This window comes from Cyprinus carpio, chromosome A2 (genome assembly GCF_018340385.1).
Source record: "Cyprinus carpio isolate SPL01 chromosome A2, ASM1834038v1, whole genome shotgun sequence".
Classification (NCBI taxonomy): domain Eukaryota; kingdom Metazoa; phylum Chordata; class Actinopteri; order Cypriniformes; family Cyprinidae; genus Cyprinus; species Cyprinus carpio.
The window spans coordinates 23942089-24014177 of NC_056573.1; the positions used below are offsets into that span (position 1 = coordinate 23942089).

Sequence of the window (72089 nt, forward strand, 5' to 3'; positions counted from 1 at the left end):
AGAGACAACAGCCTCCATTGCCCAGAACCACCCAAAAGATCATTAGAAATCCTCCAACCTTTTTTTTCTTGAGTAGTATGGTGCTTCACGTTGTGTGTGGTGCTCTCTGGACTTGCTGTTGAAGCGATCGCTCTGCTGGTGCTTCCATTAACCCTTTGAGATTCAGTGACAGAATGGTCTCTGCTGCTCTCAGTCGTACCATTTAAATCATTTGGCAGATTTTTCCCTAAGCCAGATTCTAACGTGCTCGAGCCATTCCCGGCTGTTACGGATTTAGCTGTCGTCACAGTAGTGTTAGAGTCGGATATCGTTGATATTGCATTAGTGGGGATCCCTGAAGGAGATGGTGATGGTGTGGAGAACATCCCATAATCACACAAGAGAAGAGCAGCTGAAAATATAATAAAACAGAACAAAGCATTAATTACAAAAGAAACAGCATGCATGCATGTTACTAGCATATTGTCTCTACTTATAGAGAACATATTAATGCCTTATTCTGCATAAGCATATAAACCTACTCAATACCTCAACTTAACAACTACCCTTTAAATATTAATAAGCAGCCAATTTGGAGTTTATTGAGGCAGAAGTCATAGTTAATAGTGAGAACTGGAACTTAAAATAAAGTGTGCCTATATGTGTATTAAATTCAGCATTTATGACATTTCAACAATCATTAGGAAAAATAAAAACAGATACAAATGATAGACAAATAAGATTTTAGAGCTTTAAAATGAATGTGAATATCATTCGATCAAATTTGATGAGAAATCGTTCATACTGAATTCATATCTCAAATATCTGCCTCCAGATTTCAAATGTGAGCACGTTGTCGAGATCTAGAAGAGATGTGAGAAACACACGAGCAGCATTTGCTCTTTATTTAATCTCATTGCTATCAAGGGCAAACAATTGATATTAAAGAGATCTCAGTTTTTGGGTAAAGACAGTCACAGTATGGACAGGAAGATATTTTTCAATTTTTGAATGCACAAAGCCAATAAATACAACAAACAAAAACAAATGTTATTGTATTTTTCTATTTAACAGATTTAAAGTTTTAACAGACGCTGTTTTTTGTTTGTTTTTCCAGATTTGAATTTTCAGACAGGATAAATGGATGTTTAATATTATTTCACACAAGCCTTGCTCATAAGCTACTCAAAAAAAAAAAACAAAAAAAACAAAACAAACAAAACCAAAACAAAAATAAAACATCTGGTACAAGAATGTAAAGTAGCTCACCAAAAAAGTGTGGAAGTACACAGTAAGTGCGCATCTTTCAGTCCGGTCTAGTTTGGTTGACAGTAACAGTCCAGCTCCACCTAAACTGAGTTTTCTGTTCTCTGACACTTCGTCATCATCGCCTTTGAATCACGCAAACCACAGCGAGGCCTGAACAGGATGCCAGCAGCACAGACACACACATGCAAACATGCACCTTTCTAATCATTCAGAGGAAGTTCAAATGGAACTACAAGCACGAAATGCGAGGAGTGACATCATATTAGATTATAAATACTATACCTCTGAGCCAAATTTGTTATTCCATTAATAATGATAATAACAACAGATCTCTATTCCTTACCTGAAAAACAGTCTTTTGTTTAATTTATGTGCTAGCATGTGTCTCAAACTGAATTTTTGAATGCATGTTTACATGGGGTCTGCAACAAACAGGCTGTAGTTTGTTTCTATATTTTTTAAATGTTGGGGTGCCAATATAGTTGCATAACGAGCATGATCAGATTTATAATTACATCACTGATACAAAGAAACAAGACACTTGTCACAAGATTTGACCTGTGTTTCATTTACATGGATTATTTTGCAAAAGCTCAAATCAGTGAAATGCATGCTGAGATCCAAAAAGGCTACTAGCTTTTTTTTTTTTTTTTTTTTAACCTGTAGTAGTGAACATTAATCTTGATAAATAGCAACCCCTGGTGGACAACTGTGTACTGATCAGGGCCGTATTCACAAAACATTTTATCTTACCACAAAGAGGTCCCTTAAATAGCAGTAAAAGTTTTAATCTAAGAGTTAAAATCGATTCACAAATCTGCGGACACAAACTTGTACTAAGGAATAGAATGACATCTTAAGCTAAGAGTAAGGGGGCGGGGTTAACCTCGATGATGTCAGAATGCTTATTAACTATGCACACAGTGATTGGCTGATAGGGAGGGGTCTCTGTCAGAGATTTATACACAGAAATATTGTAGATATTGTATCCAAGTTTGAATATGAAGTTTGCAATTACTCAAAAGACTGGCTGACTGACAAGTAAAGCCCAACTAAAAAAAAAAAAAAAAAAAAAACAACAACTGGTGACAACTAAAGGCAATGAAACAATGCAAAAAAAAATAAAAAATAAAATAAAATGCAGCAAAGTTGTAGATAATTAAAAAATGACACAGCATGTGTACAACAAACAGATTGAAGATACAAATCTCAAACAAAGCTGAATTTTGTGCTTGTCTAACTAAACTTTAGAATGCATGTCTGGATGTTTAAATGTGAACTACAAGTACTAAATACAAGAAGTGCATTATAAATCCTACACTTTTAGTCAAACATATTATTCGTCATCGTTATTCATTATGTTAATAATGATAATGAAAGCAGATCACTATTTCCAATCTGATAACTTGTCTAAATATGCTTATATATTATACTTGCCAATATTTACATGCTAATAAGTGTCTCAAACTACACTTTTTCATGCATTTTTGAATGTTAAAATGTGAGCTACAAGTACTACATCTTACATTATAAATCCTTGACTTTTAACCCAAAAGTGTTATTCCATTAATAACGATAGTAAGACTAGATATCCATTTCTTACCGGCTTGAACTGTTTGAATGTTTACATGTGAACTACAAGTAGTACATCTTACATTATAACTCCTACACTTTGAACCCAACAATGGTATTCAATTACTAATCATAATAAAAGGAGATCTTTATTCCTTACCTAATACAGTCTTTATATGCTTGTCGATATTTATGCACTACTAAAGGTCTCAAACTGAACTTCTGAATGCATATTTGAATGTTCTGAATGCAAGAAGTGCCATATTAAGCATCATAACTGAGCATCATAGAATCAAATCATGAAATTTGTCAAAACCCAGCCCTACGTCTAGTTATAAATTCTACACTTTTAACCCAAAGTATTATTTTATTAATAACGATAATAAAACTACATCTCTATGCCTAACCTAATAGATTAGCTTGAATGTTTAAATGTGAACTACAAGTACTACATCTTAACATTATAAATCTTACACTTTGAACCCCAAAAATGTTATTCAGTTAATAAGGATAATAAATGCAGATGGATGTTCTTACCTGACGGATCATCTAAATATGCATGTTGATATTTACATGCTAATAATTGTCAAACTAAACTTTTGAATGTTTAAATGTGAACTACAAGCGCTAAATGCAAGACTTGACATATTGTACATTATAAATCCTACATTTTTAACCTAAATGTTATAATAATGATAATAAAAGCAGATCTCTAATTCTTACCTGGTTGAATATGTTTGGATGTTTAAATAAAAATATTTATGTCTGTATGGCATTATGCTCACAAACTTGTTATTCCTCAAAAGGGCTCCTTGTAGCAACCTGTCCATGTTTCCGCAAAGTTGTGTAGAAGAGCATGCAATTGAGCGATTTGCCATAACAATTGAATAAAGTAAGCTAAACCGATCCATCCTGCTGTAATACAGCATCAAGAGATAAACGATTTCTTCGTTTAAAAAAAAAAACATTTATTTCCTGCAGATTTGCATTTACATAAACTGAACTTTGAACTGTTCTTTTTACAAAAACACATTTAAAAACATCCGAAACCATTTAATTCTAGAACAGTCTTTAACGAGAAGGAGGCAAAAATAAAAGCTCGGGTCATCTGATGGTGCGGTACATCATGAAGTCTACAGTGGTGCATCGTGGGAATTTGCCGATGGAGCTCTCCTCCACAGGTGTGTAGACTTTGATCTGCCGCATGTGCGTGTCCCGTCCGTTCTGGTGGTTGGCCAACACGGCGATCTGGATCATGAAGGTCCTGATGGGATTGTTCACCAGATCCAACAGAGGGATGTGAATCCAACCACTCGGCTCCACCATCTCCAACTGCTGCTGACACACACACACACACACACACACACACACACACACACACACACACACACACACACACACACACACACACACATATACACACACACACACATCAAGCCATCAACCTGCAGAAACTTCATCAGTCCGAATCAAGCCAACACACACAGACAACATATACACACAGACAGACACACACACAGACACACACAGACACAGACAGACACACACAGACACACACAGACACAGACACACACACACACACACACACACACACACACACACACACAACAGTCACACACATTATATATATATATAATATATACACACACACACACACAGACAGACACTCACACACACAGACAGACACACACACACACACACAGACACAGACACACACACACACACAGACACAGACACACACACACAGACACACACCACACACAACACACACACACACACACAGACAGACACACACACACACACACACAGACACAGAAACACACACACACACACACACACACACACACACACACACAGACAGACACACACACAGACACAGACACAGACACACACAGACACAGACACAGACACACAAACAATGCTTAAGTCACAATGAAAGGATTTATTTTGTGAAAAGGCATATTATTCTGCTTATTTTAAGATTTCTTAACAAATAAATCAATAAATGGACATGGAATGTTAGCAACAACATTTTAAAAATATATTTCATAAACACAAACTAAACAATTTAATCAGTTAAATATATAAGTGTACTATAAAAACTATAAATATATTCAAAAAATAAACCATGATTTTTCCTCAAACTTTTAATAGTTTTCCACTTTTCTAGGACTTTAAATTTTAATTAAGTTAATAATATATCATATATAGATATATGAATTAATATATATATATATATATATATATATATATATATATATATATATTACACCACACACACACACACACACACACACACAATAGAATAAGAAAGTAAAATTTTTAACTATTTGTTGATATGTGCTAATTTCAGTTTCTATAAGTTTTGTTTTTTTTAAATGTCTATAATTTTAATAATTTTATTTCAACTATAATTTTAGGACAATTTAAATACAATTAAACGAGAAAAGTTTACGTTTGAATATATTTTTTATTTATTTCAGTTAATGTTTTATTTTATTTTAATATATATTTTATGGTTCTTAGATATTAAAATATATACAAAATATTTTATTTAAAAAAAAAAAAAAAAAAAAATATATATATATATATAAAATAAATAATGGACCATGGAATGTCACAAACGACCAATCACAATCAGTATTTGAGTTCATAGGTTCTGACTGTGATCTGTGTCTCTTACCCGGATCTCCTGCAGGTTGTGGAAGTTGTTTCCCACTCTGACCGAGATCTTGCTGGGAGTGTAGCTCTCATCAGATTTATAATCGGCATAAATACACAGCATTTTCACCGTTGTTTTCCTCCTAACAGGACACGACAGAGAGGAAACATTCTCTGATTCAAATACATTTACATTTAGTCATTTAGCAGATGCTTTTATCCAAAGCGACTTACACATGAGGAGAACAATAAAAGCAATCAGACCAACGATAGAGCAACAGTAAAATAGTGCTGTTAGTCTCAGTTAGTCTAGCACAGTACACATAGCAAGGGTTTTTTATAGAATAGATCAGAATAGAATAAAATAGTTAAGTGCTAGTTTTAGTTTGTCAGGTGCTGGTGATATGCTTATTATATGGTTATTATTACATTATATTATTATATGGTTATAACCAAGTCTACTAATAATCAGTGAGAGGTACATGAAAACAACCTGTGTTCAACCACGTACTTTAGTAAAGTACTCAAAAATATATATCCATTAATCAGTGCATTTTCATGGCCTTTAGAGTTAATTTATTACTGAATAAGGATTTAAAAAAATATATTTCAGACACAGAAACTAAATAATTTAATCAGTTAAATATTTTAGTGTTCTACAAATACTATAAATATATTCAAAAAAAATAAACCTACGTGATTTTTCCTTGAACTTATAATAATTTTCCACTTTTCTATGACTTTAAATTTAAATTAAGTTAATAAAAACCATTACCAAGTACCAAAAAACCAAAATTAAGATTCAAACATAAGAAAATTATAAAAAAATACATAATAATTATTAGAAATGTTTCATATTAGAATGATTTCTGAAGATCATGTGACACTGAAGACTGGAGTAATGATGCTGAAAATACAGCTGCACATCACAGAAATAAATTACTGTTTAACAGAGATTCACATAGAAAACAGTTATTTTAAATAGTAATAATATTTTGCAATTTTAAAGCATTTTTCTGTATTTTTAATCAAATAAATGCAGCCTTGGTGAGCACGAGAGACTTCTTTCAAAAACATAAAAAATGCATCTACTACAATAATATAAATAAAATGTGACCCTGGACCACAAAACCAATCATAAGGGTCAATTTCAGAAATTGAGATTTATACATCATCTGAAAGCTGAATAAATAATCTTTCCATTAATGTATGGTTTGTTAGGAGGACAGTATTTGGCCGAGATACAACTATTTGAAAATCTGGAATCTGAGGGTGCAAAACAAACAAAATATTGAGAAAATCGCCTTTAAAGTTGTCCATTGAAATTCTAAGCAAGGCATACTACTAATCAAAAATAGAGTTTTGCTATATTTACAGTAGCAAATTTACAAAATATCTTCATAGAACATAGTACATAGTAGATCTTTACTTAATATCCTAATGATTTTTGGCATAAAAGAAAAATCTATAATTCTGACCCATACAATGTATTGTTGCCTATTGCTACAAATATACCCCAGAGACTTAAGACTGCTTTTGTGCTCCAGGGTCACACATGTATAGATATATGAATTAATATACTATATATATTTTGTAACATTATGAAAATGTCTGAATGCTGTCAGATCAATTGACCCCTGACCAGTATATGACTGTATTAGTGCTTTGGGTCAGTCGGTTAACGGCGTCTCTACCTGAACTGAATGTTCACTAGATGTGGCTGAGAGCCATCGGACTGCCAGTACGTCTCCAGATTATCGTCCCTCAGCTGGTCGACTCCAAACCCCACACAGAAACAGAATGAATGAATGAATAAACAGAGGAAGACTACAGATGCATTAATCGGGTGTGCAGTCATCAAACACACACACACACCTGGCTTGCACGAGGACAGCGACCACACGGCTTGAGATCCGATCTCTCGGACCGTACCTGTGCGCTCCAGCTGCTTGGGATCCGCACCCGGGGGGGTCTTGGTGGCCGTCGCCATGGTTACTGAGGAGTGAAAATGAAGAAGGGATGGGATTAAACAACACCCGCAGACAGTATAACAGACACTGAAATGATGCACCTGGTTTACAGACACATTTTACACCTATGTGGAATTTTCACTTGGAAAAAAACATGAAAGCAAAACACTAAAATATTCAAAATGATATTCAAAACACTACAAAATTAAACTGTATGGCGTACTGATACACATATATCACACTGGCACGACACATATATCTTACCACTTAATAAACACGTTTTAAAATGTAAAAAGGACTAGAAGATTTAACTTTACAATAGCAGAAGGTAGTTTAATCAAAAACAGCTAACCTTACCATTTATCTTTATAGCAAAACAAAACCTGCACTCGCGCGACAGTGTCTTCTTACTTCTGTTTCCACAACTAACAGAAATGTAGCATCATTTTCTCAAAAAGGGTAAAATATGACGGTGAACACCCAAACGCTGGTCGCATTTGCCCGGCATTGGCGCGCTCTGAACACGTCATGCTTTTCGAACGCGTCGCGTGCCTTTTGCGTCACGCGTTCTGGCGCCATCTTTGCCTACCGGTGCGCGCCGGAGCAGCACGCGCTGTTCGTCTCTTCACGCAGAAAGAAGACACTCTCCGCTTATTAACGCGTTATACAGCGCTGTTACCATCGGCGGGAGGTGAGCGGTGTTTTATTGGTGTTTTATAACACTTAAACAGACGCTGAGAGGTATTCTGACAGACAGAAAGCGCATCGTCGTCGCCTTACGCGCGAGGCCTTCTCTGTTTCCATTTAAATGCCCCGGGTTTCCACTAAAATCAAACGAACGTCATTCTAAACGAGGCGTTTTATAACCAACAGATGTTTTAAAGATCGAGTGAAATAATGTTTTGGTTTCGGAGTGAAATTTAGATGGGAAAGTCTCTGAGGTAAATTCTTGCGTCATCGTTATTCCCACAGGCGCGCGCGTTTGAGTCACACTCACGACGTGCGCGCGCACGGGCTCCACGTGTTCGATATGATTAAATCTTTCATTCTGAAATGATTTATAACAGTTGCTAATATTCGCTGACAGTGTCGTCTATTAGGGAGTGCTCTGATCCAGTTGTTTCTGAATCTGTGGTTTATTGATTGTTAATGTGGTCTGGCAACTGAAAGGTTGCAGGTTCGAATCTCATTTAAAGGTTTGTGCAATATTACTATTTCTTGAGCGCTTGATTAAGGCAGTTAAACTCCGGATACTCCAGCAGGACTGTAACAGATGATGAGCTGTCTCAGGAAACCAGACCAGGTTTTGAGATGGTTTTGCTCTCCAGACTTGTTCAGATAACAGCTGGTTTCCATTATATCTGGTCGTTTGATCGAGTCCATGTCTGTAAACGAGTGATAAACCGATCTTAATGGACGTTGTGGGTGTTGCTAGGTTGCTCAGAGTAGTTGCTAGGTGGTTTCTTACCGGCTCAAGTGGGAAAAGTCCACCCTTTTTGAGACTGCATGAAATGCACTCATTAACTCAATAATATTAAAAACATACAATAACTTGTTAAATAATGCAAAATATGATACAATAATGCGTTAAGTGTGTAAAATTATTTTTAAATGCTGAAATGCATTTATTGAAATGTTTATATTTTGCTATATGTAGATAATGTCATTATCTCATGCAAGTCTGTTAGGTTGAGGGAAGTGTTATTTTATCATTAATCTTTATTTCTCATGATTAGTAGGGCTGTATGATATTGAAGAAATATGCAATGTGTTAATGCTATACAATAATGCTTAAAATTTAAATGTAATTAAAAACTTAATGATATAACCTTCATACATTTGTGTTTTTTTGGGGAGTAAATCATGGACAGCGTGACTTAAAACTCTGACTTTTCATATGTATTAAAATCCATTTAATTGATTTAAACTATTAATCTGTTAAACGTGTTAATATTATTCAGTTAGTGCAAGCAGTTGTGATATGCATATTGCAGTTTGTGCATTTGCTAGATTTGAGTATATCATGCAATCCTAATTATTAGCTTGTTTTAGGGGCCGTTCATATGTGGCGCCTAAAAACACTTGCCGCCTTCGCCTTCTTTCCAACAAAGCACTCGGTCGATTGCGCTCCGGAGGCGTCTGTCATCCGCAGTCTCCGTACAACAAGGACATTTCAGCAATGGATTTCCTTCACCGAGAAACCCTTTGCTGTAACTCTGCTACAAGACTCACTTACGAAGAAAAGAATAACACGAAGAAAAGAACGAACACCACTCAGTTCTCCAATCCACTCCGTTCTTCAAAAACACACAAAAAACAGCTGGGGATTTCAGCAGCTGATACAGGAGCTCCGTCTGGACAATGGAAGGTTCAAACCCTAATTCACAATGGAAGAGGACCAGTTTGATTATATTTTAAGAAAAGTTGGTCCAAGCATCAGCAAACAGAGCTTCTGCCCTGAAACCATCTCTCCTGCGCAACATCTCTGCATTGAGGTAATTAGACGGTTATAACCGAACACATAATAAATAAATAAATATTTATAAACAATGTACTTGTAACTAGTACAGAAATATAAAAAAAATAATAAAATAGCTCATACACTAAAAATATAAATATACAATAAATAATGACTTTACATATAAATAATTTAATAATAGCGGTCTTTTATGCAAACTTTACACACACTAAATATATAAATGTGCATTTGTTACAGGTATCTTGCGACTGGGGATTCGTTTAAGACCATCGCATCCCCTTATCTCATCGGCCACTACAACTACAGTTCAACACAAAATAAAAGATTTAAGCCAAACCACACATCCACATCAAAGAATAAAAAACAAACACCACCATCCAACAGGGAATGCTGGAGAGAAACCACAGCCGATTTCAAGCAGATTTAACTGTGTTGGGCATTAGATGGCAAGCACATAGTGATCCAGGCCCCTGCCTCCAGCGGTTCCCTTTACTTTAACTACAAAGGCTCCTTCTCAATTGTTCTCCTTGCTGTGGTTGATGCTCGGTACAGAAGAGTGCTAGGAGTGACCTCAGAAATGGCAGAGAAAGCCAGAGAAAGGCCACCTGCATCCTCCACAGCCTTCTGAGGGTAGATCAGGCAGAGGACCATCCAAAAGCACCGTCATCAGAGCCTGACTCCAGTGCGAGGGCAATGGGAAACCTCCACAGGATGAGCAGCAACAACTCCTCTCGAGAAGCTATCACCGCTATCATCTACTGAGGGTGCAGTGCCATGGCAGGAGAGCATTATTTGACGTTACATTATATGAATAACCAAATAATAAACTAATCTTTAATACACTACTTAATAAACAACATTTGAATACAACTTGCCTCATTGCCTTATTTTCGAATTATAATTTATTGATCGGTCCAGTTGTTTTAAAAACATTAACACGTATTAGTCAACATTATAAAAATACACTTAAAAAAATATATATATATCACAGTAATAATTAGACTACGGGTATGAGCTAGACTTGGGGGATCGTGAGATGACGGTGGGGGGTACGTGAACAAAATTCTGAGTTTTGGCATTTATTTAATTCTACCCCAACTTAAAGTGACATTAAAACCGAACATGTATTCCTGACAAGCAAAATGCCAATTCTAATGTAAAAACAGAAAAATGGGAGGGCCATTATCGGTCAAATACATGATATCCAATCAGCTTACCTCATCTTTTGTGGTCAAAACTGACTGCATCCACACAAGCAGCATGCATGAGATAGGATGCCCGCTGAACGTGCAGCTTTAGCGAATCCTGTTACTGTTCATCATATCTTTGAAGCAGATCTTTACTTAATAGCATGAAGAACAAATATTAACACGGACTGAGATCGAATTAAACTCTCTTCGATACTGTTACACACTGTGCGTGTTATTGTTTTCATGTTTATAAAGATAACGAGCAAGAATGCAAATTTCCCTGAATATCCAAACGATGGCAAATGTGCCATTCATTTTAACAACAGTTCAACAAAAAAAAGGTAATATTAAGTGAACATTCTACATTTTAAATGTAGCCTACAGTACATTTTAAACAGAACATTGTCATGTTTGTTCTATTTTGCAACGAAATAATAATCTGGTGTGCATCTCCAAGCAACATACAGTGGTGTTTCATTAGTGAACGAATCTGAGTCAGTGATTAAATAACCCATTCATAACTAGGCCTGCAGCATTTTGCTTCATTACTGAATGAATGAATGAATGAATGAATGAATGAATGACGAGACGCCTGGCTCATTAAGACAGTGACTTGCCGCCACCTATTGGTGGTTTTATTAAGTATCACTTCAATTCGCCATCATTTATTGCTTGATTTATTATATTAATAATACACCTAATGGAATGTTAAGGATATGACACAAAACATGACACACAATTAATAAGGATATGTTCCAACGAGACTCATGAAATAGAGTTCATCATAGTCTTGAGGTTCACTCCGGTTACTTAGAATGCTCTTCTGGAATTCAGAGAGGTCTGGCTCTGTACTTCTCCTCCTCTTTCCCCTCGAGGGTCATCTAGAGACCGGGGAGACACTGACAGGTGTAGGCTGGATGTTTGCTGGCTGGCGGCTGCTGCTGGTCGATGCCAGGGGCTCTGGCTCTACAGGAAGTAGGGTCAAGGTAATGAGGCCCTCACTTTGACTAAAAGTGAGAATAAAATAAAGTTTATTTCAGCAGAAAAATAAATCATGACTTAAGATCTGCCCTCATCCTCTGAATAAACATAAAGATTAATGTTCAGAGGACAGCTACATGTAACATTAGGCTACATGTTTGCAAGCAATTGTCAGTGAATGAAATTAAATGTCAGTGAATGAAACAGTATCATGTTTACCAGTTATTCCAAGCCTATGCGTCTCAATGCATTGCTCTTATTTGAGTCAAAATAATAAGGGCATTGACAAGTCATAAATATCAGGAAATCCCTGGAACGCAGTGATGAGTTGCTCATATGTGAATGGCCCCTTATTCTTATCTCCCTCTGATTCTAGTGAGGTCTAGACCTCTGTTCCTGTAGATCTGCGTCGCCGCTGTGCGACATCAAACCAGCCAAATGGCCGACAAGAACACCAGAATTGCCATCGTGAACCACGACAAGTGCAAGCCCAAGAAATGTCGTCAGGAGTGCAAGAAGAGCTGTCCGGTGGTGCGCATGGGTAAGGGTCGTACTCTTAATTTGCCTGATTTCAGTTTCGGTGCAGGTTTTGTGTGTCATTCATGTGTGTTCTCAGGTAAGCTGTGTATCGAGGTCACACCTCAGAGTAAAATCGTCTGGATTTCAGAGTCTCTCTGCATTGGATGTGGAATCTGTATCAAGGTAATTGAATGACCCTTCGTCCTGATTCTGTCTGTTCGGTGCATGTTTATATTCATGTATGTATTCAACAAAAAGAAAAATGCGAATGTTTGTTTTGCACAAACACTACTGTAGTACACTAAAGATTTGATCGCGAAATGCAGTGATAGACATTGTATTTCTCTCTCTGTCTTCAATCAGTGGCACTTTCTCCTTGAAAAGCTAGTAATTTAACACTATACAGTATCATATGTGATGCACAGATTTGTAAGGTCTCTAAATGCTCAACATGATCAAAACTTTGCTGAAAAACAAAATGCACACAAAAACTCCATGCCTTCCGTCGTCTGATTGATAGTTTAGAGGTTTTTATCCGGTCAGAGCTCTTTTAGTGTAATCAGCTTCAGCTGCTGCTTCTGGTGTCAGATCTTGAGTGATTTTGATCAAGTAAAGGTCAGAATAACTGCAGTAATATCTCCAGATGAACTTCTTACTGGACTGAAGCCATCTCAGCTTTACTTGATTCTCCATCAATCATGGAGTCTCAAATCTGAGCATCAGGATCTTTTGAGGAGCGTCTGTTTCCAGAAGCTTTACTTTCACTGTTCCTCAGCGGAGGAATGATCTTCACAAGCCTCCAGAACATCTCACATCTTCTGAGGAGCCTTTATTTCTTCATCTCTCAATCACTGCATTATATGTTTGGATCATTTACATCTCATCTTACTGAGACACATTACTGGAGATATAGAGCGATCGCTGATATTTAGATCAGTTTATGTCATTATCTGCTGCATTGTTATAAAGATCTCACTGATTTACATTATAAGCATCAGAATTGTATCTTACTTTTTGGCGACTGCACCAAATTGCATATTTCTGCTCAGTTTGGTTCATCTTAATAAAACTGATCTCTAAACTTACTCAATATCATAACCAAAACAATCCAAAAAATCATCACGCATTAAATAAAACACACTCAATAAAAAATTCCCGATAAGAGCTCTATCAATAGAGAAAGAAATGCCCGTTTGGCGCTCTGTCGATCGTGAACCTGCCGAGCAACCTGGAGAAGGAAACCACACACAGATACTGTGCCAATTCCTTCAAACTGCACCGGTACGAGCGTCATCAGTACAGTAGTTATGCTTCAGTGTGTTGTGCATTTAATCTGAGTGTTTGTGTTCGTCAGGTTGCCCATCCCTCGTCCAGGTGACTAACTGAATCTCGAAGGTACTAACGGAATCGGGAAATCCACTGCCCTCAAAATCCTGGCGGGAAAACAGAAACCAAACCTGGGGAGATTCGATGTGAGTTTCTCTCATCCGCACAAACACACACTTCAAATCTAATTCTGATTAATCTGAGAATGCCTTGGAAAAATAGCCTTGATGCTGGCATGGCGTTAAAAAGTGGATTAATTAATGCATGTTTTTCTAGGCTCCTCCTGACTGGCAGGAGATCCTGGCGTATTTCCGTGGCTCCGAGCTGCAGAACTACTTCACCAAGATCCTGGAAGACGACCTGAAGGCCATCGTAAAGCCGCAGTATGTCGATCAGATCCCAAAAACCGTCAAGGTCAAGTATGAACTGCAGCTGATTGAAATTTGAAGTCATATTTGCTTGATTGCATGTGTTGTAACTCTCCGTTTGTCCTGCAGGGGTCAGTCGGCTCCATCCTGAGCAGGAAGGACGACACCAAGACAGAGGAGCTGGTGTGTGAACAGCTGGGTAAGTACACTTGCGCTTCTTTTTGTGCAGGATCATGTATGTGTTTAGAAATGTGATGTATAATGTCGGTGGTGTTGTTGTGTCATGTCTGATTGTTCTGCGCTGTGATTGGTCAGATCTGTTGCACCTGCGTGAGCGTAATGTTGAGGATCTGTCAGGAGGAGAGCTGCAGAGATTCGCCTGCGCGGTCGTCTGCATTCAGAGAGCTGATATGTGAGTCTTTCAGTATCTGTGTTCGTGCCGTGATGAAGCCCTGGAGCTTTCAGTGATATTTTTATATCATTTATTGTTTTGAATCAGCTTTCGGATTTTAGTTTTTGTGCTTTTTATTCAGTTTTAGTGCTTCAGTTTAAATGTATTTTCTTTCAATAGTGTTATTTTAGTATTATTTATTTAATGTTGATATTTTGAGCTTGTTTTTTGTTTTGTTTTTGCAATTATCAAATTAATTTTAGTGTTAGTAATTTATTTGCATTCTTTTTTTGTCGTTTTTATTTGTTTTTGTTTTTTTTAAACATGTTTAGCTTTAATTTTTATTTCAGTTTTAAGTAATTTTACTATATAAACTTATTTTACTTCATTGTAATGATGAAGTGTTGTTTTTCAGTGTTATTTACATACTGTTGCAGTATTAATATTTTTAGGTTGTATTTTCATATTTTCAGCTTTGGTTTCAGTAATGTTGTGTCTGTCTTTTTTATTTTTTTATATTTATATTTAGCATCAATTTTTTTTTTCTGTTTTAATTTTACTAATTTTAGTACTTAAGCTCAAACTCAATTTATTTCAGTGTAATTATCTAATGTCCTGCAGTGTTTTTTTAGAATTATTTGTATATTATTATAATATTTAATTTTTTGAGCTTTAATTTTTTTTAAATATATTTTCCATTTTCATTTAACTAATTTAATGTGCTTTTGTCATTTATATTAGTTTGATGTTTAATATTTATTTAGCTTACATTTTTTTAATGTCAGTTTTAGTAATTTTAATCTAAAATCCTGTAGTGTTTATATAATTCATATACTATTATAATATTTCATAATATTTTGATCTTTTGTTTGTATATATCCCACTTTAAGAAATTTCTTGTGCTTTTGTCATTTTTGTTTTTAAAAAATATTTATTTATCTTTATTTTAAAAATCTTCCATCAATTAGCTAAGAAGGCAGCAACACCATTTCTATTTTTCATTGCAGGTTTTTCATCAGATGTTTATGTGTTTGTTATTTTAGCTTTAATCCGATGAATGAACACTGGTTAATTGCTGGACACTGATAGCACTGCGGTTCTTCTCTCTAGTTTCATGTTCGACGAGCCGTCCAGTTATCTCGATGTGAAACAGAGGCTGAGAGCTGCCATCACCATCCGCTCCCTCATCTCTCCAGACAGGTCTGAAGCTCCTCCGATGCTCTCTTAGAGTCGCTAGCTACTCCTCCTCACACCTCGTATTCCTCTGTGCAGGTACATCATTGTGGTGGAGCACGACTTGAGTGTGTTGGATTACCTGTCAGACTTCATCTGCTGTCTGTACGGCGTACCCAGCGCTTACGGTGTGGTGACCATGCCCTTCAGCGTCCGGGAAGGTACGGCCCTCTCCAAAACCCTAAGCTCCCTGAAACTAAATCAATAGCACTCTCAGTTAAAGCTGTATTAATGGCTTTAGATTTAGCAAACCAATCACTAATTTAAGAAGCAACCCCAGAAGATTTAGCAAACTATCCAGTGTGTTATGGTTTGCGCTCTCGAGATCAGTTTCTGTTTCATTGTGTTTTTGCAGCGTTGAGAAAAGTAGCCAATCACTAATTTAAGAAGCACCCTCAGTGGTGTGATTCTGGAGCTGGGCCTGCACAGAAAAAGTTATGTTTTTACAATAACATTCTCTTGTTTCCTTCAGGAATCAACATTTTCCTGGACGGCTACGTGCCGACAGAGAACCTGCGCTTCAGGGAGACGTCTCTGGTGTTTAAAGTGGCGGAGACGGCCGCTGAGGAGGAAGTGAAGAAAATGTGCCGCTATCAGTACCCCAACATGAAGAAGAGCATGGGCGAGTTCACGCTCGGCATCACGGAGGGAGAGTTCACCGACTCTGAGATCATGGTCATGCTGGGAGAGAACGGTGAGACGAGGGAGACGCTGCTCCATGTTAAAGCAAGCGGTGGTGATTGTGACTGGATTTATTGTCCACTAAACCAGGTTTCTTCTTTCAGGAACTGGGAAAACCACCTTCATCAGAATGCTTGCAGGAGGCCTCAAACCAGACGGAGGAGGTACAAATCAGCTCAAACCAGTCCAATAGTTAACATTCCAGTAAAATTATTCATTTTAATCACAAAAATTTTCATTCTTTTTTATTGGATTGTAATATTCTTTTTTGAGAACATTTTAAAGATTGTTCTTTTGGTATCCCTGAATTGATTTTCAATCAAATTAATACAAATTAAGTTCAAGAATTTAAGAAAATATGGTTCTTGAATTTTTATTTTTAAAGTTTAAATTAGTTTAGTTAATTAATTAATTTAAATTAGTTAAAAAAAAAATAATTTTAAGAAGTTGGCATGGTATTAAAAATATTTTTCTTTATTATTAATTTCCAAAAAAGTAATTATTATGAGTCTTAAGTCTAATTGTAGGTAAAATACACATTTAAAATAAATAATAAAAATAAAAGCTAAATAGAAATAAAATAACACGATGAATTAATCTAGGATTGATCTATTATTAATGCAAAGAATAATTACTACTAATAATAGTTATGATTCATTTCTCTTCTAAGAAGTCAAAATACAGTTTGGGACATTTTAAGACATTTATCTCACAAGGATAGTAAATTTACTCAATCTGTGTGGTAACCGAGTGTGTGTTGTGTTTCTCAGGTGAGGTGCCCATCCTGAACGTGAGCTACAAACCACAGAAGATCAGCCCCAAGTTTAAAGTGAGTTTGAGCTCTGTTAGTGAGCGCTGATGCACACGTTAATCATCAGTCTGCGGGAGTCATGATGTTCGGTGTGTTTTCAGGGCAGCGTTCGAGCCCTGCTGCACGAGAAGATCAGAGACGCGTACACACACCCTCAGTTCGTCACTGATGTAATGAAGCCCATGCAGATCGAAAGCATCATCGACCAGGACGTGAGTACTCCAGTCTTATTCTGGTGTTATTTACTATTTAGGAGTGTAATGAGTCGCTCGTTTTCATGATGCATCACGTTCAGCTCTTAATTATTTATCACCACATTGCAATGTAATATTCCAAGGAGGCATGTATTTAATGTTTACTTTCAAGTTGCTTGGTATGATAAACAGTCTAAAAGAGCTTGTCTTAGCCAAGATGCATCTAGGAAAAGCCTTTACATCAAAATACCGAAATGAATTGAATCTCATTGATTGAATTATTCATATAATTCAAAACATTTTCCAAAACAATTACCTCAATTATTAATTTTTATCTTTATAATTATATTAATTGCAATTTTAGTAATTATAGCAGTTCAACTAAAACTACAACTTTAACTTATATGTGAGTGTGTGTGTGTGTGTGTGTGTGTATATAAATATATAATTTCACTTTAATTTATTATTTCAGTTATAGTTATTCTGGAATTTCAATTAAAACTTTCAGTTAGTTGACAAGGCAACATTGCTCTATTTGAACTAAATAAATCTAAATTTTGAAATTGAATGCTATTATTATCTCTATTTGAAATTGAATGCTATTATTATTTAACTGTTTTTGGTTAGTATTACACCTTTAAAACAGTTGGAGAATTTAATATTTTGGAAATGTGTATATTTTAAATCTTCATTCTAAATTTAAATTTTAATAATTATAAATTCTATTTTCATTTAACAATTTAATAGTTTTTTATTTTTATATTTCTGTTTAGCTTTTTTTTTTTAATTCAGTTTTTTAATTTTATAACTTCCACACCCTTAGTTACTATTATAGCATTTATCAGTATTTTGAATTAGATTTTATTATTATATTTTCAGTTTTAGTAGTTTTATGTACTTTTTGTCTTTTTTTATACGTTTTTATTTAACATTAGATTTTTTTTCGTAATTTTAGAACTTCAGAACCTTATAGTATTATCAATATTTTGGATTAGGTTTCTTTTTTTTCATCATTTTCTTTTAGTAATTTTCTGTTCTTGTCATTTTTGTAATTTTTCTGTTTAATATTTCTATTTAAAATTTTTTTTTTCTAATTTTAGAACTTTAACTTTTTCTCATTTGAAAAATAAGTTTGTGGGTTTTTTTTAATATAGTTTTTGTTAATAATAGCATCACTTAAGTACATTACACAGTCAAAAAAAAACCATAGGTGCTTGTTCAAACACACTGATTGTGTCTCTGCAGGTCCAGAATCTGTCTGGTGGTGAGCTGCAGCGTGTGGCTTTGGCTCTGTGTTTAGGAAAACCTGCGGATGTGTATCTGATCGACGAGCCTTCAGCGTATCTGGACTCTGAGCAGCGTCTGATGGCTGCCAGGGTCATCAAACGGTAACATCTGCAACACTTTCATGGCTGTTTTTATTGGTTTGATGCACTCAGTGCTTATTTCACAGATTCCTTCCTTTATTTGCCACGCAGATTCATCCTTCACGCCAAGAAGACGGCATTCGTGGTGGAGCACGACTTCATCATGGCCACTTATCTGGCGGACCGAGTCATCGTCTTCGACGGAATTCCATCCAGAAACACTAACGCCAATGCGTACGTACTTCATTTGCTCTGATAACGTGTCTGTATTAATAGTTCCCTTGCAGAAGTTTCCTTAAATGTATAAATGAAAAATGTTCAGTCATAACTCAGTGTTAATGCTGAACTGTGTTCTCATCAGTCCACAGAACCTGCTGGCTGGCATGAATAAGTTTAAATAACAAACCCAAATACCACTAACGTAAACATTCATATTGAAATGACTCTTTACAAATTACATGGGCAGATCATTTTCTTCGGATATCATTTATTATTATTATTACGATAAAACGACAAGGTATCCTGTCTAAATAACATTTTTAGGCCTCATAATAAGGTTTCATGCTTCTGTGAACTTCCAAAAATATGCTGTCTTAATAGTCTGTTGACTTGATGGGCTTGATGTTATTACGATAAAACGACAAACTAGTTTTATTTTTATATTGTGCAGATCATTTTCTTCGGATATCATTTATTATTATTATTACGATAAAACGACAAACTAGTTTTATTTTTATATTGTGTTTTTATTTAAAGTTTTTAGTGTTTTAGTAGTTTGTTGTGTTTTTGGCATTGATATTGTTTTTTATGTAAACATAGTTTTTATTAATTTAAATCAGTTAAACTAATTGAAAATGAGACATTATGCCTTGGCAACTAGCTGAAATCAAGTATGTTTAAAGTTTATTTATCTTTTATTTCATTTTTTTATGATTTTAGTTTTAGTTAACTACACTAACTCTGCATTTAACCCTAAATTAATTCACTTTTAAACTGAACTGACATTACAGATTGTTTTAAAGCAGCTTCACAGTATTATTTTTACAAACACCAGTAATGTAATTATTCGGCTCGATTCAGTTTACGTTGTCATTTAGCAGACACTTTTATCTAAAGCGACTTACAAATAGAAATCAACAAAAGAGCAATGATATGCAAGTGCTATAACAAGTCTCAGTTAGCTTAACATCGCAAATTCAGTGTTTGGATTGCAACCATCTCAAAACTGAAGCTTCCTATCTAGATAACATTTTTAGGCCTCATAATAAGGTTTCATGCTTCTATGACTTCCAAAAATGCTGTCTTAGTAGGCTGTTGACTTGATGGGCTTGATGTTGCATCAAAGTGTGGCCAGTAGCTTTGTGCCTATTTATTAAAAAACTGTTATCTGCTTTTGCCTTTAAGGATGTGGAACAAAAGAAGAGTGGAAACTACTTCTTCCTGGATGACTGAAGATCCCATTTCACAGAATTCCAGAAATTTAGCCGCTCAATATGACATCAGACCAGCAAGCGCTGGCACTGCGGACTTACATGTTTGACTGAATGACCATAACCACTTCAAACATACAGCTCTGCTCCTCTCCTCTCAGCCATTGGTGCGATTCAACAAAGAGACCAGATGCATTCTCTGACATAAAGCCAAACTTGTGAGGAGAGGACGTTATTTGAAAATAAAACCTGGAGAGATGTATGTGTCTGCGTGAATTATCGTTAACATTAACAACTTAAGTTCTTTCTCGTCACAAAGTGGTGCGAAACCAATTTACACACGCCAAACATGCAACTGTATATTTTGAATAAAATATTTTAATCATGTTACACGATGTTACATTATATTAAATAACCTGATTATTGCATTCTGCAATTAGAAGCGGTTCAATATTAAAACGCACTACCAGCGACACAAAACCTGTGGTGTCAATGATATTGGGTGACGCGTCTGTGCAGTGAGAGTGTTTTGGAATAAACTGACTTTAAATGGAACGACTGCAACTGAGAAAGACATTCTTTGGCTTGTATTTGGTGTCAAAACTACATCGTTCTGTATGTACTTTTTCCTTTGAAGACCATGTTTGATGAATTAAAATAAGGTAGAAAGTCTGGTCTGTTCAAGCTTAATATATAAATGCATACAACTGAAAAATGTAAAGGCAACAACGTTGAAAGACATTCTTAATCTTTTATTTGTTTGGTGTTAAAACTACATCTTTGGATCGGAAATGTAATTTATTACAAGCATTTGGCATCAACATTCATTCAGTAGACACCCTAGAACCCTGTGCAGGAGGTTAATAAAGGTGCAGTGAGAAACTCAACGAAAACCAAGTTTTCAAAAAAAAAAAAAAGGCACTTTTCCTGTCATCTCTGATGATATGCTGAATTGTTTACAAGTTTTTCAGGAAAATTCAGATTTTTAAGACTGTCCTCTTGAGAACCAGCCTAAAAAAATACCCACATTAAAAGATGTAAATAAAAGATTTCAGTGTTTACAGGAAGTGCACATAGATATGAAAAGTTTCATACATTCAAATCAATACAAAACCAATATTTTTCCCTTTTGCTGTGCAGGTAAGGGCAGTGCAACAAGAAAACAAAATATTTACTAGATTTTATTACCAATGCAAACACACACACGCATTTACATTTTCACAGGGGTTTAGTGAAATAGGAACAGGTGAAACAATTGCTGTACTTTTAATCAAGAATGTGGAGGAAGAAAAGGCCAAAAAACTTAAAAACAATTGGATATATTCCTAATCAACACCATTTACCAAAAACCACCCATAAACTCAAAACAACAGATTCTGTGTATCTGATATCATTGTAAACCAAAAATTAGTGTATATCCAGCATTTCAGCATCACTGGTAAGGTAACTGCGACGCTATCCTTGGGCCTCCACCTCGTCTCCCAAAATGTCTATAAGACGATTGTTCATCTTGTCTCCCACGGCCAGAATAATTTTTCTGGCCTCGGTGGCTCCTGCCTCGATATCCTCCTCTGTCATCTTGGCCGCGTCTTCCTCCACCCCTGTAGGACTGGCTGTAGTAGGACTGAGTTACTCTAAGATCTACATTGGGATACTCAATCTCTTCCACTGACCACTTATCATCAGGAGAATATAGGTGAATGGAGCGAGAAGGGTCTTCTGTGATAGGACCAGCATGAAGGTTCTGTGGGAAGACTCCCCCTTGTTTTCCTAAGTTCCCATTGGTTAAAGGAGACAATCCTACCATGTCTCCATGCAGGGGGCCAATCTGAAAAGGTTGTAAAACAGAACAAGGTCCACTAAAGGGTGGAGGTTCCATTGTGGCCACCGAAACGGGAATATCTACAGGCTTGAAATCACCAGCATTTAAATGAGGTTGGCCTCCAGGAAAGCCAGCGGTCTTCTGTAAGGACCCAAACTGGGGGTTTACAGACCTCTGGCCATTTCCTTGACCTCTGTCCAGTGATTGAGGAACAAACGGCAAGACATCCATCCGACCATGAGGGCCATGGTTAAAGGCCTCAAGAGGCATTGGAAGTGGCATATGGTGGTACCCAACGGAAGACTGCGGATACATCGGATTCCCAGGGGGTGGATAGGGTGGTGTGGAAAACTGCATTGGAGGGCCAGCTGGGTATGACCCAGCATAGCTACTTGGACCAGCAGAAGCTGGCCAGGGCATTGGTGGCCTTGGTGGCAGTGGCATTGGAATGGATACAGGATGATCATTGTACCCTCCTGACTCTATGGGACCAACAGGACCACTACCAGATGCTAAAGGTGCAACGGGAGCATGGCTGTCCAATGAGGTGTCAGGGATAGAGCTCAAATTTTGAGGAGGAGAAGGGTTTTCTGGTTGCCATGAAGTCACAGTAGGGTTAGCAGGAGAGTCTGAGGAAGGAGGAGGCCCTCTAAGGTGCATCTGATAGGCTTGGTTAAGTGCACCCAGATATACGATGGGAGGAAACATCGGCTGAGAGTATGCCTGAGGAAATTGGGAGTACTATGTAATTCCATAAACAGTAGGGGTCTTTAATAAAGCAATAAATGCAAAGAAGAGTTCTCAAACCATGTACCTTGACACCGAGGTTGAAGAAGAACCTGAGGACATTCATATCTGAAATAATAAAAAAATTTCAAAAAATAAAAAAATCATTATGATGACAAAAAAAACAAACATAAATAAATAGATATATATAAAAGAAAGGGTATCTTACATGTCAACTCATAAGTGCTGAAACTGACTATTAAGGGTGGCATAGCAACAAAGACAACAAACAGTGCAATTTACATAAAAGTCTAACATTTGACTGCTTGAATCAACAATGTTGAGGTCGAAGGTTGAAGTTTTACATACAGTATAAAATGGATCACTAGGGTCTTTATTACCTTGCGGTAGGTCTTCTCCTTTTTGGGAGAAGGAATAGGGGGGCAGCGGTTCCACCTCTCCCTTTTCGTTCTTGGGGAATCCTGGATAAACTGGGTCCTGAAGGAGCTGAGACCATTGGACATGAGGATAGGGGAGTTGTTGGGGCTGGGATGGGGGGTCAGGAGCAGGTGCTACACCTGATGGACAAGAGATGTTCCGTGAGAACTCAAGGAATTTTGATTGTCTGTGTTTACTAAAAGGTCAACATTTTACTACTGAAATAAGATGCATTTCAAACAGTGCCATCTCCAACACTGAATTATGATAAAACTTACTAGAAGTAGGCATGGCTGATGTTTCACAGGGCTGTGGAATTGATTCATTGAGTGAAGACTGAGGTAAGTCTGGAGGTGGAGCTTGGGCAGGACCAGAGGAAGGAGAGATGGAGGTAGGAGGAGCATGGGCAAGAAGGATTGGTGTCACAGTCGTATGAGGGTCTACAGACTTATGGGCAATTGGTGGACCACTGCTTCCATCAATGGGAAGGGTGGCAGAAGTCTGATCTGGGGCATCTAATATAGAGGCAGGAACCTGAGCTGGGGTAGATACAGGTATTGCAGAGACTGGTATACATGGTGAAGCGGATATAGAAGATGGTGGGGCACTTTGAATGGACAGGGTTGGTTCTACAGAGACACAAGGGACTAAGCCAGAAGGGGCCAGAGTAGTTTGAGTTGGGATAGCAGGAGCTACTTCCACAGGGGTGATCTGAGATGCAACCGAGGTAATCTGAGATGTTGTTTGAGTAGGCTGGGAATTGAGATCAGGTGTTGGGATCACTAGGGTAGGCACTGGGATAGCTTGCGATAAGGGTAAGGTAGATTTTGGAGCAGGTCTAGACTGAATAATGGCAGGGGTGCTACCAGAGACTGCTCCTGCCACAGAGATGGACTGTGAAGGGGCTGAAGTGGACACCGGGGCAAACCGACTGTTGTCTGTGCTTCGAGCAGAGCTAGCCTTAGGTGGGATAGGGGTCTTTTTAATTGCCTCGGGAGCAGACTGATTAGGAGCGGGGACTTTAGCAGATTCAGACTGAGATAAAGATGGGGCTGTTTTGGGGTCAGATGAGACGATAACAGCAGGAGGTGGAGAAGGAGAGGCAGGGGTGGGTTTCTCCTGTACTTTCTCTTTTATTGTTGAAGAAGGTTTCTGCCGTGGCTCCTCAGAAACCTTTATCTAGAATAAGAGTATAAACCAACGGCTGGTTAGTTCAAAACAACTTAGATTAACATGGAAGGGACAAGATACATTGCATGAGTTCTCAACGTTCTCACACTTTCCTGCAGAGTTTAGCCCCAACCTTGATCGAACTCACCTGCCTGTAACTTTCTAGTAAGCCTGAAGAACTTGATTAGCTGGTTCAGATGTGTTAGATTAGGTTTGGACTGGAGCTAAACTCTACAAGAAAGTGGACCTCGAGGTCCAGAGTTGAGAAACACTGATATATTGCTTGTTTTGTTGCCATGCACTTGGATGTAGAGTTGCCCTTCAGCAACCGGATTAGGCACCTCTGGTCTACAGTTTAAATAAAGGCAAGTCTGAATCGGTTTAGTTGAGTGTTCTCTGTGTAAATGACTCAGTGTAACTCACCCCATGTTTTTCTTCAGTGGCAATTTTCTGTCTCTGTACAGGCCTCTGGGGTGTTTCTGAAAGCCAAAAAACACAACAAACTTCAGGATATAAAGGCAGTGCTTAACGAGATTCTTCATCGATTTAAATTTGGTTGAAAATGGCCATTAAGTATACGTCATAAAAACGCAAACAAGTCAAGGTAATTGACGTGAGTCTTAAGCTCAAAACTTCTTCAGCCTACCATGTTGTTACACCTGGATATAAAAGGGGCGGAGCTTCACCACTCACCTGTCTCTGAGACTTGCTCCTTTTGGTCTTTCTTACGGGAGGCTCTTTTTTCCCCTCCTTTCTTTGTGACTTCACTAGCACTGACCTGAATTCAAAAGAAACATGCATTTGTATCTCTGTTCTCAAAAGTGAAGTACTTATGCACTTTCTGTGTTTCAAGTATAAATGGCTTCACCGTTTGGGGGCTTGTTCCCAGTAAGGGGAAGTTGTGCTCATCTTTGTGCAGAAGCTCCAAAATGACGCTTTCCTTTTTCTCCTCTGGAAGCACACCCACAGGACTGTTGTGCTGATCGGACCGTCTGAACTTGTTTCTCGTGTCATCCGGGGTGGCCTGCGGAGGCCAGGAGTGTTGCTTATGCACACGGCCGCTGGGTGCCGACTGAGACGGCGTTTTGTTTGACCTCCGACTTCCTCTGCTTTCCCATTCTGCATAAAGAATCCGATGCGAACACTAAGCACGTGCGAGTTTACATCAGTCGAATGTGTTTTTGATTTGGAAAGAACGTACCAGAGGACGTCTGTGTGCTGTTGTTTGGTGCAGCATGTCTTCTGCCCTTTTCTGCCACTGGCTGCCATGACTGAGTCTCTTCAGATGGAAGACGCAAACTCAACAACGGCACAGTTTCTCTAAACACACAACCAATAGTGTTAAATGTAGTATCAATTACATACTGCATATTTTAATATGTTAAATGAATGAATTAGGCCATACTGCTGTTCCTTGCATACAGAAAATTAACATACTATGCACAGAATACATACTGCATACCGCTTTTTCAAAAACAGTAGCTGGTAGAGTCTATGAAAACACCTACACATATGAACAAAGTCATAAAACACATACTGCTTGTTGAGTTCCCCAATAAACACAGTGACCGGCCCATTGTCAGGACTGACTTCCTGAACGTAAGCATCATAAAAGCGATTATTCAGCTGCACCTGAGAAAGATCGACAAGAGAACAAAATAAAAAAAAGAAATCACAAATATATATGGCACAATATTGTAAGTGTCACATTTTTAACGGTAGTGTACTTGTATTAATCAAATGCAGCTTTTTAATAAAGTATTCAAATGCTTAAAAATGTAATTTAATAAAGTATTCAAATGCTTAAAAATGTAAAATTGTCAGCAGAAACTGCTAACCTTGCACTTATCTCCGAGAGAATACTGCATTCCTGCAGCCATGCAGAAATCCCGCTGCTGCTGAACTGAATACACACAGTTATTAAAAAATATATTACAAACAAACTAAATTTCCAAACAGTAACAAAAAAGGAGATGAAGTACGTCGTTTAGAACGGAGCCACACGTCATACTCCACGTTCCTGTAGAGGGCGGGGTTTAGGGACCTCTGCACCTTAGTGGAGAGAAGGTCACGCCCCCTTCCTCGAGACTGGCCCCTCCCACGACCCTGAAGTGCAGAGATAGTTTTGTTGCCACAATATATCAAGAGTATCATCAAAAATACAGAAACAAAGTGACTTCAATCTTCAAGAATGAGAGATATAAATAGAGAGAGAAAACCACCCTATGCGGCGGTCTGACGTTCATCCCATTGGAAGGCTTTTCTCTGGCTTCACTCGACCTGGAAAGACCAAAATATTGAGTTACACTGAAGTCATACATAGCAGAATTCAAAAGGAATAGTACTGAAAATATGCTCACTCTTCCGAAAAATATACTGTTTCTTTATTGGAACAGATTTGGAGAAATTTAGCATGACATCACTTACTTCGAATGGATCCTCTGCAGTGAATGGGTGCCGTCAGAACGAGAGTCCTGATAAAAACATCACAATAATCCACACCACTCCAATCCATAAATTAACATCTTGAGAAGCCAAAAGCTGTGTGTTTGTAACTTCCAAATGTTGGTTCTCAGTCATTTTGATGTGAGAGACGCAAAAGTAGACTTACTCTCTCTATGAAGAAATATTAATGAATAATACACACATATTTTATTGATTAATTCTAAAATCAACCATTCACGATGGATTTGTTTTTTTTGACTTCAGAAGATGTTAACTGGTGGACTGGAGTGGTGTGGATCACTTGTGGATTATTGTGATGTTTTTATCAGCTGTTTGGACTCTCATTCTGACGGCACCCATTCACATCCATTGGTGACTAAAGACGCGTTTCAACCGCTGGAACTTTACCCAGGAACTAGGGACTTTGGGCTGGTACACCATGTGTTTCCACAGCAGGAACCAGGAGCTAAATAAAGTTCTGGGTAAAAAAATTGCCCCTCAGAAAATCCCTGCTCGCAAGGTAGTACTTTTTCAAAGGTCCGGAACTTTCGGGGGCGGGACTTGGGCACTGAGCATGCTGATTGGTTGAGTTCATGCAGCATTGTGATTTCAACCACCATTTATTCAGATAATTTTCAAAATATTACTGTTATAGTGTCATAAAATGTAGTTTTAAAAGTATTTCAGGCGAGAATGTAGTTGTTTAAAACTCAAATCTGCAGTTTATTTATAAAGACAGCACCTTTTTAAAAATGTGTTTCACCGATTTCGGAGACGGTCAGCTCCACGCGATCTGCGGGAGCTCAGTGCTCATGTTTACCGAAGAGAGCAGTCTGAACTCGGCTAGTCCTTCTGAGATTTGACGCTGGCTCTGATGTCTCTTTAGTGGTAAAACAAAATATAATTCGTTTTGGGAAATCTAACAGGTAATCTTTGGTCTTTATTCAATTTATCTATATGCTAAAATGAAAATAAAAAGAGACAATTGATATAATATTTCGTTTCATTGTAATGGCTGTATATATACACAATTCCCTGAACTAACTACATTTCTGTGGATATTATTATGTTTAAATGAAAACGAAAGGAGGCAGTGGTATTTGATATTCTATTTCGTCTTATTGTAAATATATAATGAGGAAAATTGCAGTAGCCAAGGCGAGTTGACTGATGTTATCAAGTACGCTGCTGTTTACAGAATTACCGGACTTGTGTCGTCCCGTCCGCAGAAGATCACTCTCCCGAGTCGAACTCACAAAGTCCGAACTAGGATGAAGAGGATGCAAGTCTGAAATTTTCGTAGTTTGTATTGAGAAACGCACACAGACCTACGTCACCAGACTGTTTGCCTAATCTTCACGGTACTTAAGACCGCAGTGGAAACACAGAAAGCAACAGGTCTGGGGGGAAAATAGTTCCTGGGGAAAATAGTTCCTGGTACAATTGTTCCGGGTAATTTCGGTGGAAACGCAGGATAAGTGATGTAATGCTACATTTCTCCAAACCTGATGAAGAAACAAACTCATCTACATCTTGGATGGCCTGAGGGCGAGTACATTTTCAGCAAATTCTTTATAGTTTACTATTTCTTTAATCAAAGCAAGATTAGATTTATCCACTGGGATCGACTGGATCATAAAATAGGATATAACATTGCACTAATGATATTATGAGAGAAAATGTCTCGTGCAAACATGCAAATCCATACCAGAACTCATCTTCCTCCAAGTCAGACTCTTCACTGCTCTTACATTCCTCCGAATCCAGTTTATCTCGTCCTTTCCCTCCTTTCATACACGAGCCTAAAACACTGCGTTCGACGCCACACACTCGATCATACAGCAGCTCATACAGGATCGCTAGAGATGGAGAGACAGTTCAGTGTTATTCTGATACTGAAAGTATAAAGCAGCATTATATCTCTAAATATCGGAGAAGCACTCACACTGACACAGAGCAGCACTTTTCTCAAAAGATTGTGGGTAAACACTGTCATAATGGTTTCCGTTGAGGAAGCACAGTCGCACCTGACAGAGAAAGAGTGTTATGGAAATGAACTGATTCACATTTTTTAAATATAAAAACTTTAAATCTCGCATTAAAGCATGTCTGCACCTTTTTAGTGAAGCCATACTCTGTGATATTAACAGGGGACTGATCATGCTCCTGGAAAATAACGAAATCATGCCTGGAAGAAAGAATTATTACACCATCAGAAATCATAAAAACACGATATGATGCATTTACATTTCACAATATGAAATGTAATCACTTTCCCCGCAGGATCGTCATTTATAGGAACAAGAAAACTGACTGCATGACAAATTCGAAAGTGAACATAATGCACAACTGACCACAGCTCTTCAAAAATCAATAACGACCGACAATAAAGCTACTTCATGAAGGCCGGCCATAAAATCACCGTCCGAGTGATCGAAGTGTAATAGACTGCAAACATCATCACAGCTCATGCCTCAAAATATGCAGCTAAAATAGACAAAAACAAAGTAATATTCTCACTTATAGAGCTCAGCCAAAGCTGTGATCTCCACCTGTCCAACCCAGCTCTAAACAGATGGAGGAATACAAGAAAAAAAAGAGAGTTAAAACAAATATATATTTGCATTTTAAAATTAAAATTGTGTGCAATCACAACCAAGCCAGAACTGAAAATGTTTTTATGAGAAACTGAAGCTTTTCCGTCTGCGTGAATGTACAATGTTTGGTTTATTCCATTTGTTACCTGAGGATCCTGTAAATTCTCCAGGTATTTCTCAAAATCGCCTTCGATAAACTACCACACAGAGAAAAACACACACAAAAAAAGCTTATCATAGATTTAAAACTTAAAACTTGTCATATATGCTTGCGTGCAAATGCATGCATGCAAAACGCATCTGATGTGGTCTCACCAGCTCATAGTTAGCTCTGTTCTGTCTCAGATAATTCACACAGGCTGCGCGCACTTCTGTGTGTAAAGCCTGGCAGTTCAACACCTGTCAATCAAAAACACACCTGTCAGTCTGTGCGCTATATATGCGCTATGAAATGATTCATAACCATAACAGACGTCGGCCTGACTCAGATGCATTGCACTCCATAATCAAGAAAAACAGGTTTATCAAAACACAAACTCCTGAAGTCATTCAGGTTTTAAATGCAGACTTCATGAGTGATGATTCAGCGATAATTAACTCTTTAACACTAATGTTAAAAATAGATAGAAAAAAATAATTATATATATAGAGACAGAGAGAGATTCAAGTCATTATTAACATTAATATTCATTCAACAGTTTAATTCAAATTCATTTCCAAAGTCAGTCGAACAGATTATCTGTAAGTCTAAAAAAAAAAATATATATATATATATATATAAAACGCAATATATGAATGAATATATGATGAATATTTAATATTAAAAAACTGATCTCACGTGATTTGATACTCAAAAATTTTCTCAAAAAAATAAATAAAATAAAAACTGTATTTATTGCGAAGCATCTTAGGTATTAACGATAATAAAACAATTTAATAACCTGCATAATAATATCTTAAAACGATCATGCTTTAATAATATCAACAATTCATATCACACACAGAAATTAAGTGAAATCAATACGACAAGCGGTAAAACCTAACCAAAACTTAATTACGGTTTATATATTTACTTCGTACATATTTAATAAATCCTTGTTTTGTGTAACTAGTGCATATGCTAGGATAAGCTAGTATGCTAAAGCTAATAAGCGTCAGACAAACTAAAAAGTGATTTTGGCAAACTGTAGAAGATTACAAACCTAACATTTAGATCACAAGCGAGAAAAAAAACACAGGATAATAAGGTTTATTGCGGTGATTGGCGTTTTTAACGTTAATCACACGATGCGACGCGAAGGCGGTTAAGGAAGTTTCAGATGTGTTGAAGTACGTTAACGTTGTGTTTCTGTTTATTAACATTAAAAGCGTGACGTTTATTTGGGATTATAAAGCTCAGGATCGGTCTGACCTGTTCTGCCACGGCCCTGAACAGACATGACCCATCCTTGGCGATCTTTTTGCGGTAAAAGCCCAGCGAGCGCAGGTACTCGTCCATGCGGCTCTCGTGCGTCCTGTCAGCGGCCAGCTGCTGCGCGTCCGCCGGTGCCTCCTGGAGCTCCATGATGATCCGCTCCCAACGATACTATCCCGATAGAAACCACACTATATCTGCAGTCAGAGTTTCCTGACCATCCCTGCTGCACTCCGGTCTCTCATGAAGACTCCCGAGGGACTGGATTTACTGGATTCGCTTTTGTTTTACTGCAAAGGAAAGTCGAAACTCCAGTTCAGACAGTTGCTTCCACCAACTTACAATGCTGCAGTATCTGCTTCCAACTTACCACCAGGCCGTGAAGCAGGTAGTTTTCTAAAGGCATTAGGACGCGATTGAGAAAATAAAATGGTCCGAGCGAACGCTGGGAGATGTAGGCGAAAAGGAAAGTGAAACTACACGCCCCATGCTGCATCTATAGGTACAGGAGCAGAACTGAAAGAGAAAGTGGAAAGAAAGTGATCAAACAAGTAAATAAATGCTTACTTATTTACATTTATTTATTTACATTAAAGAAGTTAAATAAAGTAGACTATTTTGAGAGGATATCTTGAATCAGATCTCTTCCATTTTATAGTTTACAAGTATGTCCTTCATGAACACACAATAGATAATCTTAACCCTACACAAATCACTTAGTATACAAAAACAAACAATTACTAAAAATAATGATTCATGCATCATCAATATATATACAAACTATCCAAAGCTCTGAGAATCCTAAATATTATGATTCCTAAAAATAATGATTCATGAATCATCATTTCATATCCAGACGTCGGAGCACGTATCTCCAGGTGAGCAATAATAATCTGTGCATTAAATTGCATTCATATAATATTATTAGTATTAATGTAAGCCTTCTGAGTCTGACTGACAGGCCTTGTGTTCACATGCTCTGCCTGAGCTGTCAATCAGAGCAACAGAGCAGGGTATGAACACACTCCATGCATGCAAATAATTCATAAAATCATGATGCATATTTGGATAATATTTTGTTTAAGTTAATAGTGTTTTGTATGTTTCTGCAGATGTGCAGCTCTTGGAGACGATGCTGAAGAATCTCTCTGATACGAGATGAAACGTCTGTAGCAACAATCTGAGAATGAAGCTTCACTGAGCTCATGAGATGGGGATGCCCTGTGTGTGTGTGTGTGTGTGTGTGTGTGTGTGTGTGTGTGTGTGTGTGTGTGGTGTGTATATGGGCTCTATCTCTCTCTATGTTTATGTGTGTGTGTGTGTGTGTTATGTGTGTGTGTGTGTGTGTGTGTATGTGTATGTATCTGTGTGTGTGTGCGGTCTGTGTGTGTAATCTGTGTGTGTGTGTGTGTGTGTGTGTGTGTGTGTGTGTCTCTCTCTATGTGTTTGTGTCTCTCTCTGTGTGTGTGTGTGTGTGTGTGTGTGTGTGTGTGTGTGTGTGTGTTTATAGGCTCTATCTCTCTCTTTGTATATGTGTGTGTGTGTGTGTGTGTGTGTATGTGTGTGTGTGTGTGTGTGTGTGAGTGTGTGTGTTTGTGTGTATCTGTGTGTGTGTGTGTGTGTGTGTGATAGTGTGTGTGTGTGTGTGTCTGTGTGTGTATCTCTGTGTGTGTCTCTCTCTCTGTGTGTGTGTGTGTGTGTGTCTCTCTCTGCGTGTGTGTGTGTGCGCGTGCGTTCGTGTGTGTGTGTGTATCTCTCTCTCTCTGTGTGTGTATCTCTGTGCGTGTGTGTGTGTTTTGTTTCTCTGTGTGTGTGTCTCCTCTCTCTCTCTCTCTCCTCCCTCTCTCTCTCTCTCTCCTCTGTGTGTGTGTGTGTGTGTGTGTGTGTGTAAGAGTGTGGAGTAGGAGGATGTGGTGGTTCCTGGATCAGCAGCTGTTGCACATCCTGGTCCAGAGATGGAGAGAATAAAAGACATCAGGATACAAGGAAGGCAGGATTAGAAAAGAAAAGAATTGGAAGGGGTGGGAAGTGAGTGAGTGAGTGAGTGAGAGAGAGAGAGAGAGAGAGAGAGATGAAATTCCAAGAGAGAAGCTTCTCAGTTGTTTCTTTCACTGACCTGCAGGACAGAAGCTTCTTTAATGTAAGTATGCATTTAATTTATATCACTGATCACCTGAATACATCATATGAATGTAATTCATATTTAATCATATAATTTAATAGTTATTTAGTAATGTAAATTAATATGATCAAATAATATCTGTATTTTAAATTTATTGTATATTTTTGGTAAACACCTTATTTTTACTTTTTTTTTTTTTACTTTTGAACATCTCAAATATCAAAAAAATTAAATTATATATATGATATAATGTTCTACCTTTAAATATCTCATGCTTATGAACTGACTGAATGAATTATGGCTTTCAATCTCTTAACAAGCCTCTAATATAATATTTGTTGTTTTATCATATTTTATTGGTTTTAATGAAAGTGATACTGTTATATTTAACCATTTCTTTCGGCAAAGAAGAAATTAAATTAAAATTAAGATAAAAATAATGAGTAAAATAATTAATTAAAATTATTATAATTAAATGTACAAATAAAATAAATAAAATAGTCATAAAGAAATAATAATAATAAAAATAAAAATGCTGAGACTGTGGCTTTGATTCACATAGAATTTCTGAACTGTGTAACTTTGAATGCAATGTAAATCGCTTTGAATAACAGCGTCTGCCAAATGCATAAATGTAAATTGTTTTTGGAACAAATTCATATTTCTTAAACATAAACACAAATATATACAAAGTAAATAAATTAAAAAAAAATATAAAAAACAAAAAACAAAATACAACAAACATCAAACAACAGCCAATCTCCCAAGCACAAACCATAAACAATAATAATAATAAAAAAAAGCATACGAAGGCGGTAAGGCGTTGTGGGCTGGATGTGTGATTGTGTGTGTGTTCCCTGCCCGTGGTGTGTGTTTCTCTCGAGGGGCGAGCGTCTCATCATGTGTGAACATGAAACCCGGCCACATCAGCTCCTTCCCACAACACACACACACACACCCCACCGTCACCGTACACACCAGCCGATCAGTGTACCTGCCACAACACACACTCACAGGTAACACACATCTATAGTTGAATTGATATGTGTTATCATGTTGTTACTCCCGTTTGTATATTGTTGTTAATAATAATTTTTAAAAATGTATTTGTGACATTTTATCTTACAATTCCGTCTTTTTTCTCATAATTCTGAGTTTACTTCTTACAATTCTAAATAAAACAATTCTCAGAATTGTGTGATATAAACTCAAAATTGCATGTTACAAAGTCAGAAGTGTGAGATATAATTGTAAGAAAACGCAAATGTAAGAAAATTGCCCTTTTTTCCTCAGAATTCGACTTTATAACAATTGCAAGTTTATATCACAAATCTGGGAAAAGAAGTCAGAACTGCGAGATACAAACTCACAATTGTGAGAAAATTGAGAATTGCGAGTTTATCGCGAGGTTATTGTGAGATATAAACTCGCAATTGTGAGTTATAAAGTCCAATTCTGAGAAAAAATACTTTCTTTCAACTATATTTTGCAATTCTGACTTTAATTTTCTAAATTGCGAGTTCATATCCCGCAATTTTAAGTTTGTAACTTGCATTTCCTTTTTTATGCAATTCTGAGAAAAATGCCATATTTGCAAGATAAAAATTTTCATTTGCAAGAAAAAAAGTCAGAATTGTGAGATAAACTTTTCTATTTATCTTTTTTATTAACTATCAAAAACACGCTTATCTATCTATCTATCTATCTATCTATCTATCTATCTATCTATCTGTTATGTCTGTCTATCTATCTATCTGTCTGTCTCTCTGTCTGTCTGTCTGTCTGTCTGTCTATCTATATATCTATCTGTGTGTCTGTCTGTGTAACTGACTAATAGATTGTGTGTTGTTCTGCTCAGTAACGGTTCAGAGTTCCCGGGCGTTTATGGGGTTTCTGCTGCAGGCTCGCTCTGTTCTGGAGGACCGTGTGATCAGCGGTGAGTTCACGCTCCACCCTCCCAGCACACACACACTGTCCTGCCTCAGCCCGGACGACACCGTCACACACTCGGACAAGATGCTCAAGAGGAACCTGTCCTTCAGCTGGAGAGCCCCGACACACCCCAGCGGAGACCTGCGCTTTTAGTGAGAAAAACACCAACTACACTGTAATTCAGCTAGCTTAACCAGAACAAAAAAGATTATGTTGGAAAAAAAAAAAAAAAATAAAAAAACAAAAAAGCATTACTATGCCAAAATAACTAAGTAATCCGGCATAGAGTCCATGTATTGTTGTAAGTTGCATACATGCAGACACACAAATGTGACCCTGGACCACAAAACCAGTCATTAGGGTCAATTTTTGAAATTGAGATTTATGCATCATCTGAAAGCTGAATAAATAATCTCTCCATTGATGTATGGTTTGTTAGGAGGACAATATTTTGTCTGAGATACACCTATTTGAAAATCTGGAATCTGAGGGTGCAAAAAAATCTAAATATTGAGAAAATCATCTTTAAAGTTGTTCAAATGAAGTTCTTAGCAATGCATATTACTAATAAAAAATAAAGTTTTGATACATTTACGGTAGGAAATTTACAAAATATCTTCATGGAATATGATTTTTACTTAATATCCTAATGATTTTTGGCATAAAAGAAAAATGGATAATTTAGACCCATACAATGTATTGTTGGCTATTTCTACAAATATACCCCAGAGACTTAAGACTGCTTTTGCTCTCCAGGGTCACAAATGTGACCATTTTATTCTCCTTCCCTTGCAGCATCACGCTGGTTCAGTCCTATTTTGTGTACTGGTCTCGAATAAGATCGGCAGTGGTGCATGATGGGACACGTAGTTCTCAGATCACTAACAGCGTTACAGGACAACCGATGGCGAGCACGATAGGTGATTATGACCAGCACACACACACGCAATATACACTAAAATAATTAATGGACCTGAATTTGACTTGGGTTAGAAAGAATCTAGCAACTACTCAGAACACTCATATTAGCAAGACTCTCATCGTGGTGGTGAGTTCCACACATTTTAACGACACTTAAATTTGCTCAAATGCATCAAATCACTAAATCATATTTTGCTCACAAAGTTCTAACATTTAGATAATATTTAATGCTTTGTGTAATTTATTTTGTGCAGCCTCATTACTGGAAAAAACAGGCAAACACACATCCCTGTCTGCACACACTAACACATCTACACATGCTAACGCACACACCAACACACACTCAACACACAACACACACATATTCACATCTACACACAATAACAATTATGCACCACATAACATACACACTAACAATCATGCAACACATAACACACAGATAATCGCATCTACACACACTAACACACACACCAACACACACTCAACACACAACACACACACAACCCCATCTACACATGTTAACACACCCACCAACACACACTCATCACACAACACACACATAATCGCATCTACAAACACTAACACACACACAACACACAACACACACACAACCCCATCTACACATGTTAACACACCCACCAACACACACTCATCACACAACACACACACAATCACATCTAAACACACTAACACATCTGTACCACATAACACACACACCAACACACAATCGTTAAATGCACCACATAACACACACTCAACACACAACACACACACCGACACACACTCAACACACACAAACACACACTCAATTCATAACACACAAACAACTCCATCTTTTAACACACAAACAATCACACAATCATCAAATGCCACTCAAACACCTCTGTCCTCATCTAAACAAGCTTTCCTAAACACATCTTCATCTCAGAGCATCTCAACACATAACACAGACACACCAACACCAAATAACACACACAAAACCTCTGCTAACACACACACCATCCCAAATCCACTGTTACAGACTCTTGCATCTCTTCAGATGACAACGCAACAAACACACACCTACACACCTCCAGTACACACTCATAACACACAGTTCTTCACTGCATCTCTCCATCCCGAACCCTCACCGGCTCCGCGACAAGCCCTTTCCGACTTCTTCTCATCCAGGGAGCCCACAGAGGGCGCCGTCTCCCTGACCCAGCGCAAAAAACACCCATTTGGAGATGTTCTCAATCGCCCAAAACAGGCCAAAGACCCATCTGGAGTCCCGGAGAGAGGCATCGAGAGGCCGGAGCGCATGCCCAGGCAGAGTGCATTCGAGCTGGGTTTGCTGCTGGGCCTCTCAGCCGCACTCGGCATGGCCATCGCCGTGGGGCTCCGGTACCTGCAGAGGAAACACTGTCGCAAACGTACAGCTGTGTCACTAAACAACTGTAACCATGACGACAGAGGCATCATCCACGTGCAGGAGTGCGGAGACCTGGTGCAGGTGCGGAAAATACGACAAAACAGTTTCCTGGTGCTGCAGGCTGAGTACAACCTAATCACACCGACCGGGAACTGAACACGTGCACGATTAGTGTTTTTGAAAGAAATCACAAACTACAGTAAACTACAGTAAAAACAGTAATATTGTGAAATATTTTTTACCATTTAAACTGTTTCTATTTGAGTATATTTTAAAATGTAATATATCTTTAAAAATTTCTGGCTAGGACATGATAATAACATGATAAAACATCCTAGCAACCACCCAGAATACCCTAGCAACTGTATAGAATTAGCATAGCAACCACATCGAACACCCTAGCAACTGTGTTGCATTACCTTAGCAACCACCAGAACACCCTGGCAACTGTGTAGAATTACCTTAGCAACCACCCAGAACACCCTGGCAGCTGTGTAAGAATACCTTAGCAACCACCCAGAACACCCTGGCAACTGTGTAGCATTACCTTAGCAACCACCCAGAACACTTTTTCAGCTGTGTAGCATTACCTTAGCAACCACCTAGAACACCCTGGCAACTGTGTAGCATTACCTTAGCAACCACCCAGAACACCCTGGCAACTGTGTAGCATTACCTTAGCAATAAGTATCACCACATTAGCAACCACCTAGCATTACCTTAGCAACCACCCAGAACACCCTGGCAACTGTGTAGCATTACCTTAGCAACCACCCACAACACCCAGGCAAATAAGTAGCATTACATTAGCAACCACCCAGAACACCCTGGCAGCTGTGTAAGAATACCTTAGCAACCACCCACAACACTTTAGCAGCTGTGTAACATTACCTTAGCAACCACCCAGAACACCCAGGCAAATAAGTAGCATTACCTTAGCAACCACCCAGAACACCCTGGCAACTGTGTAACATTACCTTAGCAACCACCCAGAACACTTTTTCAGCTGTGTAGCATTACCTTAGCAACCACCTAGAACACCCTGGCAACTGTGTAGCATTACCTTAGCAACCACCCAGAACACCCTGGCAACTGTGTAGCATTACCTTAGCAACCACCCAGAACACTTTTTCAGCTGTGTAGCATTACCTTAGCAACCACCCAGAACACCCTGGCAACTGTGTAGCATTACCTTAGCAACCACCCACAACACCCAGGCAAATAAGTAGCATTACATTAGCAACCCACCCAGAACACCCTGGCAGCTGTGTAAGAATACCTTAGCAACCACCCACAACACTTTAGCAGCTGTGTAACATTACCTTAGCAACCACCCAGAACACCCAGGCAAAATAAGTAGCATTACCTTAGCAACCACCCAGAACACCCTGGCAACTGTGTAACATTACCTTAGCAACCACCCAGAACACCCAGGCAAATAAGTAGCATTACATTAGCAACCACCCAGAACACCCTGGCAGCTGTGTAACATTACCTTAGCAACCACCCAGAACACCCTGGCAGCTGTGTAACATTACCTTAGCAACCACCCAGAACACCCTGGCAGCTGTGTAACATTACCTTAGCAACCACCCAGAACACCCAGGCAAATAAGTAGCATTACATTAGCAACCACCCAGAACACCCTGGCAGCTGTTTAAGAATACCTTAGCAACCACCCACAACACTTTAGCAGCTGTGTAACATTACCTTAGCAACCACCCAGAACACCCTGGCAACTGTGTAGCATTACCTTAGCAACCACCTAGAACACCCTGGCAACTGTGTAACATTACCTTAGCAACCACCCACAACACCCTGGCAACTGTGTAGCATTACCTTAGCAACCACCCAGAACACCCAGGCAACTGTGTAGCATCACCTTAGCAACCACCCAGAACACCCAGACAAACCACCCAGAACACCACATCAACAAACCATAACACCCTGGCAACTGTGTAGCATCACCTTAGCAACCACCCAGAACACCCTGGCAACGGTGTAGCATTACCTTAGCAACCACCCAGAACACCCTGGCAGCTGTGTAGCATTACCTTAGCAACCACCCAGAACACCCTGGCAACTGTGTAGCATCACCTTAGCAACCACCCAGAACATCACCTTAGCAACCACCCAGAACATCCCCTTAGCAACCACCCAGAACATCACCTTAGCAACCACCCAGAACATCACCTTAGCAACCACCCAGAACACAGTATTCCAATTAAGACAAAGAAGCAGAAAGTGCTTTGGCCCCGTGTTTAATGACAACGAAAGATGTATTTCAGTCTGAATACTAGTTTAAAAGCTCAGTTTAAACCACTAATAAGATAGAATAGATACAAAACAAAGTTTGAACACATTAACATCAGTTGAAGGTAAATCACGGTTTAACTAAATATTCAGTCTGCATCTGATTTGAAAAATGAAAATAATGATTAAAAATAAATGTAATAAATAAAGATTTATTTAGTCGCATAATTGTTTTGTTGTCATTTTTTTGCAAACAAACCCTCATTTAGACTGTATTTATGACAATCTTTATTGTCTTCAGTAACATGTCGAATGGTGTCGCCGTCACTACAGCTGACCTTTTACTGCATCAAAATAAATGAACAGTGTCAGTAATACTCTCATCGTTAGGTAAACGTGAAGGATGTTAGCACTGCAATTTCACTTTAGCTTTTACTGCTGTATAATTCCCCAAAGCCCAATGAACACACATGAACACACTAAAGACTTTGGAGTTCTTCCTGGATGTCTAAAAAACAAAAATAAATCCATTTGACAAAGTCTGAGTGCCCTTGAAGTAAGAAAAGATTTTACACTTCATATAAAAATACAAATATACATTCATGTATCTGTTTATAAAAGCTCATGGATTCGTCTGTGGTCCCTGTACTGAGGCCGGCGGCCGCTGAGGTCCCGCGGGTCGCGTTAAGGCACTTGATCTCACGTCTGGTTTGGTCTCGTTCATTCTGGTCTGGTTTGGCTCAGCCAACTGTTTCACAGCTTCCAATCGACAGTGTAGTTCATATGGGTGTTAGAGTCTGTAAAGGAAGTCAATTAAAGAGTTAAAACAGATGTCTCGTCTGACATCTTGTGAAACAGAATTTAAAGTTCAAGTTTTAATATAAATAAAATATGATATGCATCAGAGTTGTGAGCACAAATTTACACAATTTAAAACAAAATATTTTGGGTTTTATGCTCATTTTGTCTTTCTAGATATGACACGTTCGACCTCATTCACATTTAGTGTTTTTTCTTTCTCGCAGTTTCACAAAATAATAATAATTTAAGATGAATTTGTGATCAGCATCCAGTTTTTTTTTTTCAGTTTGGGTTCATAAGTTGATGAAAATCTAACAACTAAATAAAAATATTAAATATAAAAAAAAAAAAGATTAGAATAATTAAAAACATTATTTTTAGTTAATAATTTATTCATTATTATAAATTATTAATTAAAACAAAATAAATGATTAATTAAAACAAAATAAAACACTAAAAAAAGTTAACTGTTTACCTGCAAGTTATGTGACTATAAATCGATGTCAGAGAACTACAAACATGTTGTTAAATATTAATTTAAAATCACAGGTGTACTTTAAGTACCTATTTGAACATTTTATGCATCCATTATTTAAATGACAGAAAATAGTGAACTTAAAAAAATATTACATATTTAAAATGGAAGATTTTTTTCCCTTACATTTAAATAAATACAACAAAATTTAAATATAGTCAATTAAAAATGAAAAAAGAATTCACTTTTCACAAAAACATCTTTGCATCTTACAACTGTGGGATTCTTTCTTATCATTCCAACTTTATATTTCACAGAAAGTACGGTTTACATTTTCTCACACTTGCAGCGTTATATAAACTTCCATAGGTTTTGGTCAAATCGGTGTGCGTGCTACCTTCTGTCTGCCGCTCATCCATGTTTTAATGGAGGGCAGTAAGATGCTTCCCAGCAGGATCTGAGCGGGATGATAAATCAACAGAGGCACTGATATCAGAGACAGATGCTCATAACCCTCAAACACGATCTTCAGCATGGGGATACCTACACAAACACACATCAAACATGAGTTTTCGGTAACCATTCATATTTGCTTTCCTCAGACAGACGTGTGTGTTTTACCTAAAGTGAGGGATTTATGAGTCGCACAAAACATGATGGCAACCGAATCAGCTGCAGTGAAACCAGAGGATTTCCTGAAAACATCACACACATATAAACAGATTAACACACGTTACGTGGTCTGTCACACATCAAAGAGTACGCAGATCAGGTTCAGTCAATCAAATGAAAGTAAAACCCGAAAAACAAACAAAATTTAATAATCATACCGAATAATGTCTTAAACCAACAGACGTCATTGAAAGACCCACTATGACAGAAAACAAAAGTGTTTCTATGAACGTGTGCTTCTCACCTTGTAGACAAGAAAAATATCAGGGCCATGAAGCTCAGCTGAATGGAAAATACTGAAAAAAATGATATACCAAAAAAGAACAACATCAAATATATAACCCTATACCACAAAAGCAAACATTCCAAAATATAAAACATTAAATCAGTCATAAGGGTAAATCTTTTGAAACTGAGATGAATAAATAATCTCTCCATTGATGTATGGTTTGTTAGGAGGACAATATTTGTCTGAGATGCAACTATTTGAAAATCTGGAATCTGAGGGTGCAAAAAAATCTAAATATTTATAAAATCATCTTTAAAGTTGTCCAAATGAAGTTCTTAGCAATGCATATTACTAATCAAAAATTAAGTTTTGATATATTTACGGTAGGACATTTACAAAATATCTTCATGGAACATGATCTTTAATTAATATCCTAATTTTTTTTGGCATAAAAGAAAAATCCATAATTTTGACCCATACAGTGTATTTTTGGATATTGCTACAAATATACCCCAGAGACTTAAGACTGGGTTTGTGCTCCAGGGTCACAGATGTTTCATGCACTGAAAACAACACTCACTGATGAAGATAACAATGAGCAGGCTCAGATGGTCCAGCTCTATGTTGGGGTTGGAGAACGTGTCGCAGAAGGTGGTGTAGATGATCATGAGCAGAACGACGCTGCTCACCGTCCCGAACGGAGGCTTCCGGCGGTCCAGACACTCTCTCAGAAACCTCCTACACACCTACATGCACAAAACATGTTCAATCATAGCAGTGTCTTCCTGTTAACTTCACTTCTGCTGTTAAATCATTTAGGGAAGAAACATTACCGCTCCTACTCCTTCCTCTTACAGCCACTATTTGTCATTTTTAGCATGTGAAATGAGATTCTGTCCATTCATGAATTGATTTTCCTCAAAAGGCAGATTTCAGGTTTTATTATTGCACTTTATTTATTGCTTGTCTGTGTCATAGATGAGTCAAAATCAACAAAACGTTATCTTAATTAAGCATTAGAAGTGATTTTACTACTCTTTTGTTGACATTTGGTAGGTTGTGTGAAATAACGAGCATCAAAACACACAATTTACTAAAATAACTCACTCACTCACCTGTCCGACTATGAGTGGGACAACCACCGTCATGAAGAGATAAGATAGAAGATAAAGGAAAACAAGACAAAAAACCAAGATACAAACAAAAAAAAAAAACAAAAAACGTAATGCACACAGCCACACAACATGCTTACTGTTCAGCACATTCACAATGAACAGAAATAACAAATAAAGAGGAGTTATACTCACAAACACCAGCAGCAGAAGAGGAGTGAACACAATCCCCTGTGGACAGGACAGAGAAATGGGACTCTTTCACATTATGCTTTTATTTCTTTGTTCTTTTGTTGGTCTATTTGTCTCTTTTCTCCTCCCTTTTTTATCTCCCTGTATTACCAGACTTACCAGAAAACTGCCAAATGCTGAATTGAAAATTGCTGCAGCCTGTAACGAAAAAAAAACAACAAAAAAACATATTATATACATTAAATACATAAATGCATACATAAAAAATGTTTATCTACTATGTGCACAAAGCAGTGTGATTGCCTGGTTGTAAAGTTATGATCTGTAGAACAATGTGTGATTATAACAGTATTATAACAGTTTTGTGGTGGTCTCTTTGTAAAGTTCTGATAGTTGTGATTTTGTGGTGATGTCTGTTCATAAGGTTTTGATAAAAACAATTTGTTAAGTTGTTACCCACATCAGAATCAGAATCAGAAAGAGCTTTATTGCCAATTATGCTTGCGCATACAAGGAATTTGTTTTAGTGACATAAGCTTCCAGTACAAAGAGACAACAACAACACACAGACAAAGACATGACATGGAGGAATGTATTTGTAAAGTTGTGATTGCTGTGAAGAAGTGTGTTTTTAAAGTTGCAAAGGGTGTAAGCTTGTGAAGATATAATAACTGTAATAAAATGCATTTGTAAAGTTGTGGTTCAGCATTTTTGTAAAGTTGTTACCCATATGAAGGGAATGTATTTGTAAAGTTGTGATTGTTCGAGCTGTAATGAGTTGTGATGTAAGAACTGTGTGATTGAATGTAAATTGTTTGTAAAAATGTGATGAAAATTGTATTGTTTTTAAGTTGTGATTGTGTGAAGTTGTTACCCATATGAAGGAATGTTTGAGTAAAGTTGTGATTGCTGTAATGAAACATTGTGTGAAATTGTAAAAAGTTGTGATAGAATTGTGTAAAAGTGTATGTGTATGAAAAAAATGTATGTACAGTTGTGATCGCTGTAATGAAATGTGATTGTAAAACTGTGATGAATGTTTTTGTAAAGTTTGTGCTGTGGGAAGTTGAAACCCATATGAAGGAATGTATGTAAAGTTGTGATTGCTGTAATGAAATGTGTTTGTAAAACTGTGATGAATGTATTTGTAAAGTTGTGATCGCTGTAATGAAATGTGATTGTAAAATTGTGATGAATGTTTTTGTAAAGTTGTGATTGTGTGAAGTTGTTACCCATATGAAGGAATGTATTTGTAAAGTTGTGATCGCTATAATGAAATGTGTTTGTAAAACTGTGATGAATGTTTTTGTAAAGTTGTGATTGGTGTACAGTTGTTACCATATTGTGTGATTGCTGTAAGTTGTTACCCATATGAAGAGGAATGTATGTAAAGTTGTGATTGCTGTAATGAAATGTGTTTGTGTGTACAATTGTGATGAAATGTTTTTGTAAAGTTGTGATAGTTGTGATTGTGTAAAGTTGTTACCCATATGAAGGAATGTATTTGTAAAGTTATGATTGTGTAAAGTTGTTACCCATGTGAAGGAATGTATTTGTAAAGTTGTTAGCCATATGAAGAATGTATTTGTAAAGATGTGATTGCTGTGAAGAGTTAGTTTGTATACTTGCTGTTATGATGGATGCAAGCTTATGACGTTGTGACTATTGTTATGAAAGATTTGAATTTGTAAAGTTTTATTTCTAAAGGGGATTATTAGTTATTTATTACACCCAAATGGTGTGTTTTTTTTTTTTCTGTTGGAAAGTTATTGTTTTTCAACAGTGTGATTATAAAAAATGATCATGACTTTACAGTGAGGTCTGCTTGTAAAGCTTTTTACGAGTATTATAGTTTTAAATCATTTATTTACCTCATTTCCTCCTACAGATTTAGTGAGGATGACAGCAGAGGAAACAGGAGGAGGCAAAAAATCAACCTTCTCAAACAAAACACATAAATATACAAAATTTAAATTCGCATTTAAATCACATTTGTTTTCCTGTTTTCCAATGTATATACAGACAGGAGCGAGTAAAGCTCTACTATAATTACCTTGAGTCACTTCAGGAAATTTCAATAAATGGTTGTGCTGACTCATAATCTTAAATGTTATAAAATCATGAAAGTCTTTTCAGTCTGTGAAAGGCATGGAGGTTGCAGGTGAACAAAACGACTCTCTTGCAGGAAAATAACCAAAAAGTGCCAACACAGAAGACCTCTGAGGTCCAGTTACACTCGACACAAACCTACCATTCAGCCGAGCGGTGAACAGGTAGAGAGGGTGACTGTGTGCAAGGAGGAGGACTGAAAATACACACTCACCCTCTGAGAAGCCATTCGTTGATCGCTGTCAGGGGCCAGAACTTGAGAAGGAGCCAAATAGCGATGGGGAAAAATACTAGCGTGAATGTCTGGACGAAGAAATGCAACTTTACGTGCATCAATGCACTTGCTAGCTCCTGAAAACAGAGCAAAATAGACATTTGTTTTTAAAAAATCTATAAAATCCTAAAAACAAAACTGGCACCATCATACCTCTGTTTTCAAAGACAAGCCACTGTTAAAGAAAATAACAGATACTGCAACATAGGTGATTGTGATCTCTGGCCGAAGAGGACCTGAAAGAGAACAGACTTTAATGATCATGGTGAAATAATAGCATTATTATGTACGTAAAATGGTATTTCCATGTTTTCAGACACTAGGATAATGGGACTAGGGTAATAGCATGGCAGTTTGGACAGGTAAGCATGGTTTTCTTCCATTTTTCATTGGCATACAATATAAATACTATCGTATATAATCACGGTCGTTAATTAGTATCAGATTATAACCATGTACATCATAGTGCCCTCAATGTACTGTTTTGTAAGGGAAGGGATAGTCAAACTACATAGAGATCCACAATAACCAACTGATATATTGTGATTGTTTTCTATATTAGGATATTCATGTTGGTGGAAAAACAAAACTATTGATGATTTTGCTGTAACATTGCTGATCAATATCTCTATCTATCTATCCTATCCCTATCTATCTATCTATCTATCTATCTATCTATCTATCTATCTATCTATCTGTATAACCTTCAAACTTAAAGGCGGTTTAAACAACCAAACAAATCTCTATCAAGGCAATATTAATGTCCTCGCTTACATATAAACAGGAAAAACAGACCGTAAAACAAACTGCTCTCTCCTCGAACAGGTTTATTCAGATTCGGGTGTTGCAACGTGTCACAATAATGACAACTAGCTACACTTAAAACAACCATCAACCTGTTGCCCACACAAACCACAGCCATATCATCCTATTGAGATCAACTTCATCATGAACCCATGCATTAAGACTGAGACATCCAATACATTTAACCCCAACTCACATAATAACTATACTTACATTTTATGTCAATGCACAAACAATCAATCATTGATCACTCCCTTGTTTTGTCATATTCATGCATATGAGTCATACCGATCATTTCCTTACGCTGATCACGGCAAAATGCTTAATTATCAATGCATTAACTGATTTGAAAGTTTTTATAGACATTGTCGGTCCAGAAAGGTGTCCAGTCTTTCTCACCTCCTTTCACTCCCACGGACGGCGCGAGCTTGGCGCATGTGATGACGAGCACTATACCGATGATAAACCATTCTTTACGCACGCGAGCGATCAGACCCATCGCCCATCAAAACCGACGAGCATTCAAAACCGACGAGCCTCTCTCTTCCGGACACATACGCGTTACCGTAACGACCGGAGTCCGAGCGCAACGCTTTTTGAATACATAAATATGAATATTAATTAGATCCAGATGCAAGCCCCCGCCCCTGCTCCAGGATTGGTCAGTGGAAGCTTCTTGCTTTAAGACAGTTCAGCTATCTGAAGTAGCCATAAACAACAATAGTACGCTCATAAATATTAGTCTACTACTGTTGCGTTTAGTAATCAAGCAGAATCGCATTTGACATTTGTATTTAATATTAATAAGCAAAGGCTTATGAATATTAAATACACCGTAATGACTCGTATCAGAGCGCACACAGCACAGGAATGCATAGCTGTTTGTTCTCTTAATCTCTCTCGGGCGCACCCACCACATTTTCTGCATTGACTTTCTCATGATTATTCTTTGATTTAAAATAAACCATTCTAGAACATAGTGAAACTTTTTTTATTTATTTTTATATTTTTTTTTCAGTCAGCCAGGCCCCTATTCAAACACTGTCTCACAGTTTAAAGTCACACAGCAGCAGAAAAATCTTAACCTCATAAAACAAAAATTTGATAAACACATAGTTTCACAGTTAATTGTCACGTGGCATGCAGGTAAACAAGAAAATGTTTTATCTTTTTCACAAGTGCTTTATTTTAAATGTTTTCATTATTTAATTTATTTAATTATTAAATTAGTGAAAATCGAAACCTTCAGTTCGGGGAAATCCAGATGGAAAATGTTGAAAAAAAAAAACAGAATAAAGTTCTTATTTTTTGTAAATCATCTTTTAATAAGTGATCACGGAAACCCATTTCATAAAACAGTCAAAAAAAAAAATGAATTTACAGTTCACTGTTTTATCTCTTGACCCTCCATCAATGACTTCTTCATCAGGCATCATCATCATCCTCAGTGAGTGAAATGGACGCACTGAACCTTGGACTGAATCTGGTTGGTCTCCCTCAACAGAGAGAGGAAAAATCCACACAGTTATCATCCCATTTTTTTTCTGTGTAACCATTGGCTGTAAATTTAAGAAAAAAATGATAATTACATCTTAAATCTTAATTCGGAAACAATCTCGTGTTAATAAAGAAGAAGAAGAAGAAGAAGAAGAAGAAGGAGAAGAAGAAGAAGAAAATTACCCCCACAGGGAAAAACGGAAGTCATAATCGTCCAAACAGCAGACAGACAGAAGCAGACAGAAGATGAACACACTCCTGTAACATTACAGTCTCTTATGTTAGCAGTCCATCTAGTGTTTGTTCCACCTTCCTGCCTCTACTACTGAAGCACCCGCACAGTTATCAGATGAAAGCTTATAATAAGAAGTCTGTTAGCTAGTTTTTAAACAATAACTAGAGAAATTCCGATTTTACCTGCCCATGTGTAACATATGATTAAATCGTCAGCTTGTTGTTTTACACACATGCACACAGATGTTATTTCACACACGACACAGTACTGAGATGCATAAGAAATCTTTAGACGCGCCCAGAACAACAAAAGACAATACTTTATTGAAACTTTTCTGATAAGAAGTGTGCGATGGTTTCAAATGGCGTTCTCTAAACCAGACAAGGTGCCAGCACTACCAGCACACACACACACACACACACAAACATTTAGCAAAATATTGACCAAAATTCCTCCATTTCAGGCACCAGAAGGAAAAAAGCTTACAAATAATAGTTCATTTAGTAAGGTTAGTTTTAATAAAGCTAATTTTTCATTAACTAAAAATCCTTTTTGGGGGAAAAACACCACACACTCATGCCCGTTGAAAAAGAAAATGACCACACCATCCCCCTTGAAATATTTGTACAATTCGACCCTGATTTCAGGAAACCCAGATCTAAAGAGCAAAAATGTAAAGGCATGGAAATGCTGACAAAGAATCAAACACCTTTTTGTAATCATTCTTTTAATAAGTGATACAGCAAGCATTTTCATAAAAAGCCAAGAAAAAAAAGTGAATTTCCAGTTAATTGTTTTATCTCTTGACTCATCAAGCTGCTCTTCATCATCCTCATCCCAGGTCTCTCATCATCCTCATGTGAGTGAAACTGGACGCACTGAACTTCTGGTCTGGATCTGGTCTGGTCTCCTCAACAGAGAGAGGAATATCCACTTCTGTGAAACCATTGGCTGTAAAATTTCAGAGAAGATAGGAATTTACAGCTTAATCGCGGTGTATTATCCTTTACTTTTGTATTGGAAAGGCGAGGCTTAATGCACCTGTCGATCATCGCCATGACGAAAAAAAAATAATCTCCCTTTGTGTGTTAAGTGTGTGACTAATTGTGAGTACCCGCTCTGCTCTATAGACTATTCTTTTTAATCCTAATATTCAGTAACGAGACATTTTGGTATTATATCTTAATTTATTATATCTTCAGTATTCAATAAACCCCTTTGACTGAAGTTGACTGCCTGATCCACTCCTGTGTTCTGACCGACACACCAAGAAGAAGGCTAGAGAAATCAGAACCACTTTAGGATACAATCCTAGTTCAGCTCCTTAACATTCTGAAACTAATTAATTAATAAGTTAATACCGCGTTCTTTCAATGAAATAAAATAAAATAATAAAAAAAGTAAGAAAACTTACTCCCACAGGGAAAGACAGAAGTCAGCATCTTCCAGAGAGCAGACAGACAGAAGACGACGGATGGAAACATGTGTGTGACTGCAGAACCTGGACAGTGACATTAATAGCACTCAGTTACTCATGCTGGCAGTCTATATATATATATATATATATATATATATATATATATATATAATATATATATTAAACTTTTGATTTCTGACAGGGTCAGTCAAATGGAAGTGTTCGCTGAGAGGTAGTGCACACCTGTGTCTATTCTATCCCCTAACACTGACCCTCACAAGAAACTTTCTGCAACGTTAGTTATAATTTTAAAAATATATTTGGATGAGGAAATGAAACACATGAAATTGTTTCTGATATTGACTGCACACTGTAAGAAGACATAACGTGCTTGTCTGTGTGCATTAACAGAAGATGAGGGCAAAAACCTAATAACTAGCTGGGAGACAAAGTCCATACCATATTATACCATATCAAAAAACAAAAATAATGTTGCATGACACCCCTCTCTAACCCCCCGATGGCTAATATTTTAATTTGGCCTCAAAATAATAATAATTAATATTTGTATATAAAATTAGAACATCCTATGTAAAATTCACGTTTTTATGAAGATCTGCATTTTATTATTTTTTTTATTCATGGAATAAAAAGACTCATTTAAAATGCTAAACAAACGTTAAATAAAAATGATTCCTTTCATTATTTTTTAACAAATAAAATGTATCTATATTATAACATTTTAGTACAGAAGATTTTCACAGAATGAAAAATTGCCCCTTCCTTCGTGAGGAGTCAAAGTGAAAGTATTATGAACCTGAAAAAAAGTTTAAACATACCCACAAAAACTATGAACCTGAACCAAACGCGCTCAAAACTGTTCAGTGTTTTTAACAACATAAAGTGCATTTTATGTTTCAGACATTTATCGGAAGCGCAAGTGTCTGAGAGTGCAGGTCAGTAGCCAGACTCCGCTACCCACCACAACACAACACAAACCGTTCAGAATTGCTGTTGTTGCCTTTCCCAACTATTTTATTAACAGCGTTACAGTAATATTTAGTTGTAGATACAATAAACAACATATATTTAGTATTTAAAAAAACTTCTACCCATTTTATCATTTGCCTAATTACAATTATTAGAGTTTTAATAAAATATACAATAGTTTATTGACTCACTTGTTGTATTGGAGCTTTGCATGTTCGATTAATTGAATTGAACTCTCTTCCCTGGACTTGGAGGAATAGGCCTTACTTCTCCCAAGAGCACAGAATGCAAAGGCCTATACCAGAAGAATGATTCATACTCAGATAGAAGATTACTTCCTCTGATATTACTAAGTAGGATTGCCAATGAATTGGGGACATGTTGTATTGGTCAAAGGAAGTTGAAAGTGGTCAAATTGTCCAGTCAAGCCCGTGTGGGAAAACACACACCTTTTTTTACAGTAAAGTTCAGCGAAAAAAAAAATTAATCAAGTAACAGGAAAACTGTGGAAAGAAAACTGTGGTAAGAGAGGGTTTGCTTATTTTTGTTGTTGTTATCACTAGAAGTGCAGTATTGTAAATGGATGACATTAAAGAGCACAACGAGGGGAAAGGAGACTCGCTGTGAAATTAAAATGTCGGCAGAATTTAGAATGAGGAAACAGACTATTTATTTGAGAAAAGAACACAACATCTACATCCACCCAGAAACCTACCTATTACAATACAGAACTTGTTGTTCAGCGTGACAAATATTACTCAATATTGATGTGGGTCGTGCCCTTGTAGCCGCAAGCCTGTATCCATTGTTTCCAGCCGCAACCAAGACAGATTGAGTCCCACGAGCATTTTGAAGTTGTAACCACTGACCGTATCACGAGAGTGGTTGGAGGAATGTGAAGTGGAAAGTGTCAGAATAAACAACTTGCTGCAAACACACATAAGCACACCCTCTGGGATTCAAGTCAGTTTTAAGATGTGATTTATTGTGTGAGAATCCTCTCTTTTTTCCGTTGTTCTCTGCTCTTTGGTAGGTACAAACAGTTACCACTTTTTAACCCGCCAAACAAAAGTTTTAGGACCAGCAAAAAAAGAGACGGCAGATGATGAGAGACTCATTTGTGGTTTCGTGATGAAAAGGTGTTTGAAGATTTTCAGGGGCGTAGCCGTCATTTTCAGAAGTGTGTGTGTCGTGTTGGGTGGGGGGGGGGTATTATAGGCTATATATATTTATATATATAGGCTATATGTGAAATGCGGCTGGTTTGTTAAAGCGAGTTGTCTCTAAAATGCACTCATGCTTCCACTTAAAAAATTAGACAATGAAATAAAATATATAAATGTAAATAAAATAAATATAGCAATAAAAATATATAACTAATATATAATTACATGATAAAAAAAATAATGATAATAAAAAAATATAATTAACATATATTATAAAAAAAAAAAATAAACGTAAAAAATTATTATAAATCCAATATATATAATAAATATTATAATTATAATAAGAAAACTATAAAATAAAAAATAATAATAATAAAAAACAAAACTATTTATAAAAATAAAAACAATAAAAAAAAAAATAATAACCTTAAAACAAAATATAAAAAAATGGTTTTTTATTTTTTTTTTTTGTATTTTTTATTATTTAGGCCTACTGAGACTTTAACAGTACATGTTTTGAATAATATAGATATATTCTGACTAAGATTAATAATTCCGTTTTATTGGCCCAGAGTTAAAAGCAAATTAATAGTTTATTATTGTCCTTCTGCTTGTCACCGGCTGAAATGTGTCTTTGGCCACTGCTGACATGAATACATTTCACATTAATAGGTGGTGCTAGTAAAAAAACATCCACGTAATAATACAGTATAACAATAATACAATATATTATATATTACATTAATAATGCTTTAAACTTCACTCTTTTTAACTTAAAAAATACATTTTCCAAACACCGATTTAATGACAAGATAAATATATTTCAATAGTTTAATGACTCCACTTGTATTGGAGTTTTGCATGTTCAATGTGATCCGGGCAAAGTGCGAGGGGATTGATGGACACCGAGCCGCAGCCATGTAGGCCGATAGATTACCATGCATAACAGGAAGTTAACACAAAGACATGCCTAAAGAGGGTTACACAAAAAACACTCCGAGAAACACTTTTATAAACCACTCATCTTGTGGTCTAGAATTCAAAGTGGAGGTGTTTAGTTAAACTGTTTGAGATTCCTCTGTTTCCTGTTCGTTACACTCTTAAAATGGATCTGGGTAAAAACTAACCCAATTTGGCAAACCCCAGTTGCTGGGAAAATATGGAACAGAACACGTGCTGGGTTAAAGTAAACCCAGCATGCTGGTTTACACATTTTAACCCCGGCCGGCTGGGTGGTGAGGAAAACCAAGATATGAGCCATTTTTACCATTGTGTGTTGCATTTTGTGGTTCTGGGTTATTCTTGCTGGGTTATTCTCATAATTTCCCCTATGCTTAACAAGACAATCATGGATTAATAAAATAATGAAAAATACAGGTTATTTAGACTGTTAAAAAGTATTTTGTTATTTTTAATGCCATCTGACATTTCTTCCACAACAATGTGTCAAAAAATTTGTACCAATGACAAACGACACCTCCCCCCCCACACATTGGCCCACCCACTTTTCTTTTTTTTCAACAAATGCAAAAATCACAGAAACTGAAATTAACAGCTGCAATAAATAAGAAAATTAGTTCGAGCCCCCTGAATGACCTGTGTCTAGCTGTTTAATTATTATATTTTGACATGTTTACTTATTAAAATACACAGTGAAATTACATTGACAAATTAAAATTTAAAAAGACAGAGAATGCAAAAATCATTTGAAAGATGTCCGTTAAAATTTATATTCAAGTATATAAAGACTCCTAGGTAAATGTACACGCTTAGGGTAGTACAGGTATAGTAGTCACCCAAAAATGAAATACTTTCATTTATTACTCACCCTCATGTCGTACAAACCCGTCCAGACCTCGTTCATCTACCAGAACACAAGTGTTAAGATATATTTCGATGTGAAATCCACGAGCTTTCCAGACCAGGAGTGAAATAATTACGGACAGAATTTTATTTTATGGGACTGAAACTATAATCAAAACAATTAGAAGCTTGAAGCAAAGATCTACAGCTGAGAGCAGTGAACAGTGCTTAACGCTAGAGCCTGTCTATGGAAAGGCCAATTTTTCAAAGGAATTGCAAAATTGTATATTTTCAATTGAGTTTTCCCATGTACAAATTGTGACATAATAATCAACACAATTGCAATCTTGCATTATGTTGCGTTTTTCTGAATGCACAGGGACGCCAAATTTTCAAATGGAAAAAGCAAAGTCCATTTGCAACTGTATTTTCCTGTATGATGAGCACAGAGCCTGGTATATTTAAAAAATACAGGGTCAAGCAGCTTTTACAGTAGTCAATGAGGAAACTAGTGTTGTAATAATGCACAAGGACAACAGTAAACACTAAATCTTTACAGTTTAAAGTCAGTTTAATCAGTGATTCTTCCAGTGATTTATCGTCCCCGCTGTGCATTCAAGTAGGACGATATAAGCTGGATATTAAGTGTCCCACAAAGCTAAGCAAGCAAAGGCAACAGCGGCAAGGAACCAAAACTCCATCGGTGATGATTTCTCTTTTTTTTTTTTTGGGCATGGGGAGAAAAACTTGTGGAGCAAAGAAACTTCAGGCTCAGTTGGGGGGCAGTAGTCTCTACTGGCCAGACACCAAAACCACGGTTCCGAAATCCAGGCTGCAAGCGGAGTCAGATTGTGCAGTGGAATCATCTGGTTCCCGATTGACTTGTGCCGATGTCCGTCTAGGAGACTAAGGTCCCTTTTACAGGGGATCCTGTCACTGGGGCCTCATCTACTATGTTGTCGCTGGTCTACCCTCGCGGTAGAGAGCCTCCGACACCGGCCCCCGACCCTCTCTGTAGAGGGTATCTACCTAGCACCAGTTGATCCTGGATTGCAGACTGGCTCTGGTTTTGGCTACCGGGACCTACGGAAGAAGATGAAAAGACTAATGTAGTAGATGCAATCATAAGAACAAGTACCTCGTGTTAGTAATTACACGTCTGCTTCTTCACTGTGTCGCAATGAACATGCCAAAACTGAAAATGGAAGCCAATTATTTTAGCATCTGAATTTCCAATTTTCGTGACACGTAATCTGTGTCAGGGTGGGACCATACTATGGGGTGTGTTTGTATTGGGAGGTGGCGTCACTCAAAGACGAATTGTGCCAAATGTTTTTGGAAATGGAGGGTAAAGGCACTACTAAAAGGCAGCTGCCATCTCCGAGAGATGCGGTTAAGAACATGACAGGCACACACGGGTCTCCCTATCTACCTGGAACCTACCCAATAAATAATTCTTTTTAGTCATTTTAAACCCAAAACAGCTACTGCTTGCTGTAGAACTGCCACGGTTGTTTTGCTGGCGGTGCATCAGAGTGCAAACAGTGAAGATTTGAAGGGTGAAGCCTAAAATATCTCCCAATAAAACATGTCCCATAGTATAGTCCCACCCCTGACACAGATTGACAGGTTCTCGATAATAAGGCATCTGAGGTTCACAATGCTTTTCAGTTGCGTTTGGTCTATGTCACAATTTGTAGCGTCGCCAAACTGCTAGTGAGAAAATGCCACCTTAACATCACTTACAATTTGCAATGGTCCTTTTGAAACTTTCTGTTGCCCTCTCCCAGAATATACCTTACCTGTCCATTTGTGTGATGAATCATTGTCTCCTGATACAGATCTGCTGTGGCATTTCAAATCGTCCATGACAAATGGATGGGGTTTTGTGGACTCTGGCTTTGGGCGTTAAGGAATTCCCACGTTTTTCGTTAGCCTACCACGAAATAAAGTAAACAAAATACAGATTTTTAGTAGCAGCGTGATTCAGTTCAAATAAACTGTGGTAGAAGTTCTAACATGATATAGGTTAAATTCACCTATGAGTAAGGTCTACAGAAGCTGAATAGTTCTTATAGTGATTGGCTGAAAGGTGTGCCTTTCAAACTGTGTGTAATCAATAGGATGTTCCGATTAAGCATAATCAGTTTGATATTAATATATGCTGGCTATAATCCGAAACACACAATCACAGTCACTGGCACACAGATGTGGTGACTATGACAAGTCACCGCAGGTACTGGGTACTTTTTACTCCGCAGCTTTAAAATAGTCCAATATATAAACACTTATAAGTGTACCAAAGTGATTTAGGACAAGTCAAAAACACGATCTGGAAAAATGGGTATATTATGTATTCGCTCATTATACAATTATGTACATTCTGACCGGTTTACGACATTTTAACTATAACTATAGCATCGAAACAAAGAATGCCTTAACTGCGTTTTAATTTCACGCAAGTGATTATCACAGACAAACAATTAGGTATGTAAAATGTATAATAAACATGAACTTACCGTTAGACGATCTCGATAAGACTGCATTCGAGACGAGTTGTTCTCACACAAATGTCATTCCAATGGGTGCTCTTCTGACAAGAACAAAACAAAATTTTGATTATGAACTGACCAAAAACCTTTATTTACGTATGTAAGGGCTTTATAAACCACACAGGCATCAAAAATCACCTCCACTAAACGTGGCCCTCACGGCACTCGCTGTGCGTGCGCGCACTTTAGCAGAAATGTATTGAGGCCTTGAGACGGTCGATTCTTTTCCGGGGAATCACTTTGTCCGAGAATTGATAAACCGGTTTATTTTGTTTCCGGATCGTCGGGTCTTTTAGTCCGCGGTCCCGCGACATTGTACGTATTGGTATGATTTACATGTCCGATATGGACAACTGCAGGCGTTTACATTAGAGCAGAAAGTCGTTTTCACTTATTTGACCTCACTTTAATGTTAAATATCCGCTTTTCCAAGGGTCAGAAACGACTCTTTCCTCTATTTCACAGATATCACAGATTTTCAGCCTTCCGCCGCTGGCTGATACTTAATAAAACGTATTAATTCTTCGTCTCCAGATACCTTAACACCATTCTGCTAGTAACGTTTACCATAAATGTGAGAGAATTGCGTTTGAGGTAACTTCAACTGTTCATCATTGTAACTAGTGTGGACCTGTAGAAGTTTAACATGTATTGTTTCCCGCCAAATAAGGTATATTCTGGCCAATTTAAAATAATTATTAATGAAACATGATAATAAACTTACCTTAAAACAGTTGAAACCAGTGGCTTTGCCCCGTTCTTTCCAAAATGAAAGCTCTTGTGGAGCGATTTAAACATCTTCAAGGCGCGTTAAATAACCCAGCGTTTGCAACCCAGCAGGTTTAACTCAACACCTGGTAATTGAAACTACCCAAAAGTGTTTAAAGTATAAAATAACCCAACAAAATGACCCAGACAGACTCAGCACAGTATTTTGGGGTTAAAAAATAATAACCACGCCGGCTTTTATAGAGTGTAGGATATGCAAACTGGACGTATCTGTTTTTGAGGCTCGTAAACCATTTTCTAAACACGTTATGTTTTGGATCAATTTAAGAAAAAAAAAATAATAACGTGTGTGAATAAAAAACAAAACTGTGATTTCTGACTGCTTTCAAGCATACTTGTGACTATTGTCCCATAAAATGCCCAACTTGTGTTTACAGCCTGGTACGGAAAGGTTTTTCTTTATATATAATTTCCCCCTTCATGACAACTGGTGAGGGAGCGTGGAGCAATCTGGACTTTTTTTTTTATATACCTTATCCATTTAAATTATATCAAGCCTTAAAGTTCTGTATATTACAGACTTTAATGGGCCACAATAACTTTACTGGGATTACTCTTTTTGTCAGGTAAGAAATAAGCTTCTGTTTCTCCATTAACTTTTACTGATAACAAGCGTAACATCAGCCTATACCTTTGGAGGTCGTTTGCTATGTCCAATCTCTGTATAGCCTCACATTAGCTAGTTAAAGATTAAGTGAGTTGTTGTTTGAGATTGTACAGATGACTTGCTGCGGTGTTGAATTTTGTTGTTAAAATTCTACATTCTGTTCCATAATGCATTGTCCTGCTATGTTATTTAGCCCTATATTATATATAACTACTTTTCTACAGTCCCATTATGTATTGTCCACCTACTTAAGACTTGTTAAATGTTAAGGGTGCAAAATGAACACCTGGCCACTCTTAACTTGTTTGCTACAATTAAATAGTAGAAGTGTAAAAACATGTCAGAAACACATGATGGAAGAAACACACCAAGAAAATTGGTATAATCAAGCATTGTCCCTGTAGATGACGCTTCATGCACGTGGAGTGTTAAGCGGAGAATGCCTTTTTGAATTTTAAAACAAGACGCGGGAAACTGAATTCGGAAAATACTATAAATATGAAATGGAATAATAAGTACATGTCAGAAATCCAAAATATACAAAATTGTATGTTAGCCCTTTACTGGGCAAGTAACCTCAAAGGTGCACCTATACCCCCTAAAAGGAGCATTTTCTAGTACCATCCCAAATAAGTTTGATAAGGGTAGATAAGCTTACAAAGGTACACCTGTTGAGGGTACCTGCATGAAAAAATAACATGGGGGGTGTTACATAAGTACATAAAATGTATTAATTATTATGATTATTATATTATCTAGTATTAGTTATTGCCACCATGGTCCTTTGTGTGGTTACTGCAGTTTTTACTACTACAATATGGGTGGTAAATGTGTTTACTGTAAAAAATACCACTGTTCCATTTTTTGTAAAAGGCTGCCAGGCTGTTGTACTGCAAGGTGAAACTTCAGCATATTATTATCATTATAATTCATAATTATTATTATTATTATTATTTTTATATTTTTTTTCATTTATTTTGCTACAGATTTGTTACAGCAATTACAGAACATAAATAAATAATGTTACTTTGGCACAAACTAGGCCTATTTTAAAATAAATATTCAGGGCTCCAACCAAAAAAATCGAGTAGGAGCCATTGGCTCCTAAAAGAAAAAACTTAGGAGACCCAAATAAGGTTCCACAGAATACGTGTTTTATTTATTTTTACGATTATTTTATTTAATTTATTTACATTTCAACATTTCAATCAGACTGGTCAATGTGTTTATGTCTCATCTATTTCCTTTGACTTTAATCAGCAATTTTATATCCATCTTGTAGATGACCTGGGAACTAAGGTTCACTACTAAGAGCGTTGGAACGATATGTCTTTTTTTCCGCTTGAAATCTACAGTCCACAAAAATTGTTCATTACACAGAATCTGTCTCTCAGTAATCATGGAGCATAAGCATCACTTGGCCACTTGCGCGCTGAGTGTAGCTTGGGCTCCTCCTACATGAGACAGGCTCAGTAAGGTTTGTACTGTAGGATCTCCTTATAAAATAGCCCTACCTTTGATGTTAATTCATGTTCTATATTGTACTATTATTAGTAAGAGAAAGATTAAATGGGTTTTCCACTTTCCCTTGAACGGAGGCGCTAAGCGACCCGGCGCCTGCCCATATACAGAGCATAACTGACAAACTTGTATTGTTTTGAATTTCGTTATGAATCCGTAATAATTTTAAAGCTGGTCACTTTTTATTAAAAAGTTACAAAGCAGTGATCGAAGCTTTTTGGCGATTACTGGACGGCAGTTGGCACTTCAACACAATGAATGTTCATGCTTAAAAGAACATCGACCAAGATCTTCTTGTTTAGAAGAAGCCATAGGTCTATTAGTAATTATTATAAACAGATTATATCATGTAATTTTTCCTTGCCACTGCTCTGACGTCCCGATCTGAATCAAAATGATTCGCGATACACACGATCCGTCGCTTGGAGCGCTTCGAAACAGTGAAATCATTTGCGACGCAATGGTTTTAACGTGCATTCGGAGTTTCAAAAAGCTCCGTTGTGTTCTTTTGCTCGCTTTCTTTATGTAATTTGTTGTTTGAATAAACCTTCGACATTAAAATCATTACCATGAACAGGCCTACGTAGGCTTACAATGTTTTTATTAAACTGATGATCACACTAAAGACAATTCCTCCGTCGTATTAAAAACATTTCATAAAATGTTCAAAGCATCCCCCCTCTTTTTTTTTCACAAAATCGCACCCTGATTATAAACGACGAGATTGGTTACCGATATTGCCAAATATCCACACAGCTGACAGCGTTTTCCTGTTCTAGTTTGTTCAAGTTGTGCACGAAATAGACGCTGTATTTCTGCGCACTTTCCCTTCTTACGTTTCCGTCATGTCTTCTCTGCTCATAGCTTGATCAGCTCCTGCAGCGGAGCTGCGTTTTATCAGACTGTGTGCGGCAGAAGATTGAGGACTGTCTGAAACTAAACGACTCTTTTTTCCACTAAAACGTTGATGCGCATCGTCCACAGTTTTTTAATACTTGAACATAACAAAAGATTTGATCGCAAAACAATTAGTCCAAAAGGCATTACGTTTCAATTTTTTTTAAGTTATAACCATGTAAATATATACCCAGATAGCATAACACTCGGGCTGATTCTGAGCTGAAATGCGTCTCTGTCGGTTGCAGTCTTCGGCATCGGTGAGAAGATAATGGACCATAGCCGCGCCGACTCTACAAACCACTTCTGGGCTGACAGACGGCTTTTTTTGCTCTCTATGGGCCGATCTCGGGCTGAAACTCTGTTGTACACCGTCGGCAGTCCCACTCCCCCCCCGGTGTAGTTTGGATGGGTATTAACAAAGAAAAAAAACAAAAAAAAGTTTTTTGTGAGCATTTCCGCGGCCCGAGCTCGTTTTATCACAGACGGGCGCTGCTAGAATGAAGCAATCATCCGCCTGAGAAAACTTTTTAGGCGGTTATCCTGAGGAGCTTTCTTTCGGCGGGGAGTCGCCAGTGGCGACCTCAGCAAAAACGTCACTCGCAAATTAATATGGTCGCAAATGCGACTGTTTTAGTCGCAGTTTGGAGCCCTGATATTACATGTACACAAACGTTTGGGGTTAGTAAGATTTTGTAATATTTTTAAATAAGTCTAATGCTCACCAAGGCCGCACTTATTTGAAAAAAAAAAAAAAAATTATATATAATATATATATAATATATATATCTATATATATATATATATATATATATATATATATAGTAAAACAGCAATATTGTGAAATATAATCATTAAAATAGCTATTTTCTATTTTAATATATTTTAAAATGTAATTTAACATGTATCTGTGATGCGCAGCTGTATTTTCAGCATCATTACTCCAGTCTTCAGTGTCACATGATCTTCTGAAATCATTCTAATAGTCTATAATTTTCTGCTCAAGAAACATTTCTGATTATTAGGCTATTGCTGCTTCATATTTGTGTGCAAACCGTGATGCATATATATAGTAACAATGATATGTAATGTAATGTAATAATGAGGCAATGGTTTCTTAAGATCTACTTATGCTTCTGATGCTTTTGGGAAACGCAGCCCTATTTGAACAAACACTGTGACTGCGTCATGTGTCAGCAGCGAATGCTGTCTGTGATTGATTGATTCTGTCTTTCAGCATTTGCGTGTGTTCCTATGACATTACATTTACATTTACATTTAGACTACATACTGCACAACTGACAATGTTGAACAAACAAATCACAACAATAGAAGCAATCAGATCAATAAGAGAACAACAATGGTATACAAGTGCTATGACAAGTCTCAGTTAGTCTAGTACAGAACACGTAGCCAGGGTTTTATTTTATTTTTTTTATTTATTTATTTTTTTAAGAATATGATAGACAAGAAAAGAAAAGGTAAATACTAGTATTAGTTGGTTAAGTGCAGGCGAAAAAGTTGAGTCTTTAGATGTTTTTTGAAAATGAGTAAAGACTCAGCTGTTCGAATTGAGATCGGGAGGTCATTCCACCAGCTGGGCGCAGTCCAGGAAAAGGTCTGTGAGAGTGATTTTGAACTTCTTTGGGATGGCACCACAAGGCGTCGTTCACTTGCAGAGCGCAAACTTCTGGAGGGCATATAAGATTGAACTAATGAGCTTAGGTATGTTGGCGCCGTGCCAGTGGTCGTCTTGTAGGCAAGCATCAGTACCTTGAATTTGATGCGAGCGGCTACTGGTAGCCAGTGTAACCTGATGAGTATGAGAGAAGTAGTACGTGAGCTGTTTTTTTGGAGACAACCCTCGCTGCTGCATTCTGGATCAGTTGCAGAGGCTTGATAGTGCATGCAGGAAGGACCGCTAGGAGAGCATTACAATAGTCCAGTCTGGAGAGAACAAGAGCTTGGACAAGAAGTTGGGGGGCTTGCTCTGACAGGAAGGGTCTAATCTTCCTAATGTTGTATAAGGCAAATCTGCAGGACCGGGTCATTGTAGCAATATGGTCTGTGATGCTTAACTGATGATCCATCACAACTCCTAGGTTTTCTGGCTGTCCTGGAAGGAGTTATGGTTTGACGAACCCAGCTGTATAGAGAAGTTGTGATGAATGACGTCATGTAGATGGAGAAGAGAAGTGGTCCAAGTACTGAGCCTTGAGGAACCCCATAGCAAGTTGTTGTGACTTAGAATCTTCACCCCTCAAGACACCATGAAGGATCTATCAGAAAGGTAGGAGTTAAGCCACTGGAGTGCGGTTCCAGAGATGCCCATCTTTCTGAGGGTGGACAGGAGAATCGGGTGATTAACGGTGTCAAAAGCAGCAGACAGGTCCAGCAAAATGAGTATTGCGGATTTTGAAGCTGCTCTTGCCAGTCGCAGGGCTTCAGTAACCGAGAGCAGGGCAGTCTCAGTTGAGTGGCAGCTTTTGAAGCCAGATTGGTTGCTGTCCAGGAGGTTGTTCTGTACAAGAAACATAGAGAGCTGGTTGAACACAGCTCCTTCAAGTGTCTTTGCACTGAATGGAAGAAGGGATATGTTCCGGTCTGTAGTTTTCTAGAAGTGCTGGATTTAGAGATGGTTTCTTCAGCAGTGGGCTTACCTGACCTGCTTAAATGCTGAGGGAAATGTTCCAGAGTGAAGAGAGGAGTTGATAATGTGAGTAAGTGAAGGTATGACTGAAGAAGAAATCGCTTGAAGGGAGGTGAGTGGGAATCGGATCAAGTGGACAAGTAGGAGGATGACTGGACAGGATAAGTTTGGAAACGTCCGTCTCTGAGAGTGGAGAGAAGGAGGAGAGAGAGTGTGCATTAGTCGTTGTGAAGTTATCCTCAGTCTGCGGTGTGGAGAATTGGTCACTGATGGTTCTTGTCTATTTTGTGAAGAAAACTGCAAAGTCGTCAGCTGTAAGAGTCGATGGAGGAGGAGGTGGAGGCGGATTAAGAAGAGAAAGAGAAAATTTTTGAAGAGTGTCCGAGCATTACAACAGTTGTTAATTTTGTTTGTGGTAGTATAATGTTTTAGAAGTGAAGACATTTGCAGAGAAGGAAGAAAGGAGAGACTGACACACACTGAGGTCAGTAGAGTTTCTTGATTTATGCAATTTCCTCTCTGCAGCCCTGAGTTTAGAGCGATGTTTACAGAGAACATCGGACAGCCAGGGGGCAGATGGGGTGGTGCGTGCTGGTCTGGATGACAGTGGGCAAGAGCAAGAGGTTAGAGTGGCAAGAGGTTAGAGTGGAGCAAAAAGTGTCCGTAGCACTGTTCGTGTCCAGAGCTGAAAACTGCGAGAGTGAAGGAAGTGAGGATGAAACCACAGAGGATAGGCGAGATGGAGAGAGTGAGCGTAGGTTCCGTCGAAAGGTGACCTGTGTTGGAGCATGTGCCGCTTCAGGAGTAAGTGCTAGGTTAGCAGTAATGAGGAAAGTGGTCTGAGGTGTGCAGTGGAGCAACTAAAGAGTTGTCCACGGAGCAACAGCGTGTGTAGATGAGGTCCAGTTTGGTTACCCGATTTGTGAGTCGCTGTAGTAGACACTCACTTGAGATCAAATGAGGCGAGCAAAGTGTTGAAGTCAGCAGCCTGGGGTTTATCTAGCTGGATGTTGAAGTCACCAAGCAGTACCAGAGGAGTACCATCTTCAGGATAGTTTGATAGCAACACATCCAACTCCTCCAAGAAGTTTCCCAATTGACCTGGGGGACGATAAATGACCACAAAGTGGATTTTTACAGGGTGGGTTACAGTAATAGCATGTGGTTCAAATGAACCGTTACCTGTAGGTGATGGTTGAAGATCAAATTTCCAATCTTTCGATATAAGGAGACCAGTACCTCCACCCCTCCCAGTCGTACGAGGGGTGTGGGAACAAATAAAATTAGTGGAGAGGGCTTCGGGAGTGGCATTGTCTTCAGGTTTGATCCAAGTCTCAGTCGGTGCCATGAGGCTGAGACCGGAATGAGTAACAATAGAAGAAATGAAGTCTGCTTTGTTAACAGCAGACTGGCAGTTCCAGAGACCAACTGGAATAGAGAGCGTAGTAGTAGAGGTCAGAGGGACAGGCCTTAGATTTGTCGGGCAGGCCTTCCTTCGACGTACATAGCGTGCTCTCCGAGTGATAGTAGTGATAGTAGAGATCTGAAAGCACATAGTGACTACAAGTGACCAAAATAAGTATTTGAGGACAAGCTGTACAAAAATTAAAGTGGAGAAAAGCAATACTCAAGTGCCCTGTCGGTGTCTTTGCTCAGTGGAGTCTGCGCAGGTAGAGTCGATGGTCTTTACACTCGTCGGTATGAGCATGAGAAATAGTTCTATCCAACACAGTTGTTCGCTATTATAGGCCTAGTCTATTTTTCCGATTAGAAGCATATTTATGGACCGGATTTCTTGATTAAAAAAAGCATTTTAGAATCGATATTTTTATGTGAGGATCGATCCATTCGATACAACATCAGTATCAAAAGTACCAATACTTTAGGATCTTTAGGTGGCTTGTCCGTGCAAAAGATCCAACAAATTAATGCATTGAAAACACAGATGGACAAAAATAAAGTTTACAGAGTTTCATTGACAATTACAAAGAACAGGTTTGAACATGAATATGAATGAATAAATTTTACATATAAGTTGCATGTTTTTGGTTTTTGTTCAATTGTAAAGAATTATTTTATTTTCATTATTAAGAGGTTTGCACAAGAGTTAGGCTAACTTTAAACTGTGCAAACATTCACCTTTGCTAAATATTAAATGTCTTGCTTTGGTCTACACTGGAAGTGTTCCATTAACTCTGCAAAACTATAATTACTCAAACTGAAACTAAAATAGGCCTATAAAAACTAAATAGAAATGTGCTCACAAAAAAATAAAAACTAAACTAAAACTAACAAAACCATTAATGAAACTAACTAAATCTAAACTGAAATTATAGGAAATTTGAAAACTATATATATATATATATTAAAAAAAACTAATTTAAAAATTCAAAACTATAATATCCTTGCATGTCAGATGCATCAATAACAGTCATTACGGAAACGCCTTGTCTTGCATATTTGATTTTATTCGTGTGTTATACTATTTCTAGTTAATTCGGATGTTAGTATATGTTCTCAAAACTCTGTATATTTAATCAAGTGTGTTTTATTGGGGTAAATGATCTACAAGCATTTCACATATTTCTATGCACACTAATAATATTAAACTACTGTCGCTACACTACAGTTATACACATTTATTGCATTTATTTTCAATAAAACTGAAATAGGCTTAGAAGATTCCTTATAACGTTGCTCCCTCTAGTGGATAAACTTAAAATCACAGCATCCATCTTCCAGTTGAAATGGTTGATAGTTTAGAATTTGATTTTGGCAGGGGCTATTTGAATACAATTAATTATTTAAGTGAAAATAGCATATTTTATTAGCAATAGATTCGATTTACACTATTTAATAATATGAGTATTTTTCTTACAGTAATAGTAATTTGATACTGTTCGTACTACTTAGTGCAAATAGTGGCCAATATCTGCACCTCATTATTGTAGTAGGCTACATTATAAAACAGTATAGGCTACAATAATAACATATTGAGTGTAAATTATAATTTTTTATTTAAGAATGATTAAATGGACGCCACCTCTACAACTAGCCCTAACCTTACACAATATCCACGTTATTTTCCACTTTTCGACAATTTCGTTCATTTTTATTGAAAATATATGCCTTTCCGATGTGATACGGGATGTGAAAATGGAGAAGAACAGTTCGGCAGAATCGAACCCGGGTCCGTCGCTTCAAAAGACAACTGCTTTGTGCTCTACCACCTGCACCACAGAATCTGAGTTTATTCAGGTCTTTTTGTATTCTTGAGTAACACTACCACACGTAGGTAGGCAGAGAAAAACATCCGCCAAAAAAAAAAAAAAAAAAATAATGATTAAAAATAGCCTACAGGAGCTTTTTATTTTCATGAGAGGGCAATCGAATGTGCCCATTCTCTTTTGGGCTCTGTACCGTGTCGTCTATCTGCCATAAACATTCATAAAGGGTTGCACTCGTCATTAAATTATGCACATATCCAAAAAGGAATTCATCCAAAAAGGAATTCATGATATCTTAAATAACAATTTTTACTAGTGAAAATGTAATTTTAACATGTAAGAATTAAGTTACAGATATCAAGAAGTATGTGTATTACTAGTAATTTCATTTTTGATATGATAAACGTATTTCTGTGAGTGATGACGTCATTTTTTATATCAAGAATTCGTGTTGGTAACAGTGGAAATATAATTCCTGATATCAAGAATTAGCATTTTAACTAGTGAAAATTTAATTGTTGATATCAACAATTCACTAGTGACAATTAAATTGTTGATATCAAGAACAGACATCTGTACAAGAAACCATGTCATTACTGATATCAAAAATAAAGGTTTTTACTAGTAAGAATTGTACTGAAATTGTGAAATTGGAATTTCAACTAGTAAGAAAGTAATTCTTGATATCAACAATTAAATTTGAATGGCAGCCTATGGTGACATTTAACTAGTTAAAATACAATTGCTGATATCAAAAATAGCAATTCTTACTAGTAGAAATCTAATTCCTGATATCAAGAATAAACATTTTAAATAGTGAAAATTGAATTGTTGATATCAAGAACTCATATCCTGAGAATGAAAAAGTCAAAACGGCTTGCCATACTAGGTCGGTGCTTCTGCAGCGATTTCGGATGATTTTGGAGCTGGATGAGAAAATGAGTTGGGAGTTTTTCAACATACCCTAACGGATCTCCCTCACAGTGCAGAGCACAGCGTCTTCTCCACAGGAATCCACCACAGTGTTTGAGGGAGGAGATGTTCAAGTTTTCCCGGGTCTGCGAGCACAACAAGTGGGCAGGCATAAATATGCTAACGTTTCAGTTTGACGTCACCTTGAAACAGCTAAAGAGTCGTTTTAAAAACGAATCGTTTTCAATGACTCAGAGTTGACTCTTTCTTTTGAGAGACAATAAATTTATACACGGTGCACTTTCAGATTTCAAACTCTGCAGGATGTTTTCATTCACTTAGAGCTGTGTTACACACTTCATGAAAGGTAATTTTCAAAAGTCCATAATAGGGGCACTTTAATAACACATCTGCACAGTCATAATTTTGTATTTTGTTTTTTTCCCTCTATATTTTTATTGCCACATAGTTGTTATTATTATTTATAATTTAATTTATTGTTTATTCTCTTTATTATTAGTGTTACATTTCACCCGATCTAAACCTGATCTAAAGAGTGAAACTTTAAAGGCATGCATGGAAATGTTGAAAAAGAACGAAGTCTTTTTGTAATCATTCTTTTAATAAGTGATCTTTTTAATAATGTGAGTTTCTAGCACGTCATTTTATCTCTTGGCCCTTCTCGCTGCTCCTCTTCATCATCCTCATCATCTTTATCATCCTCAGTGAATGAATGGACGCACTGAACTCTGGACTGGATCTGGTTTGGTTTCCTCAACAGAGGGAGGAAAATCCACAGAGTGATCCTCCATTTCTGTGTAACCATTGGCTGTACATAAAAAAAAAAAAAAAAAAAAAAAAAATGAAAATTACACAGTGTATTATCGTAATTCAGAAACAAATTATACAAAACTCATGTTTTGACCATTAAATCACAAGTTCGTTGATACTTTCAAAACATAAAAAACTTACCCCCACAGGGACAGACAGAAGACAGCATCTTCCAGACAGCAGACAGACAGAAGAAGACTGATGGGAACACGTGTGTGACTGCAGAACCTGGACAGTGACATTACAGTTACTCATGTTGGCAGTCTATATATTTTAACTTTTAAGTTCAGACAGGGTAGATCAAACTGAAGTGTTCGCTGCGAGGGGTGCACACCCATATATTCTATCCCCTGACACTGACCCTCACATAAGTTTTTAACAAATAAGCTTTTGATTACTTATAACGTTTCACTAAAGAAGATTTTCAGAGAATGAAAATGAGTTTTGTGACTCAAAGTGAAACTGTAGTAGACTGAGTACAATAGCAGTTCCTGGTGTTGGCCGCTAGGGGGTGTTGATAACTGCCTGGTAATGCTGTGCGATCAAGACTGTATTGTGTATTCTGTATTCACAGATAGTTATTAATAAAAACGCCGGTACTGGCGTGATTCTTCATGCCTAGTTACCACAGAAACTAGCCTACACAAGCGACAAATCTCCTTGCTCTGAAGTCTGAACCACCGTGCCGCCCCATTTAGTAAATTAAATCCTATAATAAAGTGTTAGCCTGCCAAAAAATTATTACTCTATTACTCAGCACTGATTATTATTATAAAACAGAAAACCCGCTACACAACATAACACAAGACAACTCGTTCAGAATTGCTATTATTGCTTTCCCCCAGTAACTTTCTTATTAACAGTTCACGTGTTACAGTTAAAAGTAATATTTACAGTGTAGATACAATAAATTACAAATATTTTTGTACACAAATACTTTCTACTCTACAAATTAACATTTCATGGACGTTTAAACAAATAACGACTCACTTGTTCTGTTGGAGTTTTGCATGTTCGATGTGATTGTTCGATGTGATACAAAATCAAACTACCAAATTATTAATTCAGCGAGTCATCCACTGACTGTAATATGGATTGTAATGCATCTACCTGTTAATAACGAAATTGGGAACTGTGTCTGGTCTCCACTCCTGAGAGCAGCACACAGATTGTGAGAAGCGGAGCGGAGCGGCGGGAAAACTATTGAATGATTTTTGTGTCTTTATTATTCAATCAAACATTCTGTGTTTGAAAGTAAAACTAATTATTTTGTAATTAAAAAAATAAAAGATTGCAAAAAAACGTCTTCTTAAGGCTCGAAAATAAAGAAATTGATAACAAAATTATTTGTAGTGCATATAAATCTTTGAAAATCTTTATTTTTCTTTGTGCACTTTAATTCTTTCTATCGCGAAACCACAAATGTTGCTCTCTTTTTGTCCGTCTTTTTTTTTTGCAGGTCTAAAACTTTTTTTTTGCGAGTTGAAAAGTTTTGCTTGCGAGTTAAGCTGTCTCTCAGTGGGCGGTCTCTACCCACCAGGCTGAAAGGCCTTTTCCTATTGGTCACTCTCGATTAAAGTCACAGGTTGACCACGCCCACTCCGTTTCCCCGGAATCCACGCCACTTGCGCCGCTGTCTGACAGAAGAGCGAGCGAGGGTGCATCATGACGAGCAACAGGTCGTGTACTGGGTAACTCAGTGACAAGTCAACTTAATTATTATCTCCTCTCATGCTCTATCTAAATACGTAACGTTAGATAAGCCCGTTGTAGATTTGATTAGCCAACAGTATAGCTAGCTGCAGAGCCCCCAGTAAAGCGTCAGGCCAATATTTTCAGAGATTATAGATATAGCTCCAGTGAAGTAAGGTGAGTAACGTACATCAAATAACTAGCCCATTGGCGGGTTATGATTCATAAATCATGACCGTATGCACACTCAAGTCTATTCGCGGCACTTCACAGCTGTAGTCTGCCATTAAGTTTCTAAAATACAACGATTTGGGACTGATGTCTGTACATTCTGACTTCACCCTAGTCTACAGAACTGTGTATTGTGCATTTTGATAACAGGTTTGTTTTGTACTATCTTTAAGACCGGTGCAATGACAATCGCCAAACTTATTACTTCAGTAGTAAGGATTGATATTCAGGACTTGTCAGCCAGTACCACTGTAGCCTTGCAAAGACTTTGCTTTGAAGACCTTTTAAGTGAAAGTGAAAGTCGTGACATTTGTCAAGTATGGTAACCCATACTCGAAATTGGTGCTCTGCATTTAATCCATCCAAGTGCACACACAGCAGTGAGAAGTGAACACACCGTGAACAGACACCCGGAGCAGTGGGCAGCTATATCCAGCGCCCGGGGAGCAACTGGGGGTTCAGTGCCTTGCTCAAGGGTACTTCAGCCATGGGTATTGAGGGTGGAAGAGAGCGCTGTTCATTCACTCCCCACCCACCAACTCCTGCCAGCACCGAGACTCGAACCTGCAACCTTCTGGTTACAAGTCCAATTCTCTAACCGTTAGGCCACAGCTGCCACAGCTTAAAAAGTGATCTTTTTAATGAACTAACTTCCACATTTCAATATGCCTCTGACTTCTAAGGGGTGTTTTTATTTGTGACCACTCCAAACAGCCTAGAATTCTATCAGTAGAACATCACATTTTTCTTTTCTGTTTGCAGGAAGATTTGGTGTTGATGGAGGAGGCAACATCTTCAAGGCAAAACCTTAGACCTGATGCAACATCATCCATTGTCACAATCACCCTTTAGGAGGTACACAAGCAAAAGCTAAATTGAACATTGTCAATTATCAATTCCTATTTTACAAAATTTGTCCTGCATACATTTTTATCTTTAATGTGAAGAAGACCATTTACACTGGTAAAATCACTCTGGACCATCACATCCAGCACACTTTCTATCTGAACTGTTGTCCTCTGGTCAGGGTTACAGAGCACTGAGCACCAAAACAGATACAAGATCAGCTTTTCCCCTCAGGCTATACTACACCTGAACAATAGAACTGAACAAGACTTCTCAACACCGCTCATCTTTTAATAACACATCTGCACAGTCATAATTTTGTATTTTGGTATTTTTCCCTCTATATTTTTATTGCCACATAGTTGTTATTATTATTAATAATTTAATTTATTGTTTATTCTCTTTGTTATTAGTGTTACATTTCACTCGATCTAAACCTGATCTAAAGAGTGAAACTTTAAAGGCATGCATGGAAATGTTGAAAAAGAACAAAGTCATTTTGTAATCATTCTTTTAATGTGATCTTTTTAATAATGTGAGTTTCCAGCACATCATTTTATCTCTTGGCCCTTCACGCTGCTCCTCTTCATCAGACATCATCCTCATCATCCTCAGTGAGGGAATGGACGCACTGAACTCTGGACTGGATCTGGTCTGGTCTCCTCAACAGAGAGAGGAAAATCCACAGAGTGATCCTCCATTTCTGTGTAACCATGGGCTGTAAATAAAAAATAAAAAAAAAGTTGAAAATTACAGTGTATTATCTTAATTCAGAAACAAATTATACAAAACTCATGTTTTGACCATTAAATGACAAGTGCGTTGATGCTTTCAAAACATGAAAAACTTACCCCCACAGGGACAGACAGAAGTCAGCATCTTCCAGACAGCAGAAAGCCACATGAACACTGATGGACACCCGCGTGTGACTGCAGACACTGTACAGTTACATTAACACAGCGTCATCTAGCAGCTAAAGATTATATCACATTCAATCGCATTCTGTAACTGGTGAAAATCTGTCAGGCCACATGCTCAAAAATCCATAGTACATTCAAGTGATTTTGAAAAAGAATGACATCCTCATTTGTCATCATCCTTTTAATAAGTGATCACAGAAACTATTTAATACGAGAACATTTATATTTCCAGTTTTTTTTTTTCGTTTAGTCTCTTTACCCTTCAAGCTGCTTCTCTCTTTACAATATGTAGTTTATTAATCCTTGTTAATGTTAAAAGTACAATTGTAAAAAAAATTAACAGTAGGCTAAATGTTGGGATTAACATTAAGATGAATAAATGCTGTAGAAGTCATCGTTAGTTAGCCCGTCGTTTGGTAATGTTATCAAATAGAAGCTTATTTGGAGATGGTTTCCCAAAACTCAAGATCAAAATATTTTGCAACTACTTTAAACAACTCTACACAAATACAAATATCTCTTTATAAACTTTAAAAATATACAAAATACCATAAACACTAAATTTTTAATAATTTAAATATATATGGAATAGTTTAAAGACTCACTTGTTGTATATGGGTGCATGCTCGATGTTCGCCTACAGAAATGCAGACAAGCGGACAAAGGGGAAGTGTCTCGCATCACCAAGTGGACGTCACAAACCACGCCCATGGCAAAATACGTCACATTCTCATTCATTTTGAAACAGAAAGAAGCATCGATAAGATATTTATGATAAATACATACATACATGATAGATAGATAGATAGATAGATAGATAGATAGATAGATAGATAGATAGATAGATAGATAGATAGATAGATAGATAGATAGATAGATAATTTTTTAACTTGAGCCAATGAAAAATAAATACTTTGCCTAAGGGCAAGTTATTTATTTTTCATTGGCTCAAGTTAAAAAATATAG

At 37.3% G+C, this 72089-nt stretch overlaps 6 protein-coding genes and 1 long non-coding RNA gene across 10 annotated transcripts in view; 2 read left to right on the plus strand and 5 right to left on the minus strand.

Moving 5' to 3' along the window:
* LOC122134840 overlaps positions 1-1396 on the minus strand; it is a 7204-nt gene extending 5808 nt beyond the window's left edge. For both annotated transcript variants that reach the window (XM_042711640.1, XM_042711632.1), the window contains exons 1-2: positions 1249-1396; positions 59-391 (exon numbers count right to left, since the gene is read on the minus strand). In XM_042711640.1, coding sequence (XP_042567574.1) covers positions 59-391; positions 1249-1282 — 367 coding nt within the window. In that variant the 5' untranslated portion in view covers positions 1283-1396. The remainder of the gene's footprint in view (positions 1-58; positions 392-1248) is intronic.
* A 2367-nt stretch (positions 1397-3763) lies between these two features.
* Positions 3764-7992, minus strand: LOC109084368 (anaphase-promoting complex subunit 10). The gene is made up of 5 exons (XM_019099044.2): positions 7809-7992; positions 7357-7476; positions 7176-7266; positions 5504-5624; positions 3764-4155 (listed from the first exon to the last, which is right to left on the minus strand). The coding sequence occupies exons 2-5, from the start codon at positions 7469-7471 to the stop codon at positions 3925-3927; spliced, it is 558 nt and encodes a 185-aa protein (XP_018954589.1). The 5' UTR covers positions 7472-7476; positions 7809-7992; the 3' UTR covers positions 3764-3924.
* A 13-nt stretch (positions 7993-8005) lies between these two features.
* Positions 8006-19392, plus strand: abce1 (ATP-binding cassette, sub-family E (OABP), member 1). The gene is given in 17 exon segments (XM_042768220.1): positions 8006-8142; positions 12478-12642; positions 12718-12803; positions 13804-13901; positions 13975-14092; positions 14223-14360; positions 14444-14513; positions 14630-14726; positions 15816-15905; positions 15978-16099; positions 16411-16632; positions 16724-16783; positions 17390-17448; positions 17532-17642; positions 18870-19012; positions 19103-19225; positions 19353-19392. Coding segments are annotated over 16 exon segments (1680 nt in total). The 5' UTR covers positions 8006-8142; positions 12478-12539.
* Positions 19393-21158: 1766 nt separating this feature from the next.
* On the minus strand, positions 21159-31559 carry LOC109084369 (OTU domain-containing protein 4-like). The gene is made up of 20 exons (XM_019099045.2): positions 31404-31559; positions 31031-31323; positions 29935-30018; positions 29766-29816; positions 29543-29589; positions 29138-29210; positions 28968-29049; positions 28731-28881; positions 26800-26857; positions 26560-26683; positions 26416-26480; positions 26115-26209; positions 25779-25897; positions 25446-25696; positions 25271-25355; positions 25001-25056; positions 23686-24586; positions 23371-23547; positions 23058-23098; positions 21159-22966 (listed from the first exon to the last, which is right to left on the minus strand). Exons 2-20 carry the CDS (start codon positions 31181-31183, stop codon positions 21854-21856), a joined length of 3726 nt encoding a protein of 1241 aa, XP_018954590.2. The 5' UTR covers positions 31184-31323; positions 31404-31559; the 3' UTR covers positions 21159-21853.
* A 2420-nt stretch (positions 31560-33979) lies between these two features.
* LOC122134849 (reelin domain-containing protein 1-like) lies at positions 33980-37910 on the plus strand. The gene is made up of 4 exons (XM_042711658.1): positions 33980-34171; positions 35014-35239; positions 35883-36007; positions 36263-37910. Exons 1-4 carry the CDS (start codon positions 34066-34068, stop codon positions 37573-37575), a joined length of 1770 nt encoding a protein of 589 aa, XP_042567592.1. The 5' UTR covers positions 33980-34065; the 3' UTR covers positions 37576-37910.
* Positions 37911-43088: 5178 nt separating this feature from the next.
* Positions 43089-45095, minus strand: LOC122134852. The gene is made up of 3 exons (XR_006153136.1): positions 45025-45095; positions 43313-43351; positions 43089-43192 (listed from the first exon to the last, which is right to left on the minus strand). It is a non-coding gene; the product is annotated as an uncharacterized LOC122134852 (long non-coding RNA).
* Positions 45096-45457: 362 nt separating this feature from the next.
* On the minus strand, positions 45458-46859 carry LOC109101615 (sodium/bile acid cotransporter 7-like). 3 transcript variants are annotated; one of them, XM_042711667.1, is made up of 3 exons: positions 46740-46859; positions 45690-45772; positions 45458-45613 (listed from the first exon to the last, which is right to left on the minus strand). In XM_042711667.1, exons 1-3 carry the CDS (start codon positions 46837-46839, stop codon positions 45473-45475), a joined length of 324 nt encoding a protein of 107 aa, XP_042567601.1. In that variant the 5' UTR covers positions 46840-46859; the 3' UTR covers positions 45458-45472. The 3 variants fall into 3 exon arrangements, with proteins under 3 accessions (XP_042567601.1, XP_042567608.1, XP_018970543.1); XM_042711674.1 differs by lacking the exon at positions 46740-46859 and adding an exon at positions 46554-46710; XM_019114998.2 differs by lacking the exon at positions 45458-45613 and having other exon boundaries at positions 45684-45772; positions 46740-46844.
* Between the last annotated feature and the right edge of the window lie 25230 nt (positions 46860-72089).

Excerpts from the sequence above, each read along its gene's own strand:
- LOC109084368 (XM_019099044.2), bottom strand. The coding sequence starts at position 7,471 with ATGGCGACGGCCACCAAGACCCCCCCGGGTGCGGATCCCAAGCAGCTG. Across the intron at positions 5,625-7,175 it reads CTAGTGAACATTCAGTTCAG|GAGGAAAACAACGGTGAAAA; the intron begins GTAGAGACGCCG and ends GTGTCCTGTTAG. Across the intron at positions 4,156-5,503 it reads ACAACCTGCAGGAGATCCGG|CAGTTGGAGATGGTGGAGCC; the intron begins GTAAGAGACACA and ends GTGTGTCAGCAG.
- LOC109084369 (XM_019099045.2), bottom strand. The coding sequence starts at position 31,183 with ATGGAGCTCCAGGAGGCACCGGCGGACGCGCAGCAGCTGGCCGCTGAC. Across the intron at positions 25,898-26,114 it reads ATTGGGGAACTCAACAAGCA|AGAAACTGTGCCGTTGTTGA; the intron begins GTATGTGTTTTA and ends TTGTGTGTTTAG. Across the intron at positions 25,697-25,778 it reads CAGCACACAGACGTCCTCTG|AATGGGAAAGCAGAGGAAGT; the intron begins GTACGTTCTTTC and ends TTCTTTATGCAG.
- LOC122134849 (XM_042711658.1), top strand. The coding sequence starts at position 34,066 with ATGAAACCCGGCCACATCAGCTCCTTCCCACAACACACACACACACAC. Across the intron at positions 34,172-35,013 it reads GCCACAACACACACTCACAG|TAACGGTTCAGAGTTCCCGG; the intron begins GTAACACACATC and ends TGTTCTGCTCAG. Across the intron at positions 35,240-35,882 it reads AGCGGAGACCTGCGCTTTTA|CATCACGCTGGTTCAGTCCT; the intron begins GTGAGAAAAACA and ends CTTCCCTTGCAG.
- LOC109101615 (XM_042711667.1), bottom strand. The coding sequence starts at position 46,839 with ATGGGTCTGATCGCTCGCGTGCGTAAAGAATGGTTTATCATCGGTATA. Across the intron at positions 45,773-46,739 it reads GTCCGTGGGAGTGAAAGGAG|GTCCTCTTCGGCCAGAGATC; the intron begins GTGAGAAAGACT and ends GTTCTCTTTCAG. Across the intron at positions 45,614-45,689 it reads GCTTGTCTTTGAAAACAGAG|GAGCTAGCAAGTGCATTGAT; the intron begins GTATGATGGTGC and ends CTCTGTTTTCAG.